At 40.7% G+C, this 72,089-nt stretch overlaps 2 protein-coding genes and 4 non-coding genes across 6 annotated transcripts in view; 2 read left to right on the top strand and 4 right to left on the bottom strand.

Moving 5' to 3' along the window:
* rhoab (ras homolog gene family, member Ab) overlaps positions 1-2,271 on the top strand; it is a 13,321-nt gene extending 11,050 nt beyond the window's left edge. Inside the window, exon 5 of the mRNA XM_073469895.1 lies at positions 1-2,271. This exon is cut by the window's left edge and continues 631 nt beyond it. The gene's annotated coding sequence lies outside the window, so the exon portion shown is untranslated.
* A 12,448-nt stretch (positions 2,272-14,719) lies between these two features.
* sema3h (sema domain, immunoglobulin domain (Ig), short basic domain, secreted, (semaphorin) 3H) lies at positions 14,720-69,250 on the top strand. The gene is made up of 18 exons (XM_073470213.1): positions 14,720-14,819; positions 37,294-37,448; positions 42,356-42,418; positions 43,150-43,269; positions 44,294-44,387; positions 44,823-44,942; positions 45,733-45,878; positions 46,380-46,494; positions 59,817-59,886; positions 63,931-64,075; positions 64,509-64,598; positions 65,122-65,251; positions 65,375-65,463; positions 66,336-66,377; positions 66,993-67,150; positions 67,781-67,842; positions 68,345-68,487; positions 68,783-69,250. The coding sequence occupies exons 1-18, from the start codon at positions 14,720-14,722 to the stop codon at positions 69,248-69,250; spliced, it is 2,310 nt and encodes a 769-aa protein (XP_073326314.1).
* On the bottom strand, positions 19,133-19,205 carry trnar-ccu (transfer RNA arginine (anticodon CCU)). The gene has a single exon. It is a non-coding gene; the product is annotated as a tRNA-Arg (tRNA).
* trnar-ccu (transfer RNA arginine (anticodon CCU)) lies at positions 20,113-20,185 on the bottom strand. Its single transcript has one exon. It is a non-coding gene; the product is annotated as a tRNA-Arg (tRNA).
* trnar-ccu (transfer RNA arginine (anticodon CCU)) lies at positions 47,876-47,948 on the bottom strand. Its single transcript has one exon. It is a non-coding gene; the product is annotated as a tRNA-Arg (tRNA).
* trnar-ccu (transfer RNA arginine (anticodon CCU)) lies at positions 48,508-48,580 on the bottom strand. The gene has a single exon. It is a non-coding gene; the product is annotated as a tRNA-Arg (tRNA).
* Positions 69,251-72,089: the final 2,839 nt, after the last annotated feature.

Below are 72,089 nucleotides of genomic sequence, written 5' to 3'. Positions count from 1 at the left end.
AGTGACCATGTCCGGTGTGGATAACAGAAGGTTTAGTTTCCTGCCTGGATGACTTGACGGATGGATGGGGGCAAACAGACAGCACAGTAAATGAGTACCACTGTAAACGGCCACCAGTGGACTGTTTATCCCCAGGTGTTCATGCCTGGCATTAGGGCGGGGGTGGTGTGGAGCTGGACAGGTGAAGGGATGGGACGAAGCACAGTGCGTGTGAGTCACCATGATGAGACTGCACACACCAAACCAGGGCAAAACTTGCCAGCTTACTTGTTAAATGCTGTAGCTACCTGGGCAGGTTATTTAAACAGCCCCAAAAGTAGACAAATCACCAGTAAACTGTTTTAATCAAGTTCTACTCAAAATGGGGCTTACGGCAGGTTTGAGGTTGATTAGCTTGCAATTCAGTTCAAGAACAAAAAAAAAGATTTTGGTGGTAAAAATCAAGCGTTTAGAAAAGCTTGTCCTGACGGAGTTGTTGTATCCATGGAGTTTAACAAGTGGTCACGTGCTGTCAGGTGCTCATGGTTGTGTTTTTGTCGTATTATCAGAGCTTGCTTTTCGTCCTTGACTGTGGCTAATCCCGTGCAGTGACAAACACACTGAGCCCAACTCTTTCTGAGATGATCTGATACAGCCACCTCATCATGAATGCCAATATTATTTGGTGATAGACCGCAGCTATTGGACAGTTTGATTTGACAGAAAACTTGCCCTCAGTGCTGGTTTTAAAGTAATTCAAAGTGGCTCACATCGCCACCCATATTCCAGTTGCTGCTTAAATATGAGGTATCTTACCATAGCAGTGTTGTAGAGGGCAGTACAAAGTTTACTTCCAGAGGGCTGGACATTAAAACTCACTCACATGCTGGTGAATCTTTACTGAGGCCGGTTTGTCTACTTTAGGAGGTGATCAGCTTAAGGTTCCTCAACAAACCCTCTCTGGACTGAATCAGTGGAAGTGGCAGGTGATTTGTAGTCCCACTGGATGACAAAGGTAGTGTCCTGCCCTGCATAGTACAACCTGAGCAAACTGTGCCATGGCTCAGCTCCCATCCCTTCCTGTCCCACATAGCTGACTGCTGGTGCTCATCTTCCCCTGGCTTTAGACCAGGACCAAGAACAAGGAGAGGAGAGTATTGTTTACATGCACACCACTGATCTCGTTATTTGGGATGAATGAATACGAATTTTTTTCTTGTGTGTAGGCATGTATAAAGGTCAAATGTAACCAGAACTAGTCAATGTTTGAGGGGGAAAAAAGGTGCCTGGGATACACCGTGTTATCCACATTATACATGTCTGCCTTTATTGGTGAAATGTTGGTACCTGCCTTTAAAAGTTGAAAAGACGAACATGACACCTGTTTTTTATCCAGAAATACTGTGCATGGAAATGCCAGAAATGTCAGGTTGGGCAGCCAGATAGATTTTGGGGGAAAACATGCTACATCACTAACTAGCCGAGTGAGATTTAACTGCGTGCTCTGTGTTGGAAGTGTTTCATTTTGGGGTATTTTTAAAGGTCTTTCCGTTGTATGGGTGGCCAGTCATATTTGGGATTATCAGCCACCAGCCCTCCCTGACTCTTCTGTGTGTTTTACTGCCAGATTCGGGCTCTCTCGACAGTGTTGTACCCTCCTGTTCTTCTTCCTGGCCTACAGGGAGGAGCCTGTTCCAGAAACCTAGTCTTGTGTTGTTGTTTTTATACTTTATTTCCTGCTTTTAAAAAAAAAAGTCAAATATGTTGTCTATCAGTATTTAAAATAGGAGGTGGAAGACTAGGGGACTGCTTATGTGTCGTTGCTTTAGTTCATTCTTCTTATGTGCTTTACCTGAATTTTTCTGATGATTTACAATTGGTTGTAACGACCTGTCAATCATCCCTGCCAAATGCTGTTGTTAGGCAGTCAGGAGAAAGGCTGGCCTCTCGGCTGCCTGTCTAGAGCATCGCTAGGACCACATGTGCTGGCTCTTTTTCTGTTTGTTTGTTTTGAACACAAACTTGGCTGAAAAGACAAAAGGAAGAAACAATTGTAAGTCTCCTTATTATGTACAAATCCTTTTTATTTCTACTTTTTATTGTATTTTTAAATCCTGATTTTTGGATGCTGAAACAGTGATGTAAACAAAGGAACAGGAAAACCAAGCTGTATGCAAAGTCTGTAAATATGAAATGTGGGTTTGTTCATACTAGACTATACACACGCACAGGACTGGAAACTGTATTTGTAAACTAGCTTTGGTTTGTGTAATAAATTACTTTCTATAACAAGCAGCTGCTATTCATTGTGGTCTTGGGGGGACACCAGGGAAGAGCTCTTAAGTTCAATCAATACACATGAAGTATGAATGGAGTGATGTGATTAGTTGGCTTTATTGCTTAACATGATACGCAAATAACTGACATGTTATTATAAAACAGCTGAGAGGAAGGAGAGGGGCATTTGAGAGATTTTAATACTCTAGAAACCCTTCAAAATAGCCATTCCCATTAAGAACAGTTCATAAGAAAAATTTAAGTTGTAGCTCTGACTACAGATGTCGACATGCGAGGTGCTGTTTTTCTTACCTTATTTGGATAAAGTCCCAAACATGCTCTTGACGGTCATCCGGTCACTGGAAGTCTGCTGATATGAACGCCTCCAAATGAGGAATTATCACCGAGTGTGGGGATTCATTCAGCCGACAGCAGGTGTACATAAAGAAGACAGCTGCATAAACTGAAGATTTAGGTTCTCTCAAAATATGGATGTTTACTAGAGTGTCTGCATTTTTATTAGTTTCTTTCCCACATCTTAAAGCGGCACCACCAAAATCCCAGTTTTTCAATCCATTTCCTCCCTAATGTTGTCGGGTTATTTGCCGATCATGAGTCCTGTTGCACACTCCATAGCAATAAATAGAAATAATTGTTAACTAGTGATGCATGTAGTGATGGGTTTTAAATCTTTCTGGTGCAGAGCCACGGATCATTGCAGCAATAAAACCCCACAGCAGCCTCATCTGATCATAAAACCAGGGCCAGCAAACACGATAGCATGACTGACTGTCATCAAAGCCCCCAACATCACTGAGTTTAAGTGCTGTTTTTTAGGTTTTCAGCAGAATATCAGAGCACTACACCAGCAGGCTTTTTTTATGGCCACTGCTACAGTGTGATGAGTGAGTGTGGAGCTGACAGCCAGTTTTCTTTTTTGTTTCTGAGATGTGTTTGAATCTGTTGGTATTGAGCTCTAATGAAAGAACATTGGAGACTCAAAGCTGCACATTAGCACATTAAACAATGGATGAAAAATGAAACGAAAGATGTCTTAGGTAGGGAGAACGGGGTGAAGATGAGCCACTTTGGTTACTTTACTGGAAAAAGATGTGTATTTGTTTCAAATAGTAGTTCCTATATATACCTCAGGTTGTTGTGTACCCATGGAAATTAAATAAAGTTATCTAAGTATGACGGTTTCAGAACAATGAGCAATCAAAATAAAGTAGTCCAGTTGCACAACTTGACCTAAGGTGGGGGTAAATTGAGCCCTCTAGGGGTAAACAGCCACTGGTGAACACTGATATAAAAATGACACAAAATCAAACAATTTAGAGATCATTTTGACCGTTGTTGATGCAATAAATCTAACAAGGGCAAAAAACGAGACTTTTAAGTAAAACCATGTTTGTGTGCGCTTACAGAGAGAGCGTATGTCTAAATGTACATATTTGTGTGTGGCTTAAACTGCAAATCAGGTCAACAGTTCGGGTTTATCACATCAACATTGTGAGACTTGTAACAGTCACCAAACATTAACATGAACCTGTACCTGTGACACAGAGAAAGTGTGTGTGATCCACAGTTATGAGTCATCAGTTTACGACCTTGTATTGTAGCTTCTATTGAGTTAAATTAACATGTAATAATGTCCAAAACATTCATATTTTATTTAAGATACAGGATTGATAACTTTAGAAACATGATGAATTCATTTTGCATCACAATAATCTTTTTTTTTTTTTTGCGCTGGTTTGCTAACCACTCTCTCCATGTGCATCAGTCCAACATGAATTGAGTAATGTGAAGTATACTTTCTATATCAGTGCAGATGCGACTACTTTTGTGTATAGTTACCCAGATACAGGGGGTGGCTCATTTTACCCACTGGCTCGACTTCCCCCTTTCTCCCCTGTGCCTTAGACTCGGAAGGAAAATTAAAGCTGCCATACTCAAAGGCCAATAAACAATCATCTTCAAAGTGAGACATTGTGCAACATTTGAAAGGAGAACACAATCCATAAAAGTCTCCTTTTTAATTCAAAAGCAACAAAACACTGTTCATTTCAACACTCTGGGTTTTTCCTGCTGCAGTCTGGTTTGATTTGATTTGTTTTATTTATACAGTGTGCAACCCTCGTGGGTTTATAAGACACCAAGAGAATGTTTCATTTCATTAAAAAAATCACAGATTGCTTTGCAGCTCAGTCTTAAAGGTGCAATGTGTAAGAATGTAATTGAAAACATAATAAACTGAAATTAAAAAACTAATCTCAAATTATCAACAAAATTTGAAAAAGTGACAGCTTTGACATGATGGCGTCTACGCTTTGTTGTAGAGATATCTATTGAAGTTAGCACGCTAACCAGCTAGCAGCCCACCCCAGTCCAACTGCTCCTGTGCTAGCAGTGTGAAAAACACCAGTCCAGGCTGCTAGCTGCACGGCTAACTGAGCTAACTAGCTAATGGCAGTGACAGATAGCGGCAGTTAGTGCCCTATTTGTTTTGAGATTGACATGGCGGGTGGAATATTCTTGCATACTGCACCTTTAAACAAGATATTCTGCCTTCTCCCCCAGTCTGCTACAAAAAACATCCCCTTCCTGAAGCACAAATCAAGTTTCTGAGCAGCATTACTGGAGGACATTTTAGTAGCAAGGACATTGGTAATGTCCTCATAGACAGGACAGTCAAGCAAAACATGAACCTCATTCTTTGTTTCACCTAGCTCACAACATTCGACATGAGCAGCAGCTAATGTTAGCACACTTTAGCTGGACGTTGCTGTGTGGCTGTCATGATGTCTCTTGTTGACCCGTGCTGCTCTGTGTTTCAGTGTGGTCTTATCACAAAGAGGTAAACACACGCATTAGCTTTTGTTTACCCAGAAATTACAGGAAGTTCAATGTGTCATACTGTAATTGCAGCTTCTGTATCCTCCTTCTCTTCTGAAGGAAGCAAAACCATTTCCCGTTCACTTCAACGTGCATAGGTGAAGTTCTATTAAAACCCACATGCAGCACTAATTATTAGGAGGGTTGCTGGTTGAAGAGCACAAAGCAACGCCACAGCACTCAGGGAAGAGCTGGCAGCCTTCGCTCTGAGGCCTGCGCCGCAGAGAGAGAGCGGAGTGTGTGGGATGCAGAGGTTGAGGCGGCCTCAGCCTGTGTGGGATGATGCTGGATGTTGTGGAGTAATATCGAGGAGCTGCGAGCGTGCGTCTGGAGAGCAGAGCTGCTCTGCAACCGACAATAAAAGACGAGCAGTTGTGTAAGGCGAGCGCGGAGGAGTGGAAATCCAGGAATAAAACGGGGAAATGTACGAGGATGGTGCTCGCATTCACAGTGGGCTTTTTTTTTTATATTTAGAGACATGCAGATTTAGACTTACGGCTGGTGCTTCCTAGTCAGAATGAATGAAGTTACATGGAGTCACATTTTTACAAGTTATCTCTCCATGTATGATTCTGGTTTGAGCTACCAGCCACTTGAATTTGAAGTAGTCTGGGTAAAATATGCAAGGATGAGCCTTGTGTCTAACGTGGTGTTAGATTTGACTACATTCTTGGCTTTCATTCTGCTGCTCCTTTCATTGCATACCATTCATATCACAAATTCTAGTTTCCACGTTATTTCATCAGAGAGGCGCCTGGAGTGACCTTTGGCAGCTTGTACTATACTGTGCCAGACTTGTGTGGTATGGTAAGAGGAGGAGGAGGAGGAGGAGGAGGGATGGATGGATGGTTGGAGGAGGCCTTCAAAATGATGCATTGCAAGAGGCGCAGTGGGTGGATGTGAGAGGAAACATGAAGTCAGCTTGTGCTTCTCTGAAAACGAACGAGACGAGAGCACCAAGCCGGAACACTGTCAGTCGATACCGGCCAGGAAGCTGCGCTGCACTGTATGTTGTCTCAGATCTTGCATGCAGGGGACAAAACGTTCCCCAGCAGAGGAAGCTGCATTTAAACGTTCAGGCCACTGATCTCGTGTTAAACAGGCTGAGCACCAAGCGTAGAGAGGTTGCATTTTAGTGCCTTCATCGGCCTCTTGAACAGCAGCATACCGGCTTTAAGTGTCTTAAACTGCTGTTATCCACATTGCTGCAAAAAATCTCTTTCTTAGGTTAATGGAACAAAGCCTGCAGCAGAGTGTGCAGCCATGTTGGCCACACAAACACACCCCCGGGTCTTGAATGGGAAGACTTAAAACACAGCAGGCAACTTGTTGGAACCAAACATGGAAGTTGTGTAAGACAAGATTTTAAGAAGATGTGATTACACTTAATTTAATTTCATGGTTATTCATCTCTTATTTATAACATCTCCTCATGTGTCCACAGAGACTTTAATGTTCTGCTAGCGGGAGGAAATGACTGGGCCTCTCTGAAGAGACATTCAGAACGAAACCACAGTTAAAAGGGAAGGAAGGAAGTTCGTCACTGCCTGCTCCACCCAAAACCGGTGGCCGAGCATCGTGTAATAAGACACAACTGCCGCCTCTGGTGCAACACTTGTAGAGGAATGAGCTGGAGGGAAGCTGCGGAGGGTGACGAGCCTGTTGTCTGTCTCTTTCTCTCGCTATGACTCCCCCTCTCTCCCCCTCTCTCTCTCCGCACTCCTCCGGCTGCCGGCCGGAGAGGACTGTCGCTCAGCACGGCTCAACCGCCAGCCTTATATACCGGTCTATTTTTAGCCCCTCGCGAGCCCAACTATATTTAACCAATATGAGCTCATCGCCCGCCGACTTGTCCAATGGGATGAGAAGGAGAAGGAGGGAGCCGTCCAATGGGAGGGAGCGAGAGGAGACGAGGGGGGCGGGTTACACGAAAAGCCTATCATCTGCAGTGAGACAGGCAGTGCGCGAGGGAGGCGGCGGAGAGGAGAACGGGACAGACCTCTCACTCTGCCGCTTATCCAAAGTACCAAAGTATAGAGAGAGACACAATCCTGCTAATTTCCAAGCTAATTGTTCACCAACCTCATTAAGACTAAGAATTACATCATAGAGGGCTTTTTACTAAAAAGCTCGAAAATGATATTGTGTTTTTTAGTCAGTATTAACAGGAAATGAACATGATCTGGCTAGTGATAGGCTAATTAAGCACTTTTCCATTTCAATAATGATAAAATAACTGTTGTTTTGTGAGCATTCAACAACAACAAATCTCACATTCTGCAAAAGCCAAGCTGCGGTCATTCCCTTTGGCCCTCTGTACTTCATACCGAGTCCCCTTTTCATGGTTGTGCCCTTTGAAGTCTGCGATTAAAGGCTGAAAATGTCATGGCCGCTGACAAGTCCTTCCAACTCCAAAGGCATCTAAAAACACAACTATATTTTGCCTGACTTTATGTGATGTCTAATAGTAGTCTTTGTGATCGCTAATTTCTCCCGGATAAGTTGTTCACAACCACCCAAGGCTAATTTACGATGATGCTAAATATAAGTAGACCATCTCCCAATGGTACGGTACACCTGTACTTGCCAAAATCTTGTCATTATGAGATCTCATTTAACGTGGAGTTCAGCCTTATTGAGGATGGCATTGTGAGACAAACCAATGTCCAGCCAATTTCACAGAGAGCTTTGGATAACCCCTTAATCTAGAAGTCTTGATCAATGCTTTACCCATAAACAGTCACTTTGCCTTAGAGTCCGTGACGAGCATGCTGTGTGGTATTGAACTACGTATTTTCAACTTTTGCCAGCTATTCATGCTAACTCCAACATATTATGGTTGCCCATGTTACTCACGTTGCCCGAGGATGCCAAGCCTGTATACCTGCGACATTTCAGCCACACTGTGTGTATGATCCCTGTGTGTGTTGGATAAACACATGGCTGACCGGGTAATGACATACGGTTGCATTTAGATCAACAGCCAGTATAAAAACAACAAATCAAATTAGTGTTAAAAGGAGATTTTTACCCTTAAATGAACAATCACTTAGTACAATCACTTCCTAGTCTCAAATAATAGTGAGGTGGAAGTGGTCTGGATGTAAAAAAACAAAACAAAACCTGTCATGATTGCTCACCACCAGTTTCTGAAAATGTTTATAATTGTTTTCCTGCCAAATATCTTCCATGTGAATGCTATTAGAGTATGTAGTGAATGAGGAAATTGCAAACACATGGCATACTGTTAACTAACTCAATCTATAATATAGTGTGCAGTTCCTTACTGTGCGGTGAGACGTTATATAGACAGATCTAACAGTACACTGAAAATGTTAGATGAGTGATTGGGTGGGAAAGTCAAAAAGTCTACAGGTGCCGCAGTGAGAGTGATGGCTCTTTTAACTACTGTGCCTATCAGCTTTTCCATTAGACGATCTTTGGAGATGACTTTGGACTGGTAGGACTGGCTGCCCTGCCTCTGTGTCTGTCTGAGGTGGATTTTTTTTGTCATGACTTTGGTTTAAGGCCGTGACAAGGATTGCCCCGTGATTGTGAGTCATCCAGACACCCACCTATTCTGTTGTTTCCTAAAGTTTTATTTTTAGCCTGTCCGCACCGAAACGTAACGCCCACTGACCCACTAGTCTCTCTTTCTCTGGTGGGGCAAGTTTAAGTCTCTGTGACACATTTCACTTGGACAAAAAAAAAAAGTCCAGAACCACCGGCCTGTTTTGGCCACAGTTGACCGCAAAAATGCATATTTTGCAATGCTTTTATCCTCCAAACCTTGAGATCATTCAGCCTCACTTCTCTGGAGATTCACTGCTGGCTTCCGTTTAGCACCAGGCGCGCTCCCGCCAGCCGCGCCCCCACACAAAAGGTTCCAACACATCATGACGGGAGCGCGCAGGACGGTCAGACCCACACCCTCCAAAACACTCCACCCTGTCATAAACTCCATCACATCTGTCAAATGATTCAAACCCCGACGAAACTCAGGGGTGAAACCTGATGAGACATATGTAGCACTTCATGACAATTATACTGAAATAAGATAATCACAAAAAAGGCGAAACATCTGACTAGACTTTATATGAATATGTAGTCTATATGTTACTATTTTAATATTTACTACAGGAGAGTAATGAGTTTGGAGTGGATGGATGAAGGTGATTTATCTCTGCAGATTTTAAAGAATATTTTCTTGCAGTTCTTAAGCATTCGATGCTATAAAATGGGCAAACATGTCATTGTAGGGTATATAATAATTTGTATCATCAGATGATGATAATCTGAATCCAACTCTAATGTCTCACCCATGCAATGAAGCACAGTCTCTTCTGAAATCGTATTTTTGGCCTGTGTGATTCACAGCAGTTGGGGGTTATGTGAAGATTTAATTAGAGCATTCAAATTAAGACAAGAAAAGCTGGTATCTAAAATTTCCTTCTGTGATCTTACCTGCAGCGTTAAGGTTTAGGAAGATATTTCCCCCAGTTTTTATAAAAGAAAATAATCCCTGCAGGGGAACTACTGCTTATTTTCTGTAGGTTTATATTTTATAAATGTGATCTTTAGCATATTCTTAACCATATGTAGTTCCCCCTCTCCCAGGTGTAGTATTAAACTTACACAACCACATGCTGACCTCTAGTGGCATAACGCTGTCATTACACCTTACATGGGTCGAATTCAGCCAGTCATAATTTATACCGGTTGCTTCTCTTCGTCCTTGAGGCAGAAACGCGTTTAATCTCGAGGTTTCTTGTCTAGAAATGTTTAGGGCACAGATAAAGACTTCCAATTTAACCAAAAAGGACACATCTACGCGGCTCATTTGTATACACGAGCCAAGTCTCATAAAGCTTTCTCTCCCAGAGTCTCGCGGGATTTCAATCAGGTAAGTGGTGGGAAGAAACGTAAGGTGGCACCAAAGTCCTACCTGTGTGAAGGTCTCTGTGGTGTTCCCAGACAGGTCACGTCTGACAGAGGCGCAAATAGTCACGGACCATTTGGTAAGATATTGTTTGTCCCATATTATTATGTTGAATTTATGCTAATTTTGGTAACCTAAGTCTCTCTCAGGGTATACTTTAAAATAAATACCTAAAATTAGCTAGCTTAAACACCCCTGTACTAGCTAACAGGTAGCAGAGCTAGCAGTTAGGTCAACTTTACAGTGTCACAGAGGCCTACCACCTATCCACGCAATGAGTATTTAGTGGTTTCCCTTCTAAGAAATATGCTATCTGTGTGCTGTAAAGTGATATTGTGTCAGTCAGCTCCTTATTAAACATGATAAAATGTTTTAGAACAAATAACAGTTATCTTTACAGTGAATTCAATTGTTTCTTTATTGCTGTCTGTAAAGGACAAGACAAGTCTCTGGTACTCTCAGCTCAAAAAAAAAAAAAAAAAAAGGTCTCTTAAGTGTATTTTGGAGCCCTTAATATGAAAATGAAATGACCTAGGTTGGGAGGGACTGTTCAACCTAACATTCACTCATAAGTTCTAAGTTCACATTAGGGTTCATTATCAGCCTGAAGAGGTGACGTAAAAACTCATGAAACGGAGCAAACAAAGAAACAAGATGACAATGAGCGCTCATTAACTAATGCATTCTCACTCAACCCCTTAAAATGCAGGTAATGTGCATGAGATTGTGTGTGTGTGTGTGTGTGTGTGTGTGTGTGTGTGTGTGTGTGTGTGTGTGTGTGTGTGTGTTTGGTTTGTAGAGAATAGAGAACAACAGCGGTAAGATCTGAGACCAGTAATGATCCCAGCAATGATCCCAGCAGCCAGAGCTCACACACTAATTGACTAATTTACGTCACTTGCCAAAGAGAAATCAGAGGCTTCTTGTTCAAGCTAGCTGGGAGGTCATTACTTGTAATTAACAAGCTGACTGATCAGACAAGATTGGTGAAGAGCTACTAATTATCCTGTGTTAATGACACGAGAGCTTAGGAGGTCCCAGCAAGTCAGTTTCATGGCGAGAGCTTAAAGTGACGTAAGTGAACGTGACATTTGGAGTTTTTAAAACTGACAGCAATGTTTTTTCCTCAGAGATTGGATACACATGGCAACTTCAGCAACCTGATCCCCCTTTATCTTGTTGGCCATTTATCTTACCACCCCAACAAGAATCTTCATCTTAGGTAGAACAATGCCTGGTGATGAACATTTTTGTTGTATTACAGGACATGGCTGACAGGTCAATGCAAGCTTTATGAGATCCTTACACAATTGCAATTTTTAGTTAGAAGCAACTATATGACTACAAGACAAGCACAGGGTGACTCATTGACTCACATGTTCAAATGATGACTGCAGTGTTCACCATTTCCTGCTTTGCTGTTGCAAAATATCAAACTTTTAACCTTTCTAACCAGCTCTTTACTGTAATTTTCTCCTAATTGGCACAATTGGAAAGCAAACTTGAATTTTCTTGAAGAACTTCTGTAGTTCTTAGTAGAGCTGCAACAGTCAATAATTAATCAGTAAGCTCTCAACTGTCCAATTGATACCAAACTATTTTGACAATCGATTCATCGGTTTAAGTAATTTTTTAACCAAAACAGAAAAAAATTCTCTGATTCCAGCTTCTTAAATGTGAATATTTCCTGGTTTCTTTACTGCTCTATGCTCAAAACTAGACATTTGAGGAGGTTATCTTGGGCTTTGGGAAACCCTGATCGACTTTTATCACTATTTTCTGACATTTTATAAACCAAACAACCAATCGATTAATTGAGAAAATAATCATCAGATTAATCGACAGTCTATACATCTATATCATACGAGTTCCCCCATACTTTATTTTATGCATCTTTGGTGGGAAAGTGCTGTCTACACTTTTTGATTGACAGGTAACCTTGGGATTATGATAAAGGCCACAATTAAAACACCACAGCAATGAGAGGTAAGCAGTAAAAACTAATACTACTAATAATAATGATGATAGAAAGACTGGATATGTTGCTCATAAAATTGAGCAAAAACACGTAGAGCTGCAACAGTTATTGATTAATGGTCAACTATCAAATATTTTGATAATTTATAAATCTGTTTGAGTAATTAAGAAAAAAGTCGAAATACTCTAATTCAAGCTTCTTAAATGTGAATATTTACTCCTCTATGACAGTAAACTGATTATCTTAGGGTCGTAGACCAAACAAAACATTAGAGGACGTCATCTTGAGCTTTGGTAAACACTGATCGACATTTTTCAACATTTGCTGACATTTTACAGACCAAACAACTAATGAATTAATCACAAAAAAACCCAAAAACTGATGACCACTAATGAATTGACAGTGAAAATAATTGTTAATTGCAGCCCTCAAAGCATGTTGTCTTTAGTGGATTCTGGAGCTCAGTCCAGTGATATCAACAGCAGAGGCATTTAATGCTAATTAACAAAACATGAAGTTTCATAAGCATCTTGCTCGAGGTCACTCCAGCAGGGCACAGTGCCATCACTGGATGAGGGTTAGTCCAGTTGTATACCCACGAGTCGACTTCTTTCTCTTCTTCTATTAAATAATCAGATAACTTAATTAACGAGCAAGTTTGACCAGACTTGCCCTCAACCAATTAAAAGCTGTATGAGGTTGTGTAAGCACATCTAATCATATGATTAAACTGCTGGGTCATATTTAAAATAAATCTGTAATAATTACACAATAGCAAACAAGTGTGGAGAATAAATCATTTACGACTCAGAAATCCTTGGAGGGGGCATATACTTGTTCATTTGCACGCAACCTAAATTCATTATTTATCCCGGAGAATGAATAAATTGTCCCCGCTAGCCTGCGATTGAACTTGAGCTGGTGAAAAATTCCACCCGCGCTGCTTTACCCCAGTGAGCCGCTATCTAATGAAAATAACAGAGCAAGAAAGGCGGCGCAGGCTTTAATGATTGCATTTGGGTTGAGATTGGGAATGAAGAAAATAATGAGAGGGGGCAAGAGACTTTGGTACTGAGAAAGAAAAGGAGAAGTTTTGCTTTTTAATTGTTTTTAAGATCTTACTCATTAGGTTCAATGCACTTGAAGACTTGGCTCATCTGTAAGACTTCAGAATAAAGGGTGCTGAACATTTGCTCTTGGGCACCTCAACTCTGATATGCCTGACAAACTGAGACTTCCAAATTCAGTACCTTACTTCAATCTGTGTCAGAAATCCCACTTTCTTTGAAAAGCCTTTTTTTTAAAATGTCATTTTAACTGGCTAATACAGTATGTGTGTATGTAGGTATGCATGTTGGATTTATTGTCTTTTTGTTGTTTTTTGATCTTTGTAGTTGTTGTTTTTCTTGGTATTTTCCTAAATACTTCTCCAAGTTTATTATCCTTGCTTCCTGATGTAGGCTTTTACTATTTACTTACTTTTTACTATTGTCTCTTTGGAATAATCAGAGGTTTCAAGTGTTTTCAGTGTTTTCCCCAGGTTTTACAGAAGACTTAGGTGCACATATTTGGCATGGGTGTTGGGAGTCCTTCCCCAAGAAAATGTTATCTTTTTAAATTAAAATATGCAATGTCACATCATTTTGGACGAATATTATATCTTTGTACACAAAATTGGAACAAGAGCAGATAAAAAAGCAACATACAAAAAGCTTAAACAAAAAACTTGCACAAAAAGTCCACAGGTGACAAACTACAATCACTAGATCTGGTAAAAGTCGTTAGTTAGTAGTTAGTTTTGATGCAGTCTACATTGATTTGTCATTAATTTTGCTGAGGTTGTGGCCAGAACAGCTTGGGTGCTCCACCTAAGCCTTATAATGATGTGCAAAAACCCTCTCATATAGAGTTACAGAGAAAGAAAGTAGGGGAAAGAGTAAGCTCAACAGAGAAAGCAAGGGAAAGAGAGGAAGTGAGAGACTTAAAAAATGGGAATAAAGATGAAAGCTGATTTGTTTCCTTCATTTCCACATTAACTAGGTTTTCCCAGAGCAGTGAATGGGCGTGCTTGCCTGCATTTGTGTGTGTGCAGGGTGGCCACAATGATCTGGGATCCTTCTCCCTCCGCCTTCTAGAGAGAGAGAGAGAGGGAGAGAGAGAGAGAGAGAGTGAGAGAGCAGTCACATGCAGAGAGGAGCAAGGACGAGAGACAGAGCAGAAGAGAGCTGTCAAGCTGCGAGGAGGCAGTGGAGAGACGACTTAGTTTTTTCTTGGAATACGTTCTCCCTCTCCATCTCTGAAGCCCACACACAGATTCAAAATATAAACATATAAACACACAGATGGTAAAGTGTGTGAGTGTTTACAAGGAGCGGTGAATTATTTTCAGGATCTGGACTAACTCAAGCCCAACTCACTTGGACTGAAACAGTGTCTGGATTCAGCATCTTTGTGACTTGAACTCAGATCGGACTCAAATCGGGTATTTAACAGTGCAACACTTGGGACTGAGACTGTTTATTACCGTGCATGTGTGTGTGTGTTGAGATTCAGCACTTAACCTGAATGCAGCACTGAGATTTCAGACAGAAACTGTGTTGGCACTTGTTCGTCGCCTGAATTGAGCAGATTTGAACTGGAGGAGGAGGATGTGTTGGCTGGTGACAGCGGTCCTTCTAGCCCACCTCGGGGCTACCTTAACAGGGGCGTGGAGAGCATCTCAACCCAGACTGCAGTTCACACACTCTGGTAAGACACAACATTGTCTTTCTTTTCTTTCTCCTTTTGTTTTTAGTGTTTCAAGCCTTCCTTTGCTCTCATTGTCGAATACATCTGTTGCTCTGTCATTGTTCACACTCACACACACACACACACACACACACACACACACACACACACACAGACACTTGCAGGTGACAGGAATAACACACAGCATCTCATTTTTCACTTTTCTTTTATTCCCCTCCACGTAATGCCCACACACTGTCATGCGATATGTAGAGCACAAATTATACCTTTCTTTCTCTCTACCTGTCTCCATCTGCATTTTTTGTTTCTTTCCCACACCGCCTCTGGCCCCCCTTCTCTGCAGTCACCTGTGTTGAATTAATCTGCCTCCAGTAGTCAAGTCTGCTGCCCACCTCACTTTCTCCTCTCACCATGAGGGCTATTCAGAAGCGGCACAGTTAAAGTGCTCGTTTTGTCCATCCAACACAGAGTTTTGTTCCTAAATGACATATCCAGCATTTAAAAATGGTAAAAGCATATTACAGTCAGGGCAGCTGTAAAAGTTATAAGACAGCTTAATGGAAAATTCTAGCTTGGGTCTGACTAAGTTCTCATTTTCATAGTTTTGTCCATGATTTCCTTCAGTTATGAGAATATTGTGTTCACTAAAGACATCGCTACAACAAAGTCACATGGGACAAGAAACACAGGTGACACAATCAGACAGGCTTTAAGCAAGTTGAGCCAGATTATCTGAATCAATTTATTTGTAAGTGAAACTGAGAAGGCTGGAAAACTGTGAGGACATGATTACAGAAAGTATAATCAAAGTTTAACCAGGCAGGAGAAGTTAGTTTACAATATGTGGTGTGATGTTTTACAAAGGACAGTTTAGATACTGATTTTTACTTTTCACCTTTGTTTTCTCGTATAAATAAGTTTATCTAAACTGGGACATCTGATCAGCAGACTTTCTGCGTTCTGTGTGCTGTTGAACGCCTTCTTAGAGGTGCAGATGTGGTCCCAGATCTCAGGAATTAACATGTTATGTACAGTGTGACTATAACTGATAGGAAGTATGGACACAACAATGAAGATAAGACCCCAGTTGTAGAAAATTGGAATCATCCCATGAGACCTTTACTTTAATCTTCTTTGGCAGAAATTCATTGGCTGAAATATCAATTACAGTCATTACAACCTCAATTGATTTTTTCCAAAGTAAATGCAAGGCATGATGAGCGGCACGAATGCAGACAGGACGCCATTTTATTGCATTTAGATTAATTTCCTGTCAAAATCGTTCTCCAACATCTTTGAAAATATTTGGCAATCAAGCTTCACACCCACATTCTCCCTGTCATAAACTGACTTCTTGACAGCACAGACTCCCCCTCAGGATTTGAAATCAAGTGTCTCTGTGAGTTAGATTCAGTTATGGCTAACAAAAGAAATAATTATCTGATGGCAAAAATCCCAGATCCAGATCAGCACCAAATTAATTATTTCTTGGCCCAAGGCCGATCCGTCCACCACAGTGAAATCCATGCAGAGGAAAAACCTGCAGACAGACACAATAGAACCTCCTTAAAAAGGGGAAAGAAACGCTTTTCAAGTAAAATGTTAAAATACTGTGGTGGCACTTGTTAGTTGACACTGTGCAGCATGTTGTTTAAACACATGTTGTTGAATCAACATGCCAGTACTGAACAGGAGCACATTCTCTCCTGTTAGAAGGTTTATGTATGGTTGAATTGGAGTTGACGGGTCCTTTTAAAGGGTGAGGCTGTGCTGCACAGGCTCCTAATAGTTGTTGGCGTTTGTTGTAACCTTGTGGGAGCAGGAGTGGGGTGGGGTTTGCCTCACTGGAGAATAGAAAGAAGATTTGACGGACACTGCATTTGTAGCATTCTGAGATGTCCTGAAGCAGTTAGCTTTGTGTGCTGTTTGGGTTTGACAAACGTGACGGTCAAAAGTAATGAGAAAGCAAAGATGTGCATCTTCTAATTAACACAGGATTTAGGTTTCGATATTTTGCCTTCTCAGCCACATTTACCGTGAATCACCCTCGCATTAAAAGCTTTTCTGAGGCATCCAGGCCTTCAGTTATGATGAGATAAACTCATCTCTCTTTAATCATGTTTACTTGAGACACAGTAGAGTAAGAAACCAACTGATTACACGTTCTTACATAAGCCAAAACACAAAGGGTCTGTGAAGTAGATGTGATAAGGCTGAAGTCGACCAATCGTGACCTAGAAAGTACAGAGAGAGAGGGAGAAGGGAAACCTTGTCAGATTCTCCCAGGTGGGAATTTAGCTCTAATGAAATGTGAATGTTAAAATGTGAAGAGCTGCTAAAGGAGCTGCATGTGTGTCTTGTCTTTGTGAGCACACATGAACTTCGTGCCTGTATGTCCTTGAGTATGTATGTGTGTGTATGGAGCAAATGAAAGTGTGTGTGTGCATGTAGTTTTGTTTAAGTCCCTTTGAAGATATGAGCATGTGTGTGTATGTGTACTTAAATAGAGCTGTTTGGGTTCCAGGATCTCTGCCCACCTCAGTCTTTGTTGATGTGTACTGTGCTGACTTGATTCATGTCTTTGAACACAGAGGTTTGCATGTGTTTTATATCTACAGTGGCCAGCATGGTAATCTTTGGAGAGAGAACAAAAGCAAAGTATGATGTGTGTAGGGACTGTGATGAGCTACATGTCCACTATCATGCCTATGCGTGTGTTTGAGTTTATGTGTGTGCGCTCTTTCTCACTCTCTGTGGGAGCTCCATGCTGTGGTCATTTCCCTTCTCGTCATTACAGAGGATTTTCACAGACTGAGGGAGGTAATTTTTGTCATAGAATCGCTGTAATTAGAAAAGGATCTCAGCTCCACTTAGACACTTTAAGGTTGTTTGGCAGTTTAGAAACACTGTACATTTTGATGTTCCTTCATCTGTTGAACACATAGCTGACATCTAATTGAAAAACCACTAGAGTCTGACGTTTACTGTCAGTGAGGTATTTCACTGTGTGCTTTGCAGGAGAAACCCTATATATCCCAGTAATTTAACTGGAGTGTTGCAGCAGCAAAATTATGACAGAGTAAAGCGAGAAAAACAGATGACGACATGAGAACAGCTTCAGAAGACTTAGCAAATTAAATGGAATAGGTGCAGTTTGAGATCAGTAATTTAATAAACCTGTTAAAATACAGTGTAATGTACAACATAAGACAGATGAAAGGAAAAACAGTGAAGCTGCAGAGAAATTACTGTTAAATATAAACACATCAATTTTATAAACTAGGTTGTTACACTGACACAAAACTGTAATAGTGCAGTTTCACTCTAATGCTATCAAACATTCTGTAAACAAGTCTGACCATTTTTTTAATACATGATATTGGAAGAAACGTGCACACTCTACACGTCTGCACACTGAAAACCTAATAATTTAGCTGATTTCCACATTTTAATTTCCTCTACTGGCTGAAAAACTGCTCCGACCACTGTGTTTTTGAAACATGTTCAAAACCACACTGAAGAAACACTGAAATCCATCAAGCTGAAAATGAGGCTTGTTTGACATTGAAAGGTTTCATCTGCCAGCAGCTGAAACAAGGCGTTTCTCATCAGACTGATGCTGTGTCCCAAGTCTAAGTTACAGACTGAGGTCAAGGGTGTGTAATGCGTTTACTCTGGAAAAAATTTAAAAACTCTGTATATAGTATACTCACTCAGTAATATGCCAGTGACCAGACTAAATACACTTTGTACTTGTATTGATTGTCCTAATATCCCAAACTGCAGTGCATAACAGAAATGGAACAGCAGCTCACAGCTGCAAAAATCTGACAACATGACTCAAGTGACATCAGTCGACCAATGTCACCTTATTCTTGGAGACTGCCAGAATGCCTGTTGGTGGAATTCTTCAAAATTCACTTTTAAAGGTTCCCTGTGTTGTTTTAGGGCTCTATAACTGTATGGATCTGCTTTTCTATGAATGAGTTTACACATGCGATACACAGTCCTACCACTGGTGTCACGCTATTCCACTGATCAACAGATGGAAGTAACACGCCAAGATATGCAGCAATGCCCCAGCTAAGTCAGAGATGAAGAAGACTGCAAGCTAGGAAACGTGAACAATGCTGTACCTAAAATTGTTTAGAAATTGCCTTTGTTTTTTATGAGGAAAGAAATATGCATCACACATCTCTTTGAGCTTGTCTTTAAAGCTACTAGTAAAAGACAGATAGCAGAGGATGGTTTCGATCCATCGACCTCTGGGTTATGGGCCCAGCACGCTTCCGCTGCGCCACTCTGCTATTGTTCACCCCAGATGGGACTCGAACCCACAATCCCTGGCTTAGGAGGCCAGTGCCTTATCCATTAGGCCACTGGGGCTTCATATGGGTCATCACGACCAGTTCTTTAGAAATCCAGTGAGTCCAACTACAAAACAACAATATGGAAAGCACAATTTGTGAATTTGAATAACATGACAATGGCCCCTGATGCTACTGTGGCAGTAACAGAGAAACAGAAAGAGGAGGGGGAGACAGGTGGAGACAGTAAAGCTCTGGCAGAACAGAGATCGATAGACAGCAAGAGTGACATAGTGCCAATATGTGACCAGAAAGACATGGCAAAAGGAGAACTATAAAAGACTGTTTCTGAAAACGATGGGCAAGTGGGCAATCGGAACAGGGCTAAGCATCCTCTGGGAACGTCATGACAGAGGTGAAGAGACCAAAGAAGATGTTGATGGAGGAAGTTCAGAAGAGCTAAAGAGAGAGGGGCTGAGCAAGAGGCCGGATGAGAGTAAATCTAGGACTGGCTTTTAGAAGTTTGCAAGAGCTTTGCGAAATAAAAGGTTGCACCAAAGACACTGAACTGGCCTTCTTGCTGTTTGACTAGTAATTAGTATTAGTTGGCTTGCAACGTTATATGTTTTGTGTTGTTGCACTCATTTGATGAAGTCAGCCTATTTCGACAGCATATAGTCTCTTGTTCAGGTTACGTTAGCTTGGCATACTTCGGTTGCATGTGAGTCGTGCGCAATGCAACACTTTTGCAAACTTCGACTGCTTTGTGAAGTCACGTAACCAAATGAAAGCCAGACTTAATTGACATTGTGCAGGATGGGGATCTGGAGACCTAGTTGGATTTCAGGGTGTCTAAACTTGCGATGCTGTCAATCAAAGCAGTGGAATATACAGTCCTAAAACACAGATAGCAGAGGATGGTTTCGATCCATCGACCTCTGGGTTATGGGCCCAGCACGCTTCCGCTGCGCCACTCTGCTATTGTTCACCCCAGATGGGACTCGAACCCACAATCCCTGGCTTAGGAGGCCAGTGCCTTATCCATTAGGCCACTGGGGCTTCACACAGTCCAAACTCTGTAGAAATCCAGTGAGTCCAACTACAAGCAAGAATATGGGAAGCACAATGTGTGTATTCGAATAACATGACAATGGCCACTGATGCTACTGTGGCAGTAACAGAGAAACAGAAAGAGAGGGGGGGGGACAGGTGGAGACAGAGTAAAGCTCTAGGGCTTCACATGACAAAGCATTATGTGCGCATACAGTAAGTTCTGACATAAAGCAACAGCATGGGAGGCACATTGACTTGCCAAAAATAACAATAGCCCCTGAGGCTACTGTAGCAGTAATGGGACACAATATAAAGGAATAAAGAGGAACAGACGGAGGAGAAAGAGACTGTAAAGCTGCAAAACATAAAGAAGTTGTAATCGCTAACTGAGTTTATTTTGCACCACAGTTACGTCACTTTTTTCACTTTAATGTCTTCTGGGTCTCTGGGGATGTTTCTAAACTGTCTTTGTTTTGGCCGGAGCTGTACTTGAATTCACAGTAGCCTTTTTTGTATTAATGTGTCAGAGTATGAAAGTGTCTGATGGTCTTTTAGCTATTGTGAACTTGTGTGTTGGAGGTACAGGGGTTATAGTGGAAATTACACTGATCACAGCCAGTGAGACCTGCCATTCAGAGCGGTTATTTTGACAGGAAAAAAGGTCCTTTCACTGTGTGAGAGATTTGCTCTGATTGGTGAAGTGTAATCAGACTGACAGACCAGACAGCTTCATGTGTCTGAAACAAAAAAAACAGCTTTAAATACTTAAATACATGCCTGATTACCCCCTAAACCCTCCATCCCTCTCTTAATGACTAAATTATCCCAGTTATTCACTCAAACTTCATGCCGCCCATATGCAGGAGTGGACTAATGCACATATGTACACACACACACACACACAAAGACACACACTTGAGTGTAATGAGTCCATTATCCCACCCATTCAGCGAACGGTAGTGGGATTTTCTTGATGAGATGGCAGTTAGTGATACCATCTCTCTACCACATGCGCACACACACAAAAGGGACATTTTCCTGCAAAGCATTACCTGAAACATGTACAAACCTATTGAACTAATCACATTGGACACACCATATTAAACATGCAGACGCAAGAGATTTGAAGAGAGGTTTTACACACATAAACAAGCAAGCATGTAATCATTAAGGGAAGATCCTATACCTGCACATATAAAAAGAAAAGAAACACACACACAACCCCCTTAACTGCTGTCACATTTTCATCTGCAGCTACTTCATAAACTCATAACTGTCACATGAGAATATAAAGACTCATTGTCACAATCACAGAATAAATGTCCATAAGTGGCCCAGAGGAGGCTTGGATGGTTTATTAACTCGGTGTGAATCTTTTTCCCCTCATGGAGAGTCGTCATGTTTTATTCATAAAGCATTCACATTCTGAATTGGTTTGCAATAGGCATTGAATGTTAGCCATTCACTGGAGAATATTTGAATTGAATCAGATGAGTGTGTTTTGGTATGAGTGGAGGCACTGGCTTTGACCTTTGACCTCTATACCGCTGATTGCTCGTGATGGTTGTAATCCAGGCATTAAGATTTATCCTGCTGTTTCCCTCAGTGTCTTTGGACAAACGCCCAGATTATAATGTAAATGTAAATGAGTCCTTTTCAGTTTCATTCTATTAACATGCAAATTGCTTGGTTATACTGCACAGTAGATTAGTTCATCAGTTTCCAGATGCATGTTTGCACATGTGTATGTTTTGTAAAAATTTAATTTCGATTTCTTAGACAAAAATGTGTGCACGAATAAAAGCTTCAGTTTAAATATATATTCTAATACCTCCATTTATTTTCTGTTGTGACTTTATGTTGCCCAGACATCCCTGGTGACAAAACTGTTGAGGAAATTGAAGGAGCCATAAACAGCTGCTTTCATACAAAACCCAGATGAGCCCGCTGTTTTCAATAAAATAGACGGTTGTTGAGTAGCTGTGTTGTCTGTGAGAGAAACAGACGCACAAACCAGCAGCTGTCAGCTCATTTTGCCACAGTTGGACACTATCTAAGCCAGATACAAATAAATGTGGGTACAACTTTAATCCCCTTCATTGAAAAGGGAATTAAATACTTTTTCACTCATAGTACTGCGGCACAACATGTCAGCTGTTTTAATTAAAAAGTCAAAGGCTTCTTCAAAAATATCCACCCCATCATAATGATTTATTGCTTGTAAATACTTTGTTTGTGTCTTCTTAGCCCACTCACTCTTCAGCTCAGTGTACATTTTCAGATATTATTACTGTTCTGGCTTGTTATAGCCTCTGGGTTGGCTAGTGAAAACTCTTGCCTTCGATTTAAAAACTTGGATACCTTGGAATATTCCTAAAAGTATTTTTAAAGATGCAGTTCAGAGAAACAGGATATACAAATACATGTCTGTGTGTTTTTGTTTTACTTTTGCTCCCCTGAAAATGTAGAATTTCAAATATGTGGGCTGAACTATCACATCACACACAGGTGTCACACATGTCTAAACTTAAATTTATGTATTTTGTAGATTAAAAGTCAAAGTAGTTCAGACTTGACGGGCCATTCCTTTCATTCTTCTGGGCGGAAAGTATGAATTTGAATTTTTCAAGTGTCTCATGAACACTGTACTTTGGCACTTGTAATCATACAGTATTCAGGATGGACTGAATCAAAGAGCTTGTTATTTTCTTCCTGTCTAGGAAACCTGCACTTAGATGAAACTAAAATCTCAACAGATGACCGACTATATGTACCAGGATGTCTATATTAAGCCCCAGTTTTCTCTGATCCATTGTTTATGCATTTCTCTGCAGTGTTGAGGTTTCAAGTTAAGTTAACCTGGTTCGTGGTGGATGTTGTACATCTTCCTCCTCTTTCCCCCTCTTTCCCCAGCCTTACCTTTATCTTCTCTCTGTGTACTAATAAAGCACAAAAGCCTTTAAAGTGATATTAAAAACCAAGAGATATTTCATTATTCATTTATTCTTTCAGATCTGTTTCTATCTAGGCCAGTGCTTTCCAGGCTCAGGGCTGGGATGTTGCTGAGATGTGGATTTCACTGGGACGGATATCTAGCACAGAATCAGGCTATTCTCTATTATTAATTTTAATGGAAGCGGTCCCCAATGGTGGCGCTACCATTGCTTGTCACTATTGAAGTCAAACGGCAGCAGATTGCTCAGTCCCTACTTCAGAAATAGCTCAAGTTATGCATCCATTTTCTTTGGACCTTATTTTGTAAGTTGTTAACTTACTATTTTGATTAAATATAAAGTATAGCTGTCACTCAGGTTCTTCAGAAGACTTTAGCCTCTTCTGCTGCTTAAAGACACTTTTCCAGAGTACTTGATTAAATTGTCTTGCAACCGAACTTTAGGTCCTTCCTAAGACATGAAAAACCACTGATTAAGGGGCTCTGTGCTTGAGAGTTTTCTCATCTCTCTGGACATAGACAGTGAATAGAGTCTAATTACACCCTTGTTTTGGCAACAACAGCCCCTGACAACAGTGGACATGTTGTAAATTTACCCTCGAGAGGTTTCTGGTGTGAATATTAGAGGCTATCTTTAGCCTGAAGCCTGTAATCAAGCAGAAAACCCCAAGCTTCATATTTCTTCCATTTCCCTTAAGTATTAATTTGCTCTAGTCTGCTCTGCTGTCAATAATCTAGAGCTGAGTTTCTCACCTTTCCTCCCTGGCTCTTACTATGTGTCAGCACTTCTTTGCTATATAACATTCAAGAGACATAAGAAAAGTTTTCTCTCCAATTACTCAGGTGCACTGGTGGTCAGGGGATTTAAGTCAAACTTAACAAAAGCTTGAGAGAAATGCCAAAACAGAGAAGATAAAAAGTTTCAGTAAGTCTGAGCTGAACATCCTGGGTTGTTTCTCTTTTCAGCTTCGTGTAGACATATATTTCTCACTGCATTCCTTTCACTTTAGCTGCATGAAGGAATTTAATCCACAAAGACGCACTTGACTTGTTGGAAAGCTGGAGGCCAGAAGTAGACGGGATCAGCAGCGCTAAGACCACCTTTACCAATTGTTTACCTCATTAGCTGTAGCTTGGAGCAGGCTGGGGGTGCAGGATATGAGGCCATGTAGAGATGTAGTAGATACTCAAAGCTGTCTCTTTTTTCGACAGTTATTGTGAAGAAAATGAATTTGATCAATGGAAAATGGCAGCTTGTAGCCTCCAGACATGGTTACGTGTACACATGTGTATAAAACATCTGCTCTTTAACCTTGGTGTTTGTGATCTGATGTTCCCATGGCTGTGGAAACAAGAAGAAACCACAAGAATTTGATTGTCCCTGTTTTGTCAGTGGTGGAAAGATCAGACAAGTGCCACAAAAGGTTGGAAGTCAGACTTCCTTTTCCTGTTTAAATAGAGCTGGACTTATCAGAAAATAGAGAGGATGTACAGCGACAGATAGTAGTTTTTATCATCTGGCTGGGCTTTAAAGTAGGCATTCGTCATGAATTTAACCCTCAAAGCTGATTGTTAATATAAATCTGAACTCACTGCAGTAGACATCATCCATTACCTTCACAGGACAGATACTGCCATGTTGTCCGCCCATTTTTAAGATGTAGAGATATCGTTATTACCCATTTGCCAAGGCGAATATCCATGGAGCATACCGTATGTCTAAAACGCTTTGAGGTTGAGCCAAGAAATAGAAGCCTCAGACCATTTAAAGACTGCAGTGATTTTTCTCTCTGATAGGTGTGGAGATACAGAATCTCGAGCAAAGTGTTGGTTTAACTCTTATGTAGTTAAATTATGCACTAGTCTGTGAGGCAAGTGGTTTTCTTGAGTATCTGTCACCAGTCCAGGCCACTGACGGTTGATTGTTTCCACTTGGCAAAAGTCAACCTCAGAGTCATAAACCTCAGTATGCCAGACAGATGTGGTACTGACTTTGCTAAATTTAAATCTTGAAAGTCAGGATTTTCAGCACTGAATGCAGTCACCTTCAGTTTTCTCTTTGTCTTTTTCATTAGGATGATTAAAAAAATATTGTGTGTTCAAATTCTAAAATCAATTTGAAAGGTTGCGATTAGAAAAAAAGAACTAACTGCAGCTCCTCAAGAACATCTGTGTGTGTGGCTGTGGGCAAAGCATTTAACCACCAACATTATTCTCTCCGCTGGGCGGCTCCCACGTGACACTGTATGCAACTGTGTGAATGTGTGGCAGAGAAAACAGTGACTGCTCTCAGTGAACCTTCTTAGATAAATAAAGATGAAAAAATAAATTAGATGAAAAAGTAAACAGCAAATGGACTCTAACGTGTGTATGCAGCAGCATGGCGACCCTGGTCGGACAGTCTGATGATGATGAATAATCATACGCTCTCAGGTCAAAGGTCAAGCTGTCCACGTGGGTCTGGTCTGCCGGTGACACAGTCCAGATGTAGTTCGTAGTGTGTTTGGCTATAATTTTACTGTGGTATGCAGAGTGTGTGTGTGTGTGAGCATATGTTTGAACGTGTGAGAAGATTTGAGTCCATATGAAACAGTACGAAGCAATGAGTAGAGATTAGTTTGTGTGTTTATGTGTTTATGTGAGGCACCAATGGGGTCAGAACCCCCTAAGATAAATTTGGCAGGTCGCAAGACAATTCATATTATTTAAAAGAAAATGGGGATGAACGATAATATTGGCATGTCATTGGTATCAGCTGATAAGGGCTTTAAATTGGAATGTCAGCATTGACACAAAATGAGAATTTCTGCCGATACAACAGGCTGGTAAGATGATGCCGTTGGCTAAGTAGTTTTTTGTACGGAGTGAATTAATTAATTAATTTTGGAAAGCATCTGCCAGTTGGCCATCGAGATAATAGTAGAGATGTACCAATACCACTTAATCCCTTTTAGTTGGGAAAATTTGTTGGAAAATATCAGCATATCCAATATCGTTCATCCTTTAAAAAAGCTTCTAATTGGATTTCAAATGATGAAATGATTGAAAATGAGTAATGCCATTAGACTACAGATATCAGCCCAATGATGGTCCGATCTAAACAAAAATGAGCTTTGGGTATTACAAGTATTACAAGACAGACAGTTTAATGTTTTTAAAATTTGTTTTTGAGTCTCATTCCCGCCTCGTCAAAAAACTGATGCTTTGGGACTGTGGCTGACCTGCCCTACAATCCCAAAGCGTCAAGTTTTTTGAGTTGGGAATGAGACTCAAAAATCTTTGTTTCTTACAAATAGCACCTGTAAGGTACTAACTGATCTTATGGAGTCAGATACACACATTTAGAAAGATATAAATGTTGTGTGTTGTGGTCTTGGCATAAGAGAGAATGACAGTAAGATTTTACTTCTGTATGCATGGTAATGTGTGTTAGAAATGATTTTGTGCATGTCTTTACATGAGTGCCATCTGTGTGCCTATAGGCTTTGTTCCCAGGCTTCTGCAGGCCTCCTGCTGTAATTGCAACAGTAATTGGTGAAGTGATAACCCCATTTCCACAGGAAATGTGCCCCGGTTTCCTCGCCCCCGCCACCATCATCCCCCCCTGGTGGCGCAGCCAACAAAGTCCTCCCCCTGGGAAACGTTGCACCAGACAGCTAATGTTCCCCGGGGCTCGGCGAGTAGACGAACAGACGGACAAAGACACAGACACACTAACAGGCACCAAAACAAACTACACACAATCGAAGCTTACAAACACATTCACATGGACGATGCTGTAGGCTGGGAGAGAATAATTGGATAGATTAATGATAAGTGTAGCTTGTGTGTGTGAGTGTGTGTGTGTGTGTGTGTGTGCATGCGTGTGCGTGCGTGCAGCAGAAGTGGTATGTGGAAACAAGAATAACTCACTGTAAAACACCAGGAAAATAACAAAGTTGGACTCCCATGAGTGAGATAACGATTGAAAGACAGTCTTGATTCTTTCATCATCTTTTCTCTCATTTGTATCTTGTATGTCACTGATATTTCACTGTGCCAGTGCAAACTCCTGCAAGGCTTACAGAACTATTCTTATGTTTTACTTGATATGTGTTGCAAGTCCTGCGCTCAGATAAGAAAATTTCTTCCATAAAACTTGTTAAAAAACACAGTAGAATAATTCAGCATTTTCTTAATGCTAGACAATTTAGCAAACATTGTACGCGTCCAGCTGTTTGCAGGTCTCGTTGTCATCTCAGCTTGGATGTGTTCTTGTGAAGCTGGCATGGAAGCAGTGCTGATGTTCACCGTATGCTTAATGGGTACTGAATGGCAAGTTGTTCTGTCTCACTTCTTACCTCTATTGTGTCTGTTGCTCTGATGTCCCTGCACCTTAGCTGCCAGCCTCACCTTGACGGTCACAGCTGAGTTCAAGCTAGTCATGCCTGCAAGAAGACATCGCAGACATCACTGAAAAAAAGACTTAGAGGTGGAACTCGGACAGGGACACAAAGAAGTCTTTACCGACTAGTTATGGGCCATAACTTATGGAAGTAGTACAGACCTCATTGTACAAAAGAGTGCACGTATGTTCCTTGAGTATTTGATATTTGTGGCTCTACATAACAATCTCAGACTCAACCTCTTTAGTACTGTTGCTATGGTTACTTGTGATATAATATAGGTTCAACACTGATATTAGACTGTTGACCACAACTACTGTATGTTTGAAGCGACTTGAGAAACAATTTAAGCAGATATGAGGAGGCCAAGTAGAAACAACTGATAGTAGCTCAGTTTCAGGCCATTAGTTACCTTTACTTTTAATTAGAAAACATTTCTGTCAGTGACTTTACCATCTGAACCACTTCAGAGGACTGTTGGGCAGCCGAGACAACAAGTCGCTGCTGTCTGAGGTTCACTGCATTGTGACTGAATTGATCCCTACAGTGAAGCAATGAACCTTGGCATGTAAATTACATTAACTCATGATTAGTTACTTTGAACGTCACCATTTTGTCTGGTTTGATTCATGTCTGTGCTGCACACCATGTAGTTAACAAGATAATACACAGAGCTGATCATTAATTTCAAATCAGTCCTGGTTTGCCTCGTATCGGCCTAATCTGAGATAATGACTAGGATGCTGTATCTTTTTTACATCTGATTAAAAAGTGTCAATGTAAAGAAAGTTGCATACAGCAGCTGTAATATAAAATGTTGTAAAGTTGTTTTTATTTTGCTGTACGACTCTAGATTACATTTTGTAGGAACCGTCTTGTGATTAAAAGACACACACTAACTGGTTTACCAAAACAACAACAACAAAATCTCAGTCTAAACAATATTTGTTTGTCTATTTATAAATGGCATCCATTTTGCTGTCTTTTTACTTGTGTGCAGGTGTTTTTTTGTGCATGTGTATATGTTTGTGTGCATGTGTGTGAGAGAGAGTGGTGCAATGCAGGAATGTTCTTAGCTGTATCACACGCCACACATTTGCTCTAATCACATCGAGGTCCATCACAGCTCCCATGACCGGCAGCCCTTTAATCTAATGTTCACCATGGATAAAAATACCTACCACTAACACACACACACACATACACACATACACATACACATACACATACACACATATGACTGCACAGACAGTAAATAAACAAACAACGACACTCACTGAGGCAAATATGGACAGGCAGACACTTGCACTAATATAAAGGAACCATTCACATACAGACATTATCAGTGTATGTGTCTGCGTGTGTGCGTGCCGGCACCAGTAGGATTATGTCTTAGCGTTTTTTGTTCTTTTACGTCTTAACCTTTCCCGTCTTTGATTCCCAGTGACAGGAGTCAGAGGCCAATTGGCTCAGATCAAAGGTCTCGACCCTCGTTGACCCCGCTGTCAGCTTGATGCTGATAAGAATGGCTGCACTCAGCAGGCGCGTGTGTGTGTGTGCATGCAAGTTTGCATATAAGTGCAGAATGAGAAGATTTTGCTGCTGATTTTTCTTCTATGGATCATATGACTGAATATGATCAGTTAATTGGTGTTGGCTTTTGTGATTTAAGTTCTATTGAATGACTAAGCACAATATTGGCACCCTGAACAGAAGATCAGAACTTGTACCTGCTAAATACCATAAAGTACCATGCTAAATTAAAGCAACAAACTTGCAAAAATTGCTTCCTGTGCAGAGCTTCAATTTAGCACCAATGCTAATTCATATTCATATGACTGTCACAGAGAGTCAGCGACAACAATGGTTAAAAGAAGAAGAAATAGTTTAAAAATGAAAGCTCAATATTTTGCCATGAAAACTCACAAAGAGCTTTCATCAGAAATTTGAAATTGAAGTTTTCAAGTGACATCTCTGGATCATGGATACTGGCATGAACATGAAAGTCTGTGAAGACTGTACAAGTTACTATATGGTCCGTGTCAAACTATATACCAAGAAAATTACAAGGTATAAGAAAATTAGAGGATGGAATCTGAAGAACCGCTGTGAAGAAATATTGCACAGAGAAGTAATACCCAGCCTCTTCATAGAATGTAATTACAGTCGCTCTTTAGTTTTAAACCAACACAATATAAAGTGGCTTCTGATATTTTTCTGATATTCTTTGCTTTTGTCCTCCCTATGCCACATCGCAACTTGCTATTTTGGTATCAGATTGGTCTTCCAACTTTCAATGCAATTTGAAGACATTTGGGAGCCGATAGTCATTTTAAAAAAATCAATTTTAATTCAGAGTGTGTGAGAAGGCTGCAGAGTTGGAGAACAGATTGCCTCTGGGTCGATAAAATCATCACAAACTGCCGCAGACGAATGCTAAAAGTTTTCATCAACACTGTCACTTACGACCTCTCAAAGCATTCATTCAGAAGTTTTTGTCGACTGCGGGGTGAGTTGGTTGACCTCTCCTGACCGTATGTGGGTAGTAATGGTCGAAGCTTTAATTTAGTCTTGGCGGGTGTGTGTGTGTGTGTGTGTTAATATCCTGTTGAATGTTGGTAGTGACAGACAGCCAGGCTGCGGGGCACAGATGACACTTTTTCTGTCCTGAAATATCTGTAAATGCATGTGGTTGATGGTGTGCATGAAAGTGTGTGTGTGTGTGTGTGTGTGTGTGTGTGTGTGTGTGCCCTCCCATTAACTAAATTGCTTTGATGTCTTGGAAAAACACTCCATTATACCAAACTGCCCTCTGTGTTCCAGCCAAAGTGTTGATGAGAGGTGTGGGCCAAATCGTTCATCAGTGTGTGTGTGTGTGTGTGTGTGTGTACGAGACATGGGGGGTGGGGGGTGAGGCCAAGAGACACCCCTCAACACACCACACACCCTCCCCTCACAAATTATGTCGGCATGGTTGCTGTTGCCAAGGCAACTGTCCCAAGAGTAAGGGTGGGGTGGGTGCAGCTGGTGTTTCACAACTGAGTCAGGGGTGTGTGTGTGTGTATTTTTGTGTGTATGGTGCGCGTGCATGGTGGAGAAAAGAATGTGTGTTTTCTTTTTTTTTTGTTCATAGTGAATAAGAGCCATTCATCGTTGTGAGGTCAAGATGGGAGACATTTGACTGGGCCAAAATGTTCCAAAATTTCTGTGTGATGGTGTGTGCAGGATAAAGAAAATACGACACAGATGTAACCAAACAGAGAGATTTGGTGTGTGTGTGTGTGTGTGTGTGTGTGTGTGTGTGGATGCTAAATCTAAATTGTTTTCAGTTTTGAACATGTGCTGCTGACTCACCAATTGCACTGTCTTTCTATCTTTGCGAATGTACATGTGTGTGTGTGTGTGTGTGTGTGTGTGTGTGTGTGTGTGTTTCCAAAGCCACTTTCAGTTCCCTCTGGCAGATAGTGTCATCCTCTTTGTCATAATGCTGATTTAATGCTCTCCAAAGTGAGGATATGAGCTGGACTTCAGCCCGTCTGACCCAATAGGATCTCGTGACGGTAACAGACGCTGAATGTCGCTCATGTTTCCACTGCAGAGGCGGTTTCACATTCAGTTAAGCTGAGCTTTCCCCTTTATATTCAATTAAGCGAGGTCATGCTGTTCTTGAGGCACATACACACACACACACACATACACACACACACTGTAATTCAGATGAAGTGCTGGATGCTTGAGTAGGCAGAGCAAGGCATGAATTCCTCCAGGGTTAGATTCCCCGTGAAGAGGGTGGAGGAAATGTCTTGCTTTCAGATGGAAGTGGTGAGGTTATGATTTCAATGAAAGTTAAGCGCAGAAAATGCTTGGAATTCAAAGAGTTTAACCTATGAAACAAGAACAAAAATTGTTATGTTTTCAATATTGGAATAAATTAATTTGTGTTCAACATAATTTCTTAGAAGCAAGTAAAGTTTAGACACTCAAAGATGAGTGAAAAAAAGATGGCAACGTCTGTAAAAATGTCATTGCGCATCACAACTCTTGAACTTGGAGCTTTCCGGATTTTTTTCATCCACTCACAAAATAATTAATCCCACATTAACTGGTCAAGCCAATGGAAAACAGGGAAAAACCCCACTTGACAGCACCACAGACCTTCAACATGAAGGATAACTCATAGCAGACAAAGCACAGACGTCATTAATAACAATGACAGTGGTTGCATTGCATCATGTCTGTGTCTTTCCAACATCAGGACACATTTTAGGCTTGTCTAACCAACCAGTATATCTGCTCATAAACATACAAAGTCAATATCTCAAATTTTCTTTAAATTTAGTTAAAGCAGAAATAGACAACTTGTAAACTTTCCTCTCTCTGAGCGTTTCCCTGTGATATTACTTTTGGTGCTGCTGTCGCAAACACAGGGTTAGCAACATGGCTATCGCTAGCATCTTGGCTACTGCCCAAAGCAAAAACAACCATAAGAATCCCAATTTGACTGAGAAACTCTGACCTCAGAGCTATGGAAAGGCAGAGGAAAACAGCCATTTGAATTAATAAGTAGGCAGGTTTTGCCTGATCACTCTTGTTTTACCTCGGTGTCTATCACTCTCCCTCTTTGTCTTCTTTGCCTCCTCCATCAGCAGATTTCTTTTGCTTTGGCAGTGTAGAGTTTCCACACTTATTCCAGTTGTTCCACCGTAACCTGGGGATAACGACCAGGGAAAACAATGCCTCTTCCTGTTTTGTTTGCGCAATGGCAGATGCCTTTCCTTTGTGCTGTAATGCTACCTTCATTTTTGCGGGAAACATCCGTCCTGGTAGACAGGCCAAAGAGGTCTATAGGGAATAGATCTATACACGGATGGTGTCATTTTACTACAGCCATTACACTGTTCAATCAACATTTACTTCAGAATGATAAGTTAAAGCAAAAAAGTTGTCTATTGCCAGTTTAACTTAAGGTAATTTTACTCTGGCTAATGCATTCTGCGTATTTACTGAAAATGTCAGTGCAGCCAGCTACACTATATTAGAAAATAAAAAGGTGATCAGATCATATTGGTTATCGTACTAGACACAGCCTTTCTGTGTATTTTATGTGGACAAGCAAACACAAGTGATCAGCCACATCTAAATATAATTATTTGACGAATACAAATGTAAAGATTTTACCTATCTGTAAACTGTGCAGTTTTTCGCATATTTGATACAATTCTGCTGCACAGAAATCGTTTGGAAGAAAATTCTACTCAGTGAACAGTTTCAACCTGAGGCCAAGTAAATGAAAATAAAGACCTTGAACAAAACAAACAAATAAGTCACGATTCTGATGAACTCATTGTGCAGCTGGTGCACCCACTGGGAGTAACGAAGCCAAAATCAGTGTGAAGCAAAACAGTTTTATCTCTCCGAGCGTTTGCTGAATATTAACAAAAGTGCCCAGTGGCTAATAATTGAGACTTCCCACTGAGCTAAACTATAAGTTTCTATTATCTGCCTTTGGTGTGCAGAACTTTCCTCTCCTACTGTGACTGTCTCTCTGTTTCAGATTATCTCTATTTCCACTGAGTCATGTCTTCTCTCTTTTTCTCTCCTCATTTCCTTTCTGCTCATCAATCTCTTGTGTTTTCGCCTAACTGTCAGCATGTTGTGCTTCCTCTCATTGCTGTCTCCGGCATCAGTCTTTCTCCCCCCCTTTACTTCTTCTTCTTCTTCTTCTTCTTCTTCTCCTTCTTCTTCTTCTTCTTCATCCTAATATCTATCTATCTATCTATCTATCTATCTATCTATCTATCTATCTATCTATCTATCTATCTATCTATCTATCTATCCCTCTGTCTATCTATCTATCTGTCTATCTGTCTATCATTTTTCACTCCATTATTACACTACAATTTTCCCTCACGCTCTCGGCTACTCTTCCCCTTCATCCTCCTTTCTCACTTGCTTCCACTTCCTCCTCAATCCACCCATATGCCCATCATTCCCCCCGCCCTGTCATCGCAACGTGATTTTCACAGGCACTCTCTCCTCTACCCTCATCGACCTTTCCTACCCAATCCCCACCTGTCTTTTCCCATTCCTCCTCTTCCTGCTCATCCTCATCATCATCCATCAATATTTATTCATTTCTTCCATCAAGAATTCTTTGACTCTGCTCTCTCGTTTTGCTCTCCTCCTCCCCCTCCTCTTCACCTTCCTCCTCTTCTGTCTATCATCGTGTCATGTTTTGGCACTTTTCCTATTCTCATCTCGTAACTGTCTTCACCCATCAGGCTGTTTTCATCTTGTTGTCACTTTGCCATGTCATTTTTCTCATCTTCTCTTCCCGTCGCTCCTCTTCCCCCATCTCCTCCTCCTCCCCCTCGTTATGACTTTCTCCACCTTTGATATTTGATATAACACTCTGACAATTATTCATGGTTTATGTGCACAATAAAAAAATACAGATGCAAATACAATGATCAAATTCAACAAATTCTTCATTTTTGTGCTACCACAAGCAAAGTTGTCTTCTGTCCAAAAGAAAAGTGAACATGCAATTTTCGGTTCAGATCACATAATTATACACCAGCCATGAACTGTAAACAAAAGTCACATGGGCTCACAGCATGTTGCCTGTTAATTGGGCAGAGTTGTGGAGACCTGTCATCCCACTGTGTTAAACATTTTGATGCATTTGGATAGAGTCCAAACGAGCCTGTCCAAGTTCCTGTAAATCTAGTTCAGCTTAATGGACTCAAACTAGTTAAAGGCGCATACAGAAATGGCTGAATATGTACTGTATACACGTGGATGCAGCACCTGTGACTTTACACATTGGTTTGGGTTGGGTTTACTGCTTTCAGGCATATTTAGTTACTGGAGTGAGAAAATCTATATTTATGGGACTATGTGGAGCTGAAATGGGGTGAACAACAGCACCTCCATCACCTGAGTGTTATGTCTTACGATATCTGTTAATGGAACAAACCCTTACTGTTTTGCCTGCTGGAGGCTGGCATTATTTAGCCTCGAACATTAACCTGTCTTTTTGGTTCCAGAGTGGATAATGTAAAGGTTTTAATGCCCCTTTAATTCAATACAACAATATATTATAAATTAATGACCAAGACTAAGAGAAGTAAATTGACTTTACCTCCCATTATCTGGGTCCATTATTCATCCATCCTATTATTAAGCTCAGTAGCCCAGATGTCTGTCTTCCAGCTCTTCCTTGGAGATGTCGAGGCGTTTCCAGATTAAATATGTAATAACTTCAGCATGTTCTGGTTTTGCCCAAGGGTCTCTTTGTAGTTGGACATGTCCAGAATATCTTCACAGGGAAGATGCTGGGAGTCATCCTGTTCAAATGCAACCGAGAAAGATAAGGGTTTTCCCAGTCACTTTAATACAAGACCAGAATCTGGAACTTCATCACTACTTCAATATCAGTTGTATTGTTCATTCATCGGTACTGTCAGAGTGTGAATGGTCTTGATCTCACCTAAACAGACGAGTATTCATTGGGACAAACATACAAGTATGTTCACTGTGAATTTTCCTTATCTTTCATCCCAGTCTTTCTCTTGCCATCTCCTCTTATATCTTTGTATGTTTATATCCAGTCTCTGAAGACTTCACAGTCCTTCTCAGCAGTCTTATCTCATTTGTTTACCAGTCCTTCTGATCAATCTCCAGCACCTTAGCAGTGTCCCACTTTTCTCACTATGTCCATCAGTCTCTCCCAGTCCTCAACACATTTCACTCATCTATAAATCTCTAGATCTTTTTTTTAAACTCTTTTGTTTTGTTCTTTTTTCGATTAAACCCACATTCCAGCTAACATGATATGTAGCATAAAAAGAACAGACGCAGCAGAGTGTTGAAGGTATTCAGAGTCATTCATCACTTTGTTCTTAGCTCCCACATCTGCTCCAGTGAGCTGTAGTTAAGATAATTGCCACATGTTTTGGAGAGGCCAGGCTGTTCGGGCAAAATTTAAGGGTCAGCCACGGTGATGTGTCAGCAAACAAATTTATATTTTGATGGATAAATGTATTTTTGTTGGGTTCTAAATAGAGGGGGCAAAACAGAGGTATTATAGGAAGAAGTTTCAACTGTGTTTTCTACAACAGGATTGTGTTTGCTGATTACAATATCTTCCTGGTTTTTATCTAAATCAGTCAGCAAAACAGACAGCTCAGAAGAAGTTCAACAGGTTTTAACTTTATCAGATTGCAATGAAATGTGATTGAGACAGACATCAACGGACATGTCTGTACAAACACAGAAACAAACTAGTTAGCTTTTCACTGCAGGTTTACACTTGCTGTTGGTCAAAACCGGTAGAATATCTGTGAATTTCCCATCCACACTTGACATCAACATCCTGTGTAATTCAGTGAGGTCTGAATGATTGATTCTCCCTAAAGCTTCCCACGCTGGAAGTTAACACCCTTGTGAGGCTATGAGGAATATTGACAGGTTATATTCTGTATGCTCTTTGTGTCAGTTCAGATTTAGCTGCTTGAATGCACACGCCTTGAGTTTGAGATGTTTTATCCATAACTGCAAAGAAAGAAGCACAACGCCACTTTAACAATGCAAAACTACACACAATCTCTGCTTTTATAGGACTGAGCTGAGTTTGCTGCCGCAGTACAGGATGATAAATCATTAATGTCTGCTTTAAATCCTCCCCTGAGTGAACCAATATTGTGTGCTAAAGCTACACTGGGCAACCATTTATGTTAATTACAAGCTGTATTATTATCCCTCATTTCCCATTTTTCCTTAGGGTCTCGTTTATACACTTCGATTGGAAAATTTACTCTTTTGCCTCCTGTCCCTTTGGTATCATTTGGTATAAAGTGCTGCAGAATGAGGGTATGCTGTGTGAAGTTTACTAACACTTTGGGCCCAATTTTCTGGGTTTTGAAGTTCAAACTGTGTTTTATAAGCTCCGTCTGCCTCTCACTGCTATTTAGAGCTGCCAACGTGTGAAGCCATGCCTGGTGCTGCTTTAAAGCCTATATGTTTATGCTTTTAGGGTTGTGAGCAGATGCCAAGTCCAATCCACTGAAGAGCACTTGGCTGTTAAAATATGAAAGTTAACACAAGACAGACGGATGTGCGATGTTCTCATAGTTTACATGGTGCAATAGTGTAATCATCTAAAAAACATTTCATCTGCACACTCGTTATCTGTGCTTTCAGAATCACTCGTTATCATCCAATCTGTCTGGAGATGTAGTTCAGGTAGTGTGTGTCGGTATGTAAGTGTGTGTGTCTGTGTTTGTTTGTTCACCGAAGATATTTTGCAGATTCTTTTGTTTGTCCAGTGTGATAAGAAAAAATGAAACTGCAAGACAAACAACTGACTGTGTACGTGATAGATGCTGCAGGTGTGGGAAAGTTTGTGTCTGTATCTGATTTTCGGTCTGTTGAAAAAAAAAAGGCTTCATATCTGGCTTCAAAAACTCTCATTTTAACATATACTTGCATTGAATGTTATGTGTATTCCTTACTTCTTATTTTATTTGTGTTCATTGCTGTTCCTTGTATCTCCTTGGGAATATAACAAACCCAAATTTAACTTCCAGTAAAACCACAACGTATCCTTTTTACATTAACTTGAATATGGATTATGAGACACTACATAACTACACACAAAGACAGGCTTGCTGTTTCGCCTGCTTCCAGTCTTTATGCTATCAAGCTGCCAGTCAATCTCCACGGATTTGAGTTCCTCACGTAGTCTTTGATTTTCTCCTTCTTCTCCATGTCAGAGCTGATCCAGAATGGCCGCCTGCTGACGCTGCCCCTAGTGGCAGGAGACATGCACTCTCTGCTGCCTGATGAGGACGGGAGGCGTCTATACGTGGCCATGAAAGATAACCTGCTGTCAACCAGTCTGGATGACATAACGCAGAACCCACGCAAGGTTAGAACTGGAGGGGACACACACACACACACACATTAACATACCATCAGAGGCAAGGTATGATACAATCGTGCAGCAGACAAACACGTTGATGCATGCAGAGATGCACATGAAATGCACACATAAACAGTCTAATTGCAGCAGATTCAGATTACTGATGTGTTCGGGCTTTGATAGGACTAATTGCTGCCGATATGAGGAAGAGGAAAGTCACACCCCTCTGACTAATATCCTTTTCTGATTGGCTATCTGTAATTCCTTACTCTTATTATAGTAATGCACATCTTTCTTTTTTCTTAGCTACTAAGCATCTCTTCCTTGTACCTTTATAAACTCTTTTCACCACCACTTTCCACATAGACACGCAGTTTTTAAACAACGGAATCACAGTATCTTACACCGTTTCATCCTTCCAACATGTTCCAACTTTAGTTTTAAAACTTAAGGCTGATATGTACTTTGAAAAACATGTCATTTGTAGAACCTGGAAGCGCAGAAAAGCCTAATTTTTATAACTATCTGAAATGGACAAACAGATCAACATTATAACTTCCAGTCAGGCCACACAATTTTTTTCTGCACATTTCCCACATTCCTATTTCCACCACTGTCCATGTTTACTGTCAAACTGCACAGACGCCTCTGGTGCTGGCAGCATTGGAGAGGTGATTTGCTTTTAAACAATAACAGCTGAAATTTGGACAAAGGCAAGGGCAGATCACTTATATTCCACATTTTGTAATCATCAGGAAACACGGCTAACTTCACATTACATCAATATTATGATGCTTAAAACACGGAGGTAGCTCAACTGTCAGCTCTGATGTCTCTGGATACAGCTGGCCAAGTTGCCGCTTTCACACATGTCACTCATCATAATGAAGCTGAGCTAATATTCATGTCTCCATGCACCAAAGGTCTGCAACAATGATGATCTAACTGTCGGTAAATTTGAAGAAAACTTTTTTAAATGTCACAGAAAGGAAAAAATGTGAATGCACTGTATTTCCATCAACAGGTTTGGAGCAAATAAACTAGGCTGCTACAAGTATTGTTTTGGCAGAGGACGAAACAGTGGTGGTATAGGCTATGTTATGCATATAAGAGTAGAAGAAGAAGAGGTCTCGAACGTGAAATAAAACAAGTTGTTTGACAAGAAACAATAAACCTCGAGGAAGAAGAAGTAAAACCAGTCACCTTGGACATCTACAAGAGAAAATGGAGAGGAATAAGGATACCAAGAAGACGCCGACAGGGAAAGAACTTTGTTTCCTTTAGGAGCTGAAAAGGCTGATCAGTCATGTGCGCTAAACTTTCACTCCTTTAGATCTTCATTAAAGGTTTTTACATCTCCCACCAAAAAGCAAAAACCACTTCAAGTGAGTGTACTTTTCTCAAAATGAAGGATGTTGTATTCAAATTTTGCCATTTCCATTTACCTTTTCTTCTCAAAGTGCATCCATATGTTGATGGAAACACGGTTAATGACTATCAGATATGAGTAATAGACTTGACATGGAGACACCAAGACAGTAACCCTGACGGTTTGCCAGCCAGTCTGTTTAAGTTCAGGGTCAGAGCAAGGACAGCGACAATGCAGCCTTTTCATAACTGCCTGATCAAATCAATACCCTCATCTGTCAGACATACACACAAGCTATCAGAGAGCCAAACAGGTAGGCAAGCAGACAAACAGCCAGTGAAACAGACAGACAGCAGTCAAGCCGGCCAGCCACCCACTCAGCCAGGCAGTCAGCCAACGAAAGGATAGATAGTCATAGTCAACTCATAACTCAGCTCTGTGCTGGCTGTACAGTTATATATTTGTACATACAGTATTTATAGTCTGTTTATACTGCTATAGCTTGTGTGCAGTTTTTTCCCTTGTGGTGTTAAAACCCCTCTCAGTGCCATCTTCTCTACATTTCTGTTTATTTTCTCTGCTCCTGACATCCAGAGCTTCTTATTAGTGCAGTCCAACTTATTTCTAATTTTTCATTTCTTTCTTTTCATGACCTTAAACCTAACACATATATGTATATGTGCTGTCCTACTGGCTCAATAAAACTAGCGCAGAGAGCTGGACACATAACCAGTTACTCCAGTCCATCCCAGTTCAGGGCAGAGTGCCGAACATGACGCATTTGCCTTCACACACGTTTTCTTTGATCACCCTCAAGGCATTCCTTCTGTGTGAGTCTACAGCTGCAACCCACATTACACGAAGGGTCATCAAGGGTTTGAGTGTGTGTTTTTGGCTTCTTGCATATATGTTCCCTATTCAGTCTCACTGCTTCTGTTATTTCCCCATTTTCTTTTTCAGCACTGGTAATCTTTATCAAAGAACTGAAATTTATCAGTTCTTAACATAAATTTTTTTGTTTGATTTGTATAATTCCTTCTTTTCCCGCCAGGACCCACATTCTCGTGTGTTGTATAAACTGACAACCTGCACACTCTTCACAGAGGCGTATATTTCCATTAAAAGTCTTTACCTGGTGAGAATCCTTTAGTGGTGGTCCATGTTCCTGTCAGTGTGTGGTATTTGGAGATAAGGGGGAACGTGGTCTCTAATCTGATCGTCTCGGTACCGCACTGCACTCTGCGGGATTGACTGCATCAGGGAATCATTACTGGACATCCAGAAGAAATTGTTTCCCCGAAAGCACCATCATTTGTCATTAATCATTTTCGAAGTGCTGGTGTCACATTTTCTAAATTAAAGCAAATTCGAACTTGTAAGCCCCCCAAAAAAGCCAAGCAGCTGCAGAGATTTCTTTTTTTTTTCTGGGCCAACAACCATGTGCAGGTCAAGTACCATCATTTTAAAGTAATGTTCCGGCATTTTCTTCAGTAATCTTTGCAGTTTTTGTGGTATGTAGAGATAAGTGAGACGATCGCTTATCATATCCATTCGATCTCTATTTCACCATCCTGGTCTCTGAGGGAATGACTGACTCAGGGAAATATTTAGATTAGTCATGTCGCTGCGATTTGACACTAAGCCTCACCTCTCTCTCTGTGTCTGTCTCTGTCACTCTCGTTTTCTATGCCTCTATTCTTTCCAGCACTATTGGCCTGACATCAAAACAGTGGAATTATCTCCATATTTGGAGTGTTTTTATTATACACTGATTAAGTTTATATGCTTACAAACAATGCGGTTTATGTGTTGGTTTGATTACATCAGTTCCATTAGTCAAAGTTTTTGAAATATTTGTTCATTGGTGAGGTCATTTATGTTCTGAATAAAAATGGGTTGTTTCATGGGTGATTATCTTACCTGAACGCAGGATAAGCTCATCGATTAAAATAAAACCTGCATACAATCAAATCCAACCAGGCCCTAAGCAAGTGTTTCCTTATACCGAAAAAACTTGTGGGTTTTATTCAGACATGGTGACTCAGACAGTTTAAAAAAAATGGATAAACACTGTCTCATGCCTTTTTACGAAAGACTTCAATCTGTTAATGTCTCCTTGTCTGCCCCTGAGCCACAGTTGGAAAAATCTCAATTTTGCTTGTTACGTTTCATATGTTCCATTGCTTGTTTCATTTCTGCATTGCAGATGTTGGAATTTTTTTTATTTTGGATCAGTGTCGTTTATTTTCTTATTTGGCAGTGATGTACATGACAAAGAGCCTGAATACAACATGAAGAAAATATCAAATAAAGTACAGTGGATTGGCCTGTGGGTTGGCTAAAAGGCATGAGGCATGTATGGAGGATTCTGTGTGGGCAAACTTTCTAACCAAAACAAATTAGACAACATTTTTGCCGTGTAGCCAGAGTGCAATTCTTTTAGCACAAAATCTGATTCTTCTTGGGTCCTGTCCTTCAGTAGATCGCCTCAGCTGACAGCTGCGTAATAGCTGCAATGTAATCCTTGAAGGCAACTATAATTGTTAATTTAGGTCCACCAAAAGTGCTTGTTTTTACCACTGACAGGCTCAGATTGTTATTCTATGTGTCTGACAACTTTATGGAAAGGATCCCTTTAGAGATACACCTTTCTGTTATAGAGTAAAATCCTTTTTTGAACAAGAAGCAGCCACTGTATCGCTCTCTTTAAAGCCACCAGACTCCATTTACAAAGAGTAATTTTAACATTGTGAAACACACTTCATCAAAACCAGACGGAAACTAAATAAAGCTTGCAAAAGCCATCCTGGTTTGTCTTTCAGCTGTTATCAACAACATTAGTTTGGTTAAAAGACCAACAGATTTAGATTTGAAAATATACACAGGAGGGAGAGGGAGGTCAGACATCAGAGAGGCAGCGAGGGAAAACAGTGTTTAGGGCCAGAATATTTTCACATCTGCCTGTGAAGATGAGATCCTAAACATGCTGCATTTAGCAATAGCTTATTGCTATAATGAAACAATTGGCACAACTGGAAGCAGTGCAATCAATAATTTAAAAATTCTTATAATTATGGTTTACATTTACAAGAGATGAAGTAAGGTATGACCAAAGTAGTCAAGAAGGAAATCAACTGATTGTTGTATTCAAAGTAATGACAATAGTTGCATTACTGTGCACATGTAACAGTAGCTAAAGACTCTGTAGTCACAGTAAAACAGTAGATTGATTAATCATGTTGCCACCATCACTGCTGCTCTGACAGCATGGCTCGTCATCAGGACTCAGCAATGCTGCCAGTTGGTTTTTATTTTCTCCTCCCTGACGCTGCCTTACAAGAGTCATTAAAATCATCCTCTATTCAGCCTGCCTTTTTTATCTAGATTAGTCATGTTTTGCTGACTCTCCCTGCCTCTCTTCCCCGTAAAGCACCTGCCAAATGCCAAAAGCCTTTTATCGGAAATTTAGGGTGAGCAGTAAAAATGTTTTTTTAATTCCCATTCTCTCACTCTTTGTTTTCTTTATCTGTCTCGCTCTCTGTAGCTGTACTGGCCAGCCAGTCCGGACCGTGTCCAAGAATGTCTCATGGCTGGGAAGGATCCAGAGGTGATTCGACACACGCTCACAGATACACACACACACACACACACACACACACTAGATTACTAGATTGCATAAGCAAAGCAACATGTGCTGCAGTAAGTAATGTATGTTACCGTTACCATGAATGCAGGTAATCGGTTTTAAAGTCACACGGGGGAAGGAAGTGTAGTTACACAGAATCCAGCACAGATATGGATCAGTGGCTTACAGGTCAGGTCATATCAGCTGTTTTTATCCTTTCATCGTGCCTGCTCAAATGTTACACTGTCACACAGGAAACAGTAAATCCAGACAGTTGCAGGACAGATAACAATCTAGAATGGAACTAAAGCTGAATGAATCTGATTCATTTGGGAACAATAAACAAACAAAAGATTGCTGATGCTGGCGAGGATATCAAGATCCAGCTTAGTGAGGTTTATTCAACAAACTGACATGAAGGGGACAAAATAGACAGACTTTGATGCTCATCGAGCAAACATAACTTGCTTTCAGGTTCAGTGTAGCTACAGAACTTCTATCCTTGTGTTTAAAAACTCTAGCACTTTGGGCAAAGTTTCACTTCCTAATGAGAAACATGCAGTTCATGTGTTTAATGATGTTATATCCCTAAAATTCAACTTGGATCCTTTTGTTACTACCTTTCAGCCAATTTACATGAAATAGTCCCTACCCTATACATGTAACAACATACTAAACATTCTCTGTGTGTGTTCCTCACTCTCTCCGTACAGTTGGAGTGTGCTAACTTTCTGCGAGTTCTGCAGCCCTTGAATCAGACTCACCTGTACGTTTGTGGCACTGGGGCCTTCAACCCCAGATGTGCTTTTATAGCTACAAGTGTCTTCCAACAGGTATTACTACAAGACACACCAGTATACACACCAATAATCGTTTTCTGTTGTCACCACCTGAGATAAAAAGTAGTCGGTCATTCACAATGGATGAAAAAAAGTTGACTGCAGAACACACTTTTTCATAGTAATCCAATGGTGTTCCTGCCACCCACAGTTCCAGTCCCAGCCCCTATATGCCGGTCTATCAGCAGCTGAAATATCCTGAAATATGTGTGGTGTCTGCCCCTATGCCCATATACCTACCATGGTTCACCCAGTGCCATCTGTCTATAATATATATAGTGTACCTTTTGTCATTGAGGCTGTACTTCATGGGCAACCGAACAGCATAGATTTTTTATTTGACATTTTTATGTCAAATATGATGTAAATGTAATTCTACTGCCCTGGTGCGTCTCCTTTATTCCACACTGATTAGTTAGTAATTTCTTATGATTTACACACATGTGGGTTATAATTTTGTCAGAAATAGGCTAATGGGTCTAAATTCCCTCAGTTATGGGTGTCTGTGTAGGAATGTCTGTATGTGTGTGAGGTTTAAACCTGTGCCAGGTGTGTGTGGGCTCGGAGACTGTGTGTGATTTTATGTGTGTGTGGGTATGTGCATTCCTGCATTTCTATTTTTTTGAGGTTGCATGCATGCTTTTTAGTAGTGTGTGTGCGTGTGTGCGTGTTTGTATGTGAGTGTGTGTCAGGGAACAGCTAATCCCATGAAAGGGCGTCAGATCAGAGAGGTTCAGACGTGGTGCTTAGGGGAGCTGGTGGTGCTGACTGGTTTAAGACTGGACTTCACACATTTTAAAATCCCTCCACTTAGCCCGATTACCCTCAATTAGCCACTCACTCTGTGTGTGCATGTGCATATGCATGTGCATGTGCGTGTGTGTGTGTAAGTAGTATTCAAGTTCAGCTGGCTGGTTTTTGCTTATTTGACAGAATTAATGGATGAATCAAATTATTTATGAATTGAAGCTGATTTTCTTCATCTCTGAGTGACTTCTGTCCATGTTTTCTCTGCCAGTCCGAGCACCAGACTCTCTCCTACAGCCAGACAGAGTGTGGGAAGGGGAAATGTCCTTATGATCCATTCCAGAAAACAGCCTCCGCTGTTGTTGGTAAGTTGACCTTCTGTTTCCTCAAACCACAACTCAAATAAACTATGAATTGAAAGTTATCATAGGAAAAGCTACAGCTTGTCTGTGAAGTTTTAGCTCGGTGTGGATGTTCAGTTTTACCAGAATTCATTCAATATATTTAATGAATCAGATGTACATCAACAGGCTGTATATTTTGACTGAAGACATATCTTAACCATGACCAAAACCTATTCTAAAATGTGCCAGAATAACTTAACCCCAACAAAATCGTTGTCACAGGCAAGTGTAAATTTGTCAGTGTCCTCAGTTTTACTTGAAAGTCATGTGAAAAGTTGCCCGGATAATATATCCAAGGATGAACCATTGTGAGATGATGTTTGGATTAAACTTTAAATTCAGTCTGTCAAAAACATTCCACCTAAGATTACTGGAACCTGTTGTTAATATGTGTAGATGGAGAGCTGTATGCGGGGATCACCTCAGACTTCATGAGCCGGGACTCAGCCTTCTTCCGTAGTCTGGGCAGCCGCCATGTCATCCGCACCGAGCAGTACGACTCCACCTGGCTGCAGGGTAAGTGCAAGAAAAGAAAACCAAAAGAGAGTAAAAAAAATGTCTTAGTTTTGAAAACTGATCTAACCTGGTGCCTCAGCAGAAGTCTCTGTTTGTGTACTGAGTTTAAATGTTGCAATAAGTCATTTTAGAAATCAGGAAATTTCACTTCAATCATTTTTCATCCAGTGATTGTCTTCTTTGTTACGTGTTTGTGGATTCCATCTAAACTAAACTGAGAGTCAAGGTGTGTTAGAACTAAAATCTGTGGCACATTGCTAACAGCTAACATACATACAGTTAAGTTTCCACTGGCTCTTTGCAAGTTAAAAACAATCAAATTATCCAATATTGATGTAACCTAAGTATTGTTTGAACTCTGAATCAAACGGCAACGCCTTCAGTACTGTGTCTATGTTGTTTCTACATCTATTTCTCAAGTATCTCTCTGGTGTCAAGTCATTAGAATGATTTAAAGTAACTACATTTAACAACCATTATTCTCTTTTCTTCTTGCTTTGTAAACTGAATATTCTGAACTACAGTAAACTGAATGCCTTTTGCTCTAAATCAGCATCTCCAAAACCATCTCCTGCACGCCCGCTTGGTGTTTTATCAGGCCAGCGTGTCGACGTCTGCTGCTGATAACAACAAGATACATGTTGACTCTTTCTGCTGTTTGTAAACTCAGTTGTACCTCCATCGTCCCTTTGCTCTATCTCTGATCCTCGTGCACTTATACATGCATTTTATCTGCAGAGGTGGATTGCGTTCCAGTTGATTTACAGTTCACCTGTCCTTCTCCTTGCAGATGCCCAGTTTGTGCGGGTAGCGCCACTGTCTGAGACTGATAACCCAGAGGATGATAAAGTCTACGTGTTCTTCACTGAGCGCGCTCAGGAGGCAGAAGGAGCTGCTGGGAAGGTGCTCTACTCCAGAGTGGCACGTGTGTGCAAGGTATGGTGTGTGTTTGTGAGAGACAGATAGAAACCAGGTTTGTGTGTTTGTATGCTCATATCAGAAACTGTCTTCATGTAGTTTATGTAAACAAGTGTTTGCCTGAACAGGTAGAGTTTGTACGTGCTGGTGTGTCTGTCTCTACGTAGGTGTGTGGTTACGTAAAAAGCAACTATGTGTGATTGGATGTTCCTGCTGGCTCATATAGATATGCCTTGAGAAGTCTGTGTATAGGGGACTGTTTATGTTGGTCACTATCACTGTGTCTCCTGCTCCAATGTGGATAATCAGTCTTTCATTTCAGTACATTTTCAAGCAAACATCACAATACATAAATTGATAATGAAAACAACAGTTAGTTGCAGCCCTATCACATTTTACTGCAGAATTTCATAAAATGCATCATGATCATTGAAATTGTAAATAATCTGCTTTATATTATCCTTTATTTGGCAAGTCATCCAGGAATTCACATGCAGTATCTTTCACATTTTGTTGTAGAATGACATTGGAGGTCAGAGGAGTCTAGTCAACAAGTGGAGTACCTTCCAGAAGGCTCGAATGGTGTGTTCAGTCCCTGGACCAGACGGCCTACAGACACACTTTGACCAGCTGCGTGAGTACACATAAGCATCATATGACACATTACACATTAGATGCACATTAAAATCACATGAGACAGGCCTCAACCACTGGTCACATAACAGCTGGAGCTCTGCCACTGAATGTTGCATAAATGAGAAGTGAGTTCAGATACTCAGCCAGTGTGTGTGTTTGTGTTCATCAGTGTAACACATGAAGTGTTGGAACTTCTCGCTCAGATATTTTGAGGGGATGATGGAGGTCACAGACTAAAGAAAAGTGCTCAACCACAGCATCAGTGTGTGTATGTGTGTGTGTCTGGATGGCCCCACTGTTACCACGGTGATCAACAGCCCTGTCGGTCACCTTGGGTTCGTCTTCGTGCCTCAGCCTTGGTAACCACGGCAACTGGCCTCAACATTCGGTTGCTGTGGGTTTATTCATTATCGAGGATTCGCGCAGTCAGTGTCCTCCGCTTAGCTATGCGTGTGTGTGTGTATACTCAGAAGCAGGTCTATGTAGGCATGAGTCTCTGATGTGCATTTTGAGCAAAAAATGTTAGCCTCTGTTCCCTCTCTGTTTTTTGTTAGTTTGTACAAGTCTCAGATTTTTCTGCATTCACCAGTGCTGCACTCTGGGCAGTTATTACCTTTACTCCTGTCAGTGGTGATTAATTAAAATTACTATTAGTATATGAAGAACACTAATATGCCTTCAGTGTTATGCAACATTTGAAAGGCCCTGCACAGCCACACAGGTGTTTTCAGTTGCTGAGTGCTGGAAAGTATGTAAATTCCCAAAACGTCTAGTATAAATAGAATAGTCCAGGTCTGATGTAGCAGGCTCAGATGGCGTTATCCACTAAGTTAAAATGCCAAAAATGTGGATCACAAGAAACAATATCTAAAAATTGCACCAGAACTTCTGCAGAGTGAGGGTGATGTAAAATCAGTCACAGTCTGCACATGCCTAAACAGTCTTGAGATGAGGTTGACTCAGTCAAAAGAAGTGAACAGCTGTGTACACCATGCATTTACACTGATAAATATGTAAAACTTATCAAGATGGCACCACAGATGGTTGTGTCAGTGTGTTGCTTTGTTTTTGTCAATGTTGTTGCTGATGATCCAAACAGTTTCACTTTTGCAAAAAAATATCCTCTGAGGATCCCTATTCCTTTGGATGGAACCCCAGCATTCATGGAGACTGACTTTAGAACAGGCTGGGAGACACAGGTGCAGGCAGAATTAGGATACATGAAAGGGACCAAATGGATGAACAGGATCTGGTAGATCTAAGAAGGATTTCTTCCTCTGAAACTTCCTTAAAAGTACAGCTAGCAGAGGATGGTTTCGATCCATCGACCTCTGGGTTATGGGCCCAGCACGCTTCCGCTGCGCCACTCTGCTATCATTCACCCCAGATGGGACTCGAACCCACAATCCCTGGCTTAGGAGGCCAGTGCCTTATCCATTAGGCCACTGGGGCTACACTAACAAAATTGCAAGAGGCAATTTAGACAATGTAGAGGGGGACATAAACCGCAGAGAGTAAACATGGTGCTGCAGCAGTGTAAACTCAGGCAACAAGCGACAAAAGCAGTGATGCAGCAAAGGAACAATGCTACTGCTCAGCAGTCTTTGTCTGCAGCACAGACTGTTTTCACTTGCGTAGTACATAGTTGGGCGGCATGCGTCGATCCTCGCTGCCTTGCCATGGACAGATGATGACACGCACTCACCCTGAACCATTTTTTAATGTAAATAGTGTGATAATGAGATTTAACATCTGTGATATTTTCGATAAGAGATTTCTAAAAGATCATATTTAACCTTGTTGCTACGCTGACGTGAAAATTGTAAAGCCTTTGGACCTTGGGCCTTGAGATGAGCAGCATGAAGTGGTTAAGTGGAAAGTTTAATTTTGACCATTACATTTATATACATTCTGAAACAATTCTTTCTTTATGGAAGTACAACAATAATCTATCTATCGCTATCTGGGTTACAGACCCAGCACACTTCCACTGTGACACTCTACTATGATTCACCCCAGATGGGACTCAAACCCACAATCCCTGGCTTAGGAGGCCAGTGCCTTATCCATTAGGCCACTGGGGCTTCATATGTGCCAAAAAATGATCTATTTTCTAAAAAAAATAAAGGTTAGACTATTTTGACAGAGGCTTAGCTGGTAGCATGTTGTTACAAGGTGTTAGCAGCACACTTCTGGTGCACCACTATTCTGGCCATCACCCCAGGTGAGCAGTTATGTAGGTGTGACCCAGTGTTACCATTTTTGTTCATTGGAGCTAATGCCATTTTTCCATTACATCTGCTGGACTGGCTCTACTCGGTTTGACTTGGCGCAGCAGCCTGGCGCTGCAGGGATTTGCATTTCCACCACAACTGGGCTACCTGCTTCAAGGTGTATCTTGAACTTATGAAACGCTTGTCTTGATCTCCACAGAACCAGGGCTGTTGCGCAGTACTATTGAAGAATCACCACTAACAAACTGGCTCCACTAATTCGGTTACAAACACGTTCAATTTCCTATAACTTCTTCATAATAAAAGCCCTCCGTTGTTTGGTCATTTAAGAGCTTTTTATTATGAAGCAACATTACAACAAATGTTGCATTTTCACCAGCAGTAACTACAGGATTCCCAAAAGAGCCGAGAGCGAACACTGTGAAATAGCAAAACACAACAGATGTTTGAAAGAACAAACAGTATAAGAGAAACTGCAGCACACTTCTGTTGTGCCACTCTGCTATCATTTAACCCAGATGGGACTCAAAACCCAAACATCAAACCCACAATCACTGGCTTACAAGGCCAGAGCCTTATCCATTAGGCCTCTGGTTGGTTCTATGTTTGGGACATAAGAATAGTTAGTTAACATTGACAAACAGCTTGAGAGCATTTTGGAGACTGAAATGTTTTCTTATCTCTGCTGTTCTTGTAAACAGAAGACTCGGCCGGTAAACAGCGTGACTCCTCTGTGTGCTAAATACACACACCCTCACAGACATATACACACACAGGTACCATTTGTGTGAACATATACAGTAAGTTAACACACACAGTAAATCATACATTGTTTTCATATAGTTAAAGCCTTACTCAGATACATGCAACAATGAGAAATATTTGAATGCACGCACACACACACACACGCACACACATATATACACACACACACACACACACACCTAACTCTTGAGTTGTTTTAAAAGTACTCACTCGAGCCTCAGCCTGTCTGTGTACACAAGACAGTTCTGACTTGTCGGGAGCATAAACATTTCTATCCAGCATTTTTACACATCTGATAAGGGCCATACACATTTGTTTGTGGATTCACTTCAGCACACACACAGCCACTCAAACACACACAGGCAAAACCACAAAGCCATATACAGGAGATTAACCCATCAGGTTAAGAATGCTGTCAGTGTTGTGTTTATGCCACGCTCCACCACACAGAAACACTACAAATCCCATAAACCCTGCGGGTCCTTCATAGCTTCGGAGCAGTGAATACCACCTGGCCGCGCGCGCGCGCGCGTGTGTGTGTTAAAGACTTACAGTAATTTAGGCTTTCCAAAACATTTTGAGGGTGCTGAGTTAAAGATAACATGAAGGAGATCAATCAATTCAAATGAAACACCAGGTGCCAAGCTGTGCCAGTGTGTCTGTTCACAAATATGCAAAAAGACAAAACAAGTCGCAGTGTTTGGGTTCAACTCCTGTCTGTGTGACACTGTTGCTGTTTTTACAGGTGAAAAGGATTCAATACCATGTAGGACAGATCCCTTTAGGCTGCATATCTAATACAGTACTCTGTGTGGTACAGCTTAACAATAAAAGACAATAGATCTTGCACAATATGCAAAATATGGATTTTATGTCAACCGATATGAAAACCAATAAGATAACCGCTAATTTCACATGTTTGTATTTTAAAAGAACCTTTAGTTTATGCACTTAGAAAGGCTGAGGTGTAGTGAGCAAAAATGGATAAATTAATATTCATAGCTCTAATAAGATTTGTTGTGTTAAAAGACTTGTTCTGTCCTCTCTGAACCCTTTTGGAGCATGTATTGTAGGTTACAATCATGTTGTCTTCCCCTGAAACTGTAAAATAATTTCCAAAGCTGAGACGATTTATTTGGCTCTCTAGTCTCCACTGCGTGGTTCTACCCAGGTGCAGCAGTTTGAAGTGACAAGTGTGACAAAAGCGTACTGCACTGTTCATTCTCCTACTATATAGATAGATATGTATGTTAAATTAAAGAAAGCAATATGGCTTTGAATTATCTGCTCTTTATATTGGCTGTCTAATAAGATAAATTCCCCATTATGAGTCTGATGATTTATCACAACTATCATGACTACTTAACTAGTCTCAACTAAAACCAGTCCAATAGGCACAGAAAAATGATGTAGTCCTGCCAAAGAAATGTCAGATCAGAAAATGCTTCTATGTGTTGTCAAATTGACGTATTTTGTCCCACTTTTTTTAAAGGATTTGTTGGATATAGTTAATTCCTTCAGTGTATTTTTATAGTTTCGGTGAACTTTTTGGAAGCCCTCACAGTTGGGTTTGTTTTGCACAGAGCATCTGGTCTGTGATGGCCTGACTCATGACACAGGATTGTTCAGAGTTTATTGTTCAATTGTTTTGTATATGGAGTTGTAGAGGCTGCTTCACTTTCATTAGTCTCATTCGTGGTGCGTATGGCTCTTGTTGTGATTGTCACTTGTGTAAAATTATAAGTCAAGCTTTACTGAACCACAATTATTTAAACAGTGGAGTAGAAGTGATTCATGGACGACATGGCTGCCCAGTCAAGCTGAAATAACTCAGAGTCCAGCCTCACCGGAAAGGATCCACTGCTGTTGTCCCTGTTGTGGTTGTTGTTGTTGTGGAGGAGAGTCATGCTATGAGGTTTTGGAGTTGGAGACAGGCCAACCTCTGTGGCCGGATTCAGTGTCAAGACACTAGAGACATTGAGGTACTCTCTGGCGTTTTCCTCAGCTATTTCTGTCTGTGTGTGAGAGATTCAGTGTTCCCGACATAAGACAGCACCCATATCTTTGTCCCTACGTCACCCACCAATGCTGGAAAGGAATAGAGGGAGGAAAAGGAGGAAAAGGGAAAGTATAGGGGAGAAGAAAAGAGTATTTATGTTTGGAAGGACGTCACTGGAGCTGTCTGGGATTGTACTGAAGGATGTGTGCTACTTCTAAATAAATGGGGACTGTCATCTTTCCAACCCTCAGTATGATGAGGTGAAGTCTGAGAGGGCCAGAAATAAAAGAATTTGAGGCAGCAGTGGGGATAAAGAAAGGATGGGAGAGATGAGGGTTACAGAGGTGAATGAAGAGACTCACCAACCAGCTGAGACAGACAACAGCTATATTTATTTGGATGCAAATACAGCCATACATTAAAACATGATACATAATGATAAATATAACTGTAAATTAGTTTGAAATGCTGCAACAAATAAACCAAATTCAGCGTGTATCAACACAGCACAAAATACCTATCTCAACAAGTCATTTTGATTATTTTTAAGTCAGAAAATTAAATTATATTGACTTGGAATTCCAAATAAAATCTGCCATTAGATTGAGATGATTTCATCTGGAATCGGTGCAAATTTCTTCCTTTGCATCTCTGCAATTGCCAGATGTCTGAAAGTAGGAAAAACACATGCAGTTTTATTGTAAATTGATTTTTTTCTTTAAGAAAGGGACGTTCATGTTGAATAATGTTTGTAATGTTTGATAATTTTCACAAATATAATGTTTTTCTTGCACCGTGTAATGCTCTAATGCTCCAACTATTACTGAACTACTCTGACCCACCTTTGACATGATTTAATCCAAAATTGAACCTATCCTTGGGCTCTGTATGGCACTATTGGGTAATAGAGATAGGTAAAAAAAAAAGAGTGGAGTAGAAGAGTAGAATGCCTGACTCCATATATGAACTGAGGACAGAGCCACCAGGACGCCCAACCCTGTCAGATTAATCTGACAAATGATTTTCCACTATTTACTGCTTAATTACCTCATCAACAAAAACACTTTCTGTTTAAAGTGGGTATGAAAACATGTTTTGTGATACTGGGGAAAATAAATCATGTTGTGACGCCTCCATTGAGCCTTTGTAATCCATCAAAGTTTGTGTGAAAATACTTGAATGGAAGCCCAGTTTATCAGAAGGAGAAACAGAGGAGAAAGAAGGAGGGGGAGAGGTGCTGCTGGACAGAAGAGGAGGAGGGATTAGAAAAAAGGGTCAGAGAGAAAAGAAAAGAAGTAGGACAAGAGAGTAGAGGTTATAGCACAAGGTGTTGACCAGACAAGAGAAGAAAGAAGGAGGAGAAGAAGGACGAGGACATTAAGAAAACAAATGCAGAGGAAAGAGGATGAGTAGAAACTGTTATTGAAGCTTATTGGACCAACACTGTGGAAGAGAAGACAGAGGAGGAGAGGGAGAGAGCTGATTAGGAAGTGGATTGGAAATAAATTTGGCTTCAGGGAGGGAAAAGTAAAGAGATCGTACAACAGAGGCATAAGTAGATGATGACGTAGACGATGAAGAAAGGACAGGAGGATAGAACCTCCCACCTAATGAGGGATGTTTTTCCTCAGGAAGTAATGGAAAAGGAAAAATTAAGAGAAAATGTCAGATGTGGCTGGATTTAAAGGATATGTGGGACTACTAAAGTGGAAATTGCAGTAACATAGCAAGTGTCTGGTACAGCCTCCCCTCTGCCACCAGTTTCCTATTCCCCTTCAGCTACAGTGGCCTGAAAGCAACACAAGGGAAGTCACATTTTCACTATATAATCTAGAGGCGACTCATGAACAAACTAAGTTTTCACAGTAAGAGAGCTCTTCACTGATCCTTTGCATTACTCTCTAAAGCGTAGAACATAGGAGGTCAACAGATTAATCAGTTAAGCCGATTAATTGGTGCTGATAGGTGCTCTGTATTTGTGGAACTTGGCTCCGATAGCTGCCGATGGCTGTGCAGCCTTCACCACCACAGGGAAAGTACACCATAGTTTTATATATTATTAAGCATCTATTACTTTAACTTCAGATGTTCAATTCAACAGATATCCAGTTTCTAATCAAGTCAGAAATTGCTCATATCCGACAGGCTCGAAAGAGGGGGTGATAATGGACAATTAATTGAATTTTCCTGCTCCAGCTATCGTTGTTATATCAGCCTGTAATAACCCAGTTGGTCGACCTCAGAAAATTAGGTTAAGTGCTGATGCTGTCAAGGAGGAGGTGAAATTAAAAAAAAAAAATGCACAATGGACAGACAAAGGGGGAGGAGAAGGACAAAACCCAGGAAATACTACAGACAGACAAGAGGCAATTTTTCCTTGAAGGACATGGAGGGGATAAGTGAGGTGAAGTGAAGCTAAAAGGGTGTGAGGGCTGATGGGAGGGAGACGGGGGCAAGAGAGAAGGGAGGGAATGGGGTTAATAGGGAAAGATGGAGCAGATAGTGAGATGGGAGGAAAGAGGAGGGAGGAGAAAACAACAAGCAGTGGACGTACAGGAAATGTAGGGTTTCCTTAGTAGATGAAGAAGTCATACATTTTACACATTTTACAGAGTAAAGCAGATTATGAGACTTTCGTAAAACTTATAGCCTACTCAATGTAAATGATTGGTTTCATGCCATATAACTGCTGGCAGGATCCACAGTCTTTTAAAGGTATTTAAACAAAGATTTCAGATTATGTATTTTGTCTATTGTCTTTCCTAAATCAGACATAATATACTGATTTTTATATTTACATATTTACAATTTTTTTTTCACACATTCAGTTTTATCCCAGAAATACAACAATGATGTCCAGACAATGAATTTTATCCCCAAGGAAAAAGTGTCCTTCATTGCCACCTTGGAAGAGTAGGCATCTTCCAAATGGAGATATCAAGATGGGGATAACAGCCATGGCTGGAGGGGGAAAAATGTGTCACTGAGATAAAAGGTGGAGTGGCTGAGGGAATAGGGCCAATAGCTGAAGGGGTTAAAGAACCAGACAAGATGGAGGCAGGGCTATTATTGGCAAATTACTGTAAGATGGCGAGGAGGAAATAAAGACGGGGAGTGTGGTCAATAAGATGACGAGGAGGAGGGGGGAGGAGGTGGATGTTGGCATTCAGGGTGGCTGGACAGGGAGGAAGGGAGGGAAAGAGGCAGCAGCAGAGAAATGAGGAGGATAGGGGTGTTTGCCTGGGGGGGCCACGGCCAGACAATTAGGAGGAGGAGGAGGTGGAGGAGGAAGATAGGGGATGCGGCTGCAGGTCTGCGGGCTAGACAAGACTATCTACCCTCAGGGGAGCACAGCAGCTTTTTGTTTAGAGAAGAAGACACATGAAGAATCCACCGGAGAAAATAGGGCAGACAGACAGATGGATGAGGAGATGGAGGGATGGAGAGATAGTGGGAGGGAGGGATGGATACAGGGAGGGACAGCGAAAGTGAGAAACAAAGAGAATATGAGAAGCCCAGTGGGATTCTGGGACGTCCAGGTGGATTTGAGCAGAAAGGGTGGGAGGTGGGGGATGAGCACCTGATGAACAGATAAAGAAAAAGAAAGAGAAGGAGAGAAGAAGATTCAGAGGGAAACAAAGAAAAGGAGGGATTACTGTTAGTATGAGATGGTGGTTAGTATGAGATGGTGGTCAGTAGTCTGACAGTGAAAGAGAATCAAGATGTGGTTCAAAATATAAAAAGAAGATGTTTCCTGTAACTACATCATGATTAGAATGCTTCATTTTACATATTTTACATTAAGAACCAGACTGCTCTCATATTTTCTGCACTCAGTGTTTGTGATGAATGTGTGTGTGTTTTGCTCTCCCTCCCCCGTTAAAGATTAATGACAATAAAGTCACTCCAGTTCAATAAATCAAACACGAGAGAGATGCAGAAGCGAGGTGGAACGGCACTAAATCAGTGGTGATTTAAACTTGTCACGCAGTGATAAGAGTAGATTTTTTGCCAAGCTGAGCTGTAAATAACTGAGACGTCTTCTTCAAAGTCCGGGAAAGAAAAATATTGTTCTGGCTGTGTCTTCCAAAGTTTAACTATGTTTCTGTGTGAATGCAGTGAAGTGCTGAGAAGAAAGGAAAACCGACTAACTTTCAAGCAGGAGGCAGGGATTCAGTTTTTCCCTACAGGGTTTCAACAAAGTTTTTATTAAGTTTAGGAAGTACTTTCTCAATACTGAACTGGGTATATTTAGTTTTACATGCTATATGGCCTCCTTTCTACCTGGCTTTAAAACACTTTGTTATACACAATACACCCCTTGCCAACAAGGGCTGTACAGGTTGGAGTATTATTATCTATGTTAGTAGCATTGCTTTATAGCTGGTAGTGTCAGTCTGTTAATCAGTCGGTTGGCCCACTTTGGTACAGACTGAAATATCTCATAATAATTGAATGGATTCCCTATAAATTTGGTACAGACATATACAGTATGTCCCCCTCAGGATAAATTGTTATCACTTTGGGGATCCCAAAGTTTTGTTTATTTTTGGGTAAGAAATGCTGTTTGTCCAAGAATTTGGTTTATGATCAAATTCCCTTTTGCTTAGTGCTAATTAGAAAAGTAAGGATGAACATAGTCAACATTATACCTGCCAAACATCAACATTATCATTTTGAGCAGGTTAGCATGAAGTACACCCTCACAGAGCACTTACTCGACTGATGAATCAAATCAGTGACGTTTAGTGGGGACTCTTGCTTTTCGGTAAACTGTCAGTTACTTTTGTGTGCTTTCAAATTGAGCTTCTTAATAATAACTATAATGATCTGATTTGATAGTTTTTTCCTGTTGTAAGTTGCTCTGCCAACATAAAATTCTGTCACCTAGACATCTACAAAACTCCATTCAGTGTCCACTAGATGTCTTTTGACCCGTAAAAGACCAGCACATGGTATGTTTGTATCCTTCTAGGTACTTAGTTCACAGATTACTGGAACAAGTATCTGTGTCGAAACTGACTGCAATTTGTTTTCTTGTTCCTCATCTCTGTGCATGAAAGTTTGTTTACCATTCCACAGCTCAAACATGTGTCCTGCAGACAAACTGCATCAACACTTTTTCATTAATGTGGCCAAATATGGCTCTGACCTCCTCTATAGATGTGGCCTTGGATGATTAGAGTTTGGCTGCCTATTTATGTGCACTTTTGAATGGATTCTGTTGTTGTTTTTCTGTGTTTCCACAACCTGCTCACCTGGTAAACATGTTCCAACCAGGTTTATTATGGGTCTGTCTTGCATCTGTACTGAAATGGCTTTCACCAGGCTGGTTGCGTGTCTTGGAAAATGCAGGTTCAGATCTTCCAGTGCCCTTCTTTTGACTCATTCCTTCCATGAAAATCTTTGAGCTGCCTTGGATGAAAGCTTCCACCGAAGAGCATATGTATCATCCAGAGTAATGAAGCAAAAGTGCGATAAAAAAACAAAAACAAGCAGAAGCAGACAAGCAGAAGGGGAAAAAAGAAAATGGCAAGATGATAAAGGTGATGATTAATGATAGAAGTTGAAGGAGGATGGGCATTCCTTGCAAGATGTGAGCAGAAAAATAGCAAGTTATGATAAGAAAGGTGGACAGGTGGTGGAAGAAAGATGGTGGTATGATATACAGTATGAGTAAAATATGGTAAGGAGCGATAGAAGACAGGAACAGAAGTAAAGAGAGAGTTATCTGGAAAAAGGAGGCATCTGCATCGCAATTTAAAAGCATGAAGAGGAGAAAAAAAGGAAGCACTGAGGAAAACTTAATAATGAAGGAGTGATATATTAAATAAGGGATAGAGGGAGTGAGAATGTGTACGCTGCAGGCTGCAGACTACCCATAGTCCTCTCTGCTCTGTCCTGAGGTGCCTGCTGATTGCATGTGTGTCAATATGTTCAGTGTCTGAGTGTGTTCATGTGTATGCTTTGGTCCCCTGCTGTTTTGCACTTGGTGTTTGTGTGTCCATGCATGTGGTCATACAGGCTTTTATTTCTCTTTGTTTGATGTGTATGTGTGTCCGAATTTATCACTGTGTGTGGCAAGTGTTGTGTGTGTGTGTGTGCATGTGTGTATGATGAGATGAGATTAGACATCCTGCAGGGCTGTAGTTCCGTGGAGGCCACCTGAAACGGCAGGAATGACGGGAATGTGAGAACAGTGATACGCTTCGCTGTCACCACAACAACATCTCTGCCTCATCGTGGGAAGAAGAACAGAAGGAACGGAGAGTAGAATATAGTCGGAGTCAACGTAGAAAGTAGTTGTTTTGAACCTCCTTTTCCAGCCTTTATTGCTGCAAAGGTTGCCAAACTCTTTTTATCTCAACATCAACCTGAGCTCTTCCTGGGTAAAACCTTTTTAAAGAGTTTCTAAGACTTTTAAAGTTACTTGTCCCACCGTACCAGAGGAGTCGAGTCAAGTCATGTATTTATAGATTATCACAGCATGCACACAGAAAACAAAGGGTTCTGTTCTCTTCCATTGTGTTAAGATGATAAAAACATTCCCAACTCTTATCTGAAACAAAAGTACAGAAGAAAAAAACCTTTGAAGTATTGTGATTTAAATACACCGTGAAAATCAAGGCCTGTCTGTGCCGTAACAGCAGACAACTGAATTATACAACAATGAGCGCTGGATATTAGGTGAGAAAAATGTTGAAAATCATATAAACCTTGACGAACTTGAGTTAAAATCAAACACGAGGGGCCCTATTTAAATCTTCTGTGGCGCAAGTGCGTTTAGGGTGTGTCCAACTCCCTTGTGCTCGTCAAACAGTGGATAATCTGGGCAGAAAGTAAAGTGCAAGGCACAAAAGGGGTTGTATTTGAACTCTTAATTAGTCATTAACATGAATTAAACCAATCAGTGTCATCTCCCATTCCCTTTAAGAGCCAGATGGTCACAATACATGCAGTGATCCATTAAGAGAGCCAGCGTTTGTATAACACGCAAGGCACAGCAGATGAACTTAATTGATTATTTAAATCCCCTTACTCGCTGACAAAGTTCAGATTCATACAGTAAAATTATTTGGAATAAAGAATCCACCCTCTGAATGACACTGAGTAAAGAATGTTAATGTGTGCAGCTATTATAGGGCAGTTACATATGTTACATACATATGTTAAATTAAATTATTTTTGTTTGTGAGTTTGTAAATTAGACTTTCAGAACACATTTTTTGGTCTCCTGACTCCTGCCATCTGTTTGTTTGTCTGTTTTCCCGTCAGTCTGTTCATTTGTATTTTCATGTATTTGTGACATGCCTCATTTCCACTGTACTGCATTTTAAACATTACAGCGACTAGCCCAAGGAGAGAAACAGTGGATTAGATGGAACAGCAGTTTGCTTTATTTGTTTGCTTTTGGTGTTTTTATCCAAGTTCCAATCTGTTTAATTTTGATGGACTTGCATTGAAGGTGATGAGCTACAAATACAAAAGAAATTGGAATGGGCTCACCAAAGCATTAATTCATAGCACATTAGTGGTGAAAACCTCTGCAGGATACCTTAAATTAAATTTTCCTGTCATGAATTTTTATAGTACTTTTTTTCAATTCAGTATTGTATTTGATGGGTTTGGATCTGCAGTCCACGATTGTACTGTTGTGCGAAGTAGAATTAGCACCATTATTCAATGCAACCATCAGACAATTGGTGTTTGATATGTTGTTTAAAATGAAAAACATCCTCACTGAGCTGATCAGTGCTACAGCACCAGCAATCAACCATACCTTCTTTATGTTTAGTCAAATGTGAGCCAGTGGTGTCTGAGATATCAGGTTGACAGGTGGAAGGAGTGAATATCTACACTCCACCTGATTGCACTGCATGACGGACCATCGTCGCTGCAACAACAACGTGAGAGAGATGTATCATGTGTTGTGATCCGCTGTGTTTCAAATGAAGAGTGAGGACTGAGGCGTGGTGTGTGTGTGTGTGTGTGTGTGTGTGTGACAGCAGGTGTTGCTCTCCTGTGGCAGACTCTGCGCTCAGCTCTCCCACTGTGGCTGGTTATTAATGGCTACAGATTCATTACAAGCAGCCAGTCAGCCATGCTGCCAGCACGCCCAACGCTATTAATCACACAGTCAGACTGATTGATGCGCACACACAAACACACATACAGTTTACACAAACCTGTGCAACACTGATCAAAACTTCTCCAGTTATTCAGATACTATCGTGATTTTTCCGCTGGTTTAACTAATGTTTTACCTCTTTGTCTCCATCCCCTCCATTTCCTGATCCCTCCCTCCTTTCCTTCTCCTCTCAGAGGACATCTTTATCCTCCATGGGAAGGATAAGAAGAACCCTCTCATCTATGGCCTGTTTACCACTTCAAGGTATATACCTCTGTAAAGCAGAAAACATGGGAATATGTCTTGAATTGCCACTCAGGGAAGAGTTTTTGTTTCTACAGAGATCGGTTATAGTGGGGAAAAAAACGTACTGAGTCATTGGTATTGATTAACAAACGTTGCAGATATATTTAGGCTCAGCTGTTTTGTGCTACAGTACATTACAAGACAGCAAAACCCTCTTTCCTATGAGTGTCATGTGAAAGAAAGAATTGTAGAGTATAAATGTGAGGAGCATTTATACTGTATGAATTGTTTTATGGATATGCTTTACTGAAAATAAACAATCATGATTACCAAAGAAACAAATAGAAGAAAGAAAAATAGACGTTTTCATCCAGTTTATGTTGAAATGAAATCAAACTTTGATTGTGGGGGGTTGAAAGTCACAAATGATTAAAAAAAATTTAAAAGCTACAAACCATGTAATCTCACAGCCATAAATTAAACAGCAGATGTAGTGACAGTGGAGGTGATGATGAGGTTTTAGTTAATGATGATTCATGCAGAGAAGATTTCCCACCACTGACCAGACACCTGTTCGAAAATCCATAGCAGACAGATGGAATTTAAAGTATAAATACCAGAGCTCCATAACACTAACATGCCATATTCAAGAAGATAAAACTAATGGTTTATATACATAACATAGAAACATCTTTACTGAATTACATATGAAACAGGTGTGAGTTATCATGTGGGGAATTACAGTAGGTAACAAAAATAACCTGTCATTTAACTTTATCTTCACACACTGATCAGCCACTGTATTGTCCTGTATTATGTTTCATGTGATGGGAGTGAAACAAGTGACATGATGTGAATTACATTACGTTTGTTTGCTCCATGTCACACTGTGATGTGTGTCACTGTAGTGTGAGGGCACACACAGGCCGCAGGGTCCTCCATCACGCTGTGACTCATGAATGAAACACATTCATTTATGTTAACAATAAGGAGCTCATGTGAGCCTTCATCACCATTTCATCATCATCATCAACATCATCAGTGCCCTGACCTGACTGTGACACAGCGAGTGTGGTGAGTGTGGTGTGTGTGTGTGTGTGTGTGTGTGTGTGTGTGTGTGTGTGTGTGTGTGTAGGATGGGAGAGGCTATAGTTCATCATACTTTCCTCACACAGACACGCGTCAATATGATGTGATTTATGGAAATATAGATACAATCATAACAGCTTATGACGCTAATTGGGTGTGTTTGAGTGATTAAATTATTGCCTCACTCATTTGACGGCACAATCTCTAATGTTTTTGACTGTTTTTCACACCCCAATTGTGTGATTGCTGCAGTGAATCAGTCTGAAGTTGCTGTATCGATGAACTGTGTCTTTCAAGCCCTTGGATTCATTTTTTAAATATATGTTCATTTTAATGAGTTGTCGTTTTTAGGATACCACAAGGAACTATGTCTCTGTCTGTCTTGAGACTCAAAAAAAAAAACATGAAGAGAAAAACATGCAGTATACTTGTTCCAGAAGTCAAACTAGAACAACAACATGCTGTGCAACTTTAAACTTTATTAAAAACCGAGACAAAACACAAAAAATATGAAACAGCACTGAAATGGGGATTAGAGTCCACAGACAATATGCTTCCTGTTAGTGTCTACAAAATGGTAATTTGCTCACATTGTCAGAGAGATAGTCATAACAGAGAGGGAGAGGAGAACATTTTTCTGGAACACAGCAATGACACAAAAACAAACATAAAACTGCATAATACAAGGCAGACAGACACTTAAAAAGGCTCAGACAGACAGGCTCTCATTAAGACTGCCTCTCTGTAAGACAGATAGCAGGTGAACAGATACAACACAGAATGAAAAATAGAGGGAAAATAAATTGAGGAAAAGCCAGAACAAATGAGCAACTGAGCTAAAAACTAAAAAAGCCTGCAGTTTCTCATTTTCTCCAAAGTTACTGACGGCACCACATGTTCTGAGAATAACCCAGTTTCAGAGGCGGACGCAAGAGCTTAACAGTAGCAGCACAAGTATGACAACATTTGGCGTGGCGGAGCAGGGAGTTGGTCTGTTTTTGGGATTTGGAAAGTGACTGGAATCTCAGCGGGGAACGGATAGAAATCCAAGGCATCACCCAGGGTGGGGTCCCAACCACAGAACTGCAGAATGCAGAAAGGTCATTCCATCTGAATGGAAACTTCTCTCTGACTGCACACAGAGCTGTTTGTCCCCTGTGATGGAGTCAAGAGTGAGGGCTGTGGATCTCTGGGATTCGCTTTACATTTGATTTTTTTTTTATTTTGATATTCCATCTATGCAATGCAAATATATATATATATATATTGCATTTTTATGTTCATTTGTTAACTTATTTGCTTATTAATTCAGACATCCCTTCCTTTATTTATTTGTTTGGGCATTTTTTCTAAAATCTCAGTTATTACTGGTCAAATATAACTTCAAGATATTAGGAATTCATATTACACACATGGTCAAAGGAGGGCTATGGCGGGAATTTCTTTGGAACAGCTGTGGCTCCTTCAGTCCACATGCGTGGATTCTTGCCCATCCCACATTCGATCTCAGATACCAGACACCAGTGTTAATATTTCGACAACGAAATGAAACATCTCGCTGCAGTGTTTAGTTGTTTCTGGATACATTTTCAGATTTGTTAAGGGGCAACGGATACAAGTTCTCTATATTACTGGAATATACATACATACTAGGCATCCTCAAGGTGCCAATGGCAGCCCTCAGAAACATTTTGTGTGGCACCTGAACCTGACATGAAATGCATGCATTTTATATCATATATGTATCACATGCCGTCGATTTAGAAGCTTTCAATAGCCTACGTTTAATTAACTACTCGGCGACTGCGTCAAACTGCAACTCCCCTGACAAGCTTCTGTCAGGGTAAGAATGTACTTTCAGCAAGCAGCTGGTTCCACGCCAACTAGTGCCACCTCGCAAGTGTTGCAGAAATTATGTTCGGTCATCATTACTGGTGCTAAAGTCATTTAAGTGGACAATTTTGACAGTTTAATGTGGAAGTTAGATGGAAAAACCACCACAGAAAAACACTGTGTGGTTAAAGAGAATATTAGGTTTCAGGAAAATGAATCTACTCTAATTTCATCTGACCTCAGGCGACAGATAAAGTGATCTGCCTTATCTGAGAACCGGTGAATTTTTTTGCTCAAGGAATTAAATGTTAAACTGCGTTATCACAAATCATACGACACGTTTGAGGGTTTTACTGTGTGGCCTATAGTCATTTGCTCTCTCCCTAAATTGGCCCTCAAGTTATCAAAACTTTGAGAATATGTACTAGGAAACTTGGGAGAAAAAGGTAGAAATAGGTAATTTCTTTGGCATTTTTAAATATACTCATGGGAAAATTGTTATGTGGATTTTCTGTCTTAATTCACTTTACACACAAATTCAGCAGAACTTTATAGTTGGAAGAAGGATCGCCATTTAACAGATTTAAGCTCATACTGAAAAACATTTTCCTTTCAGAGCAACAAATTAAACTCGGTGCCTCTGACTTACAGCTGTACGCAGCTGAGAGAGAAAATAGAGCTTCCCTCTACTGACAAATTAGACTAAACATACTTTAGTGTGTGTGTCAGCCATGTGAGCTGAAGGAAACCACCATGATACATCACAACACAGCCTTTCTGTTTGTAGAGGCTCTGCCCATGATCCTAACCATGATCTTAACTACGGTGGATGGGATGTGTTGTGGTGGGGACCAATGTGCTGAAAGCCGCACATTCATCCAGGCCGGACTTTGGGTTGGAACACATTCAGTGAATTGATGCGTTCAAGCTGAACAGCCACAATGACTCACAGCTCTTCATACAGTGCACCACTTTCATACTTAATATACTGCTTTAAGACCATTGCAACTCATCAAGTGAAATCATCAAAGACACGCTCAGCTTATGTTTTTATTCATGCTCGCTAGAGGAATAATGGATGGAAAGATTCTGACTGTGATGAGTGACAGTTCTCCTCCTTTCTTCCTGGATTCTCCTCAGTGACATCCTGAATGGTTCAGCAGTGTGCGTCTATCGTATGGAGGATGTGGTTCGGGCCTTCAAAGGAAACTTCCTGCATAAGGAGGGACCTCAGTACAAGTGGGCAGAGTTTACAGGCAAGGTGCCCTACCCCCGACCAGGAACTGTAAGTTAATGCTCAAAACTCTGACTGGTTGCTCTATACTGTATAATCCAACTGCGTGGATACCAAGTGCTTCAAACAAGAGGGCAATTCAGGCACTCTAAATATAAGATAGTATTACAAACAAGAGGGAAATATTAAAAAAGCATTTATTGTAGTGGCCAAATCATAAAAAAAGAGACATTGCGAAGACCTGGTCGAAATATGTTGGCTTTTTTAATGATTTAGCCACTACATAAGCACTTGCTTGATGCACACTGATAGCTACACTCAGATATTGGGACAAAGTCAGTCAGTTCAGCAAAATAAGGCACTTTATTTTCATACAAGAATGAGGATGGAAAGTTATTTTTAAATTGAATTACACCAGAGGTATTGAATGAAAGTTTCTCTGTCCTCCAAACATTCATCGCCTTTTTATTTCTCTGTGTCTCAGTGTCCCAGCAGTACATATGGAAGTTACAGCTCAACCAGAGAGTATCCTGACGACGTCATCTTCTTCAGCAGGACTCACCCGCTGCTGCAGGTTCAGCTGATATTTCACTTTATTAAATTACACCAATCTAATTTAATTAGATGTTGGCCTGTTGTGCACAAGGGTCAATTCTTGTGCCTCTGAACGCCTTGAAACAAAGTAAACTCTGTTTTAGTGTTACACAGTACTGCCAGATGACAGAGCAGCTTCTTTCCTCAGGCTCAACTCGTCCTCAGCGCTCTAATAAATAGTATAAATGGTTTTATTTTATGACTTACTGTATCCGATCCGGTGACAGGCATTAAGAATGAATAATTTTGACTATAATAATTATATAGATGTAGCCAATTATCTCCCTGATGGTCTTGTTTGCCTATGCACGTCATCTAGAGGCATCATTTGTTTCATAACCTAAGTTTAAGTGACATTATGAGAAAACACTGAGAACTTATCAACAATGAACAATATAATTGGAAAAATACTTAATAAAACACATCAGTCGAACGTTTCTTATGTAATGTTTTACATTTTTTGATTATGAAATTCAAATAATTATACTTTCTCACTGTTTTAGGAAAATGTGCTGCCGCTGGGAGAGCGCCCCCTCCTGGTCAGAGTGGGTGTTCACTACAAGTTCAGCAAACTGCTGGTGGACAGAGTGGAGGCCGTGGACGGCACCTATGACGTCCTGTTCATCGGCACAGGTAGAGTGTGTGCAGCAGACCTTTTCTCTTAATTTTGTGAGGGCGTAGGATTGTGTGCTTATTGTTTTAACCCCACGAAGTGTGTTTTTCACAATAAAATGTATCAATCTTTTCCTTTTGTAGACTCAGGCCTTGTGCTGAAGGCCATCCATCTGCCCAGAGAACACGGTCAAAGTCAGGAGGTCACTCTGGAGCAGCTGCAGGTCTTTCAGGTACAGCAATCTCCTATTTCAGGGATTTTAGCATGTTGTAGCCTATTTGTTATAAAGGTGTGTACTTTGCATTGCAGGTAATCCTTCTGCAAATAAAGTTGTTGTGTTTCAGTTTTTCAAATGTATTTCTCCTGCCTTTGGTGTCCATCCACTTCCTTGTAGTATGAAATTAAATATTAGACTCGATAACTTGATTGTGAGGAGATAACGCAGCACAGACTATTTTAAATCAGTCTGAACTGAAGGCTGCATTGCTATGCAATAAAAACACAGAGGAAATAGTGTAATTCAGCGTAATCAAATATCTCATTAAGCTGTATATTGTGTTTTCCCAGCCATGAATGTCCTGTAAAACTATTACACTAGAAGTGTAGTAAACACTTTCATCTAAAGTGTGTTATTTAGCACAATTTGGCTCAAGTACTGCAGCTGCTCATAGTTATAATGTTGGACAACCACAGTTTACAAGACTCACCGTTCAGTCCAGTATTAATTCCATCAAATGCTCAAATTCAAAATGCGGGGAAAAGCTGTGTTTCACTGATGTGGTTGAGATTTCTTTGTCTGAAAATGGTCAGACCATGTTTTTTTCTGCTCTCTATTGTTCAGTATGTGGTCTGTGAAATCGATATGGAAACATGTCTGATTACCAGACGATGAGATCAGCTCTCTGAATTATTTAAAACTGTTGTTGTGGTTTGCAGCTGAAGCCAAAGATATAAAAACAATTTCTTTTTATTCCTTTTAAATTGATTCATTATGTCTATCTATCTATCTATCTATCTATCTATCTATCTATCTATCTATCTGTGACAGTGACAGTTTCTTTTTCTATTTGTGTTTCTCAATTTTTTTCTCTCTCCTCCCCACAGCACAAATCACCTGTGACAGCCATGACGCTCTCAAAGAAAAAGGTAACAGATGAGAGACAGAAACTCACTTTAAAAACTTCCAAACTCCTCTACACACACGCACGCACGCACACACACACAAACGAACAAGCACAACATCTCACTTATCACTCATCTCCCCACCTTGTATCTCCAAGGACAGCTTCATCACCAGTTGCTATGGTTACCCTACCTCAGTCAGAGCAATAATGAAGAGATTCAACGCACGCACACACACATGCACAAGCACACCCACACACACGTAAATACACTTTGCATTATTAAAATAGTCTGGGTTTCATGAAAAGAAAAACTAAAGCTCGCTCACACAACCACACATAAACACACATGAGAATAACAAAAAACAAGCATCGCCATGCTCCTCACACATGCACACACTCCCCGTGGCCACGCACTGACATTGTTACAGTGTGAGGAAGATGTGTGACTCAGAGTGAAGATGAATCTGGTTTAGCTCTGATTGTCAGTGTGTCTCTCTGTTTAACGGGAGCAAACTGATGCTGCTTTCTCTCGTGGCCTTTCCTCATTTATTACTTTCCTGCGTCCTCTTTCTCTTTCCACCTCCATTCCATCACTATTTCTATTGTTCATCCCACCTCTCCTTTCCTCCATCTCCAGCAGTGGTTGTTTGTGGGCTCCAGGGAGGGTGTGTCTCAGCTGGGCCTGTATCAGTGTGAGCTGTACGGTCAGGCCTGCGCTGAGTGCTGCCTGGCCAGAGACCCCTACTGCACCTGGGATGGACACGCCTGCAGCCCCTTCATGCCAACCGTACGCAGGTAGGGACGACAAATTAAATCTGTTCAGCCAAACACTAATCTGTTTAGGTTGGAAATCCCTTAAAAGATGAATATTTTTTTCTCTAACTCTGGAAAGCAAAGGACAAACACATGGAATTGATCTTTTCTAATCAGATTTAAACCACATTTGTTGATAGTTTGGAATGTGGCTCACATTACATCTGAACTCAGATCTTGTTGATTAAATGTTAAATGTTTTCCCTCTTGACCAACACTTGGTTCATTTACAAAGACTGACACACGAACATAGTTCCAAGTGGTATTTGCCAATGATAATGTTTTGAAGTCACCTTTCCATGCCATCATCATCACAATTTCCACTTTGTTCACACTAAATTCAATAAGGCATGAGGCAGATTGGCGTGAAATTTGCAGACCAAATGGATGCTCTCAAGTGGAAAAAGCTTTTTTTTCCCGATGTCCCCATGGCCTTTCTTTGAGCACCACACTCAGGACAGACGTTGCATTGTTTAGCCCCACTTTTGTTCAAGTAAAGTCAGTATGTTGTTGTGTCAAACACTTTTCCACATTACAGGGTGTAATGAGCATCGGAGCCTTTTGAGCGACTAACAATTTGTTCACTGTAATTTCATGTCTTTTTCTCTACAGGAGGAATGCTCGTCACTTAGGGGAGGATGAAGATCCACTAACTCAGTGTGTCAGACAGGGAGGTGAGGAGCTAATTGACTGTAAAGATTCATACAGATACAATCACTGTGGGTTGACCTTTAGCTGACAGTTACTGTAACACATGAGCTTTAACAAACAACTTAGCTACAGATAATTAGATTCAAATATCACTACATGTTGTACATATTTTTTAGATTACTGCTGTAAACATAGTTTTGATCCTCAGTGTCTTATACATAGTACACAGTGTAATATTTTGGTACACATATGTGCAGTATATGCAGAGTAATAGCATTCAATTTAAATATTTTTATGGCCAAAATCACAATATAGAATTTACTGTGATTCCCTTCATCCTTTTAATCTTGATTCAGTTAAAGAAAAACTCCACAAATTAGTGAAAAACTCAAAAATTAAGGCAAAATAATGTAATGTATGTAATTAAAGAAACAGTTCTCTGCAAAAACAAGAGAAGTGAACAAACTAAAATTAAACAAAATACAGATCTCTAACCCGTCACATCTTTTCCTCACCTTTATTCAGCCGGGCTGCAGGTGGAGGCAGAGCAGAGGGTGATGATGGTTGCAGAGGGCAACAGCACCTACCTGGAATGTCTGCCCCGATCTAGACATGCTGCAGTTACCTGGTACAAACAGGCTGGAGAGAACAGTCCTGAGCTAAACCAGGTACATACACACACACACACACACACACACACACACACACACACACACACACACATATTTTATGTGATACTTGAAACTATGCTCTCAAAACAAAGATTATAAATACTGGAGGATACAAACTTCATCCTACACTTCCATAGTATGTGAAGTTTCCAGTACCACCCACAAACTTAAATTAAGGATGCAGGTCGCACCCCTTTCTTCCAATACAGTGACTGCTGATAATTGCAAAGAGTCTCTCATCGCTAATAATACTCATTCATAAAGCATTCATAAAATCTCTCTCTTTCTCCAGGTGGTAACAGGTGACCAGCTGGTGGTGATCGAGCGGGGCATCCTGATTCGTCAAGCTGAGCTGTCTCACGGTGGCGTCTACCACTGCCAGGTGGAGGAGCACGGCTACCACTGGACCGCCGTCACCGTCCGCCTTGCCGTCTGGAGCCCCTCAGCCAATCGCCTCCTCGCTTCCTGGTCTAGCTCCTATCAGAGCAAAGGAACCCAGCCCTGGTACGAGGACGTGATGGCGCTGATTCACCCAGGAAACCTTGGCCAGCACTGCCGGGCGCTGGGATACCGCCCCCCACGCAACCACCGCCGCCACGGTGACATCGTGGTGGAGCCGAACAAAGAGAAAGAGAGGGGGGAGAGGCACAAGCATGGGGGAGGAAGAGGAGGAGGAGGAGGAGGAGGAGGAGGGGGAGGAAGAGCAGCGGGGAGGAAGAGCAGGAGCAAGCCGCAGCAGAGGGCACCGAGGAGCGCTTGAATGTGTCGCAGAAGAGGAGAGCGGAACACACATTTATGTTAATGAACACACACAAACACACACTTAACTTATACACAGAAACAGACATATACTGTATGTACAGAGACTTCAACATGCGCATGCACTTATCTACAAACAAAAAAGGCATCCTTTCATTTTAGTGACAAACTTCCAAACTAAGCTACACACAAACAACTGAAGTATGTACAGGAGGACGTGAACAGCAGAGACTGTCACATCTGGAAAAAAGACTTGTGAATAAAGACGCTAAAGGAGAACACATTAGATTGTGTAGCATGTTGAATGAAGGATGAAGGTCACGTCCAGATCATTCAGAGGATTCGGATTTGGAGCGTCTACAGAGGGGAAAAAAAGTCTTGTTTCAAAAGAAGATATCAAACATTTGAGAAATCATCCAACCCCTCAAGGACCATACTGGTGGCTTTGCATGTTCCTGCCCATTAATTACGAATCCCATACATACTGCCAATTATTCTCCAAAACAGATGTTTTTAGATTGATTTCGTACCTTCGAGGCTGCACTTTCAGTGCACTTTGAAAGTCATCTTACAAAAACATTTAATCCATTATAGTGAACAGTATGATGCCTTTTCTCTTTTAAAGTCATGTTAGTGCAGCTGCAAGCAGCATTTTCCAAACGTTTCTCTGTATTGCATTCAAATTTCACAGACAGCCCGTCCTTGGCCTTCATGGAAAAGGTTTTGATTGATGAGCTCTGATTGTCAGAAAAGTGAAAGAAAGAAAAACAAATCTCAGATGTCGGTACAACCTTGAACAACAGCTAAACTCAGACATAAAAGGGAGGCTTTTAAATATTCTTTGTATCAATCTAAAACCCTTATTGGAAAATAATCAGCAGTTATAGTTAATTAAAGGGTTTATTATGATTTACTGTAGGTTGTGGAGAGCAGTAAATAGCACTGATGAGTTTTTTGCATCTCTTTGCTCAAATGGAAATAAAGCAACAACTCACCTAGAGTGGGAGTTCTGTTAGTTTCTGCAGATAGGTGGGGTGTGACCACGAGATGTCTGGCCGCGACCACAGAGATGAAGGGCAGAGAAAAGCAGGTCTTTGATGAGGTTAGCGATCTACTTTCCCAGGACCTCGCAGCCACACAGACACATGCAGGAGATGTTTCCATTATGTTCTCCTCTATGTTAGCCGGCATGGTTCACAGACATATGTGGCACTGATTTCATGCCACGCAACTCAGAGCTTAGTATAGGTGTGGGAAAAAACATTTAGTGATGTCAGAGAAAATGCTCCATGCTATTTTGAGTGTTGGTTTAGTCCCACATGAAGACAGTGTACAGATTTAGGAAACGTGTTTATATGTTTATGTTGTCACGTAGGACAAAAGTAACATCTGCACATCGACTCTGGTTTGCAAACAAATGTACACATTTTCATTTTTGTTATGTGAATTTCTGGGAAAAAAACTGTGTAGCTGCTTTTAGATGAACCTTTCCAGTAACTGAAAAGAACTATAAATTTCCTCTTGACATTCATGATTGAGTGTGTTTTAAGTGGTTTTAATGAGTCTAAACCTCATAACCATGTACATTTTTGGCAAAACAGGGATATTTTACTTCGTAGTATATAACATCTACTTTTAGCAAGTAGAAATTGAGGCTCTGTATCTATCGGACAGAAAAAATGTTGTACTGTAACTTGCATTTAAAGAAGATGTTTTCAGTGGTGTTTGATACGACATGGACAAGAAAACATCATTCAATGAGGACCGAACAATGAACTGAACTGCCAAGAGACTTTGTACAGAACATGCATGTTTTTCAACTCATGGCTCAGGACCCAAAGTGGGCCGTTGGTGACTTTGAATGGCGTCCAGCTCAACTAAAGAAGTGGAGTGATATACTGCTGGTCCTGCAGCTCCAGCTGGTAATGACATCTGGCTGTAAATTATGAAGCAGGCCTGATGTATAATAAAGAAGCCTTTATTATACAAAGTTGGAAGTGGAGCGAGTGCTGAACAGGACTGGCGTCGAGGGGAATTTGGACTTTGTGGATGTGAGCGACTTCATTAACTTTGTAAGGCAGTAAATTGTGATTTGTTCTTAATGTTAAAATGTTAAATCAACACAACTTGTTCCACCTCTATTTATCTTTATTCTCAGTGGTATTTATTTGCTTAGTCTGGAGTTAAACTGCTTGTTTCAGAAGTTGTGAGGTCAGAGTTTTTGGGAAGCTCTTCATCACACAGTTCATTCAACCATGATGTCTCACAAACTGTCTCCCCGTCCGTCTGTCTTTGTATGCATGTACTGTATGTTTGTGCCCACACACTGAATTCTGCACAGTACTTGTCTATCTTTTTTTTTCTGAATGCTACCATCTGCCTCTGTTGATGCACCTTCCCACTCCCACCTGCGGAAACACAAATCAGTCCTGCCTGCAATCGTAGCTTCTCTGAGAATCTGGACCTTCCTGCAGGCTTTTCAAATTAACACTGCTTCAGCTCGAGGCAAAAGGAAATAAAAGTGTTTAAAATTTCATTATTTGTTTTTTCTGTTTCTCTGTCGTTTCCCAGAACAATGAATACAAACCAAGTGTTCAAACAAAACGAGCGCAGCAGTAGTACAGTACTTTACAGATTAGATTGAATTAGGGATGGAAATATGTAATGCTACTGAGAAGAGTTAACTAAATTTATTTGATTTACTGGAAGGAGATGCATTTACATGCACGGTTAAGTCCAATAATAACAGTCTCGTATTTTATTTCATTTCAAAATGGTGAAGCTGATCACGCAATCCCTCCTATATTACAGTAAATACATCCCATGCTGCGTCCTGCAGC

Source organism: Pagrus major, chromosome 7 (assembly GCF_040436345.1).
Source record: "Pagrus major chromosome 7, Pma_NU_1.0".
In the NCBI taxonomy this organism is placed as follows: Eukaryota; Metazoa; Chordata; class Actinopteri; order Spariformes; family Sparidae; genus Pagrus; species Pagrus major.
Note: the sequence above shows the minus strand (reverse complement) of the source record. Positions and strands in the feature narration are given on the sequence as shown.

Bases quoted from the DNA above. Each gene is read 5' to 3' on its own strand.
- sema3h (XM_073470213.1), top strand. From the start codon at position 14,720: ATGTGTTGGCTGGTGACAGCGGTCCTTCTAGCCCACCTCGGGGCTACC. The intron at 43,270-44,293 runs GTATTACTACAA...TTTCTCTGCCAG, and splicing joins CTACAAGTGTCTTCCAACAG to TCCGAGCACCAGACTCTCTC. The intron at 64,076-64,508 runs GTAAGTTAATGC...TCTGTGTCTCAG, and splicing joins CCTACCCCCGACCAGGAACT to TGTCCCAGCAGTACATATGG.